Raw genomic sequence first — 72,089 nt, 5'->3', positions numbered from 1 at the left:
AGTTAAGATTGCTGTGATGGTAGCCAACATCCGATAGGAGACGGTACTGCAAGAAGAAGAAGTGCAAAAAAATCTAATCGGAATAATTTACCTAACGGGGGCGACGATATAGTCTGGACTAGTTTACGTAAGAGGGGCCCTTTGCATAATAACCTAATTAAATTTTTATTGACGTTCAACTAATGATTATAATACTTTATTGCCACAAGTGTAAAATACTTCAAATTAAATGGCAATGCAATAATTTTTGTAGGGTGTTTCTTTTACAAGCAATTTTCAATAATCGATGTCAGTGTTAACGTCTATTTTAAACACTTTACGTTGTCAAAAGAACCATTAAATATTTTATCGTCGTATAGATACGGATCAAACAAAAATTCCGACACGAGAAATTTACCACGGGAGCCAATTTCCAAATACCCGGCAGGTCAAAAATTCTTTAATGTCACAGCCCTTGCACGCATTGTTTCACTCCTATTATTATTGAATATAAAACACCGACCATTATTTCAAACAAAACGGAGATAGACAGGATCGCACTACAAAACATAGATGAAAATGGATTTTACAAAAATAACTTTTTCTACAAACGTGTTAAAATGCAATTTTGAGCACTCCATAGGAGCCTTAAAAATGTCACTTTGAAGCACTGGGTGCTTTAAAAAATTTTAAGGCACTGCAACGTTTTTCGCTTCCTACCATTTCTCAAACTTTTTATAAGCGATATCATGTTGCATTTTGGATTTCCTCGGCAACAAATCCAGGATAGCTCGACTGGCTGCTACCTCTATATCTTGAAGTTGATCTTTTTCTACGATATTTTCTTGCATTTTAACGAAAAATTTACGACCGTTTTTTAAAAAACTAACAGACATCTGACACAAGCTTCAAAACTTCCGTAAACAGTTAAGTCAACAATGGTTGCTAAGGTCCGTAATATGCGATGCAATTTAAAACTATCTCCTTTCAATTGTAACGTTCCTGTTTTCTTTGAGAAAAATTTCTCACTTGTGTTCAAAATTTTTCTGATTGGTGAGAGATGGGACTCTTAATGTCAGGGTCGTGGGTTCGTGCCCCACGTTGGGCGCCAGTGAAACGAAAAAAAGGCGCGATGGACTACAACACCAGCTAATTGAAATAATATTCGAAAATATTACCTCAATCATCCAAGATAGCCATCGCTACACCCTCAGCTTAGCTCAGTCACTCAGGTGTGTGTTCGTCTAGTCCTAATCTTAGAAATGAACTATGAAAATTTAGAATGGAAGCAAACAAAACAGTATTTTTAACTAATCATGTTTATTGTTCATAAAGATATAATAAAAATATGACTTATTAAGTGTATTAACAACTATATTTAAATTCTTGCCAAAAAGTAACAATTTTTAGATTATACTTGGTATGGCTTTTGGTAGCTGATGGTAACTTCTTGATGTCGAATGGTACTGCTGTAGACTTCTTGTAGGCCTGGGCAGATGTTCAGCCCTAGGCCCCTGCAGCTATAGATGGTGGTCGTTGCAGTCTAGATTTCATGATCCCATTGTTGTCAGCCTTAGTGTCATCGCCGGCGATCGGCTTTTTTGAAGCTCCCAAAGGGAGGACGGTGATCTTATTCCCAAAAAACTAGAAGAATAATGCGTGTATAAGTTTTGACATCGAGAAGAAAAGGTACCCTTTGCCAAAAAGTATTCAAACAGTAGCAGATGGCAAGGGGTATATTAAATGGAATTAATATTGATACTAGCTAAACTTTGATTTACACGTGCATATTAATAGATGAAAAGAAATATACAAACCAAACACATGGTTGAATATTTGAAGGTTAGGTATAAGAAAAAATGAAAAAAAATTAAAAGTAGACCATAAAAAACTTAAATACAAAACTCACCCCAAGAGAATATGGTCTGATGGAAAATAAATCATAATTTTCAAATTACATGCCTTTTAAGCAATAATTCTTCCCTTCCATTTTGTGACTTCGGGTAGGGATGAAGTGACACTGTCATTGAAAACGACACTTGAAATGACGACCAAGTACATATGAAGTAGCAGGCATGTTCCGTATTGAAAGACAGATACTTACAGAGCAAGAATATACGGGGTACGTTCAGTATGATGATTTAGATTTTAGATGAAAAGAGATATATTAAATAGAACATAATGAAAGAAGAAAAGAAAAGAGGATAATAAAAGAGGACGCCAACGAGTTTTTAACGAAGAAAACTGGTAAACCAAATAGAAGAAAATGATTGTTAATGAAATATTAAAGAAAATAAAGTAAAATAATCATTTCAAAATAAAATATCAAAGATGTGACGTTTGTAACGTTACACAATGTATTAAAGTTTTTTTAAAAGGTTTTTTAAAATTTAATTTAAACTGCCAAAGCATCTTAGTCAAAGCCCGAAATAAATTACAGTTTCGGCTTTTGACTAGTCAAACCTAGGAGAGACTAAGTTAGTCAGGCAAAGGTAGAAATTTAATTTTATGAAATCGGAGTTTGGCTATTAAAATGCCGTAATTTGTTAGATTAGGTTTAATAAAACGTCATTCTTTAATTTTAATGTTTATTATTTATTATATTGTCGTAATTCTGTCGAATCAGAACGAAACGATTATTTTCTTTTTTGTCATACCTTACTCGGTTTTAGAGTAGAAAATGACCACGTTTCATATAAGTAATCTGCGACGCATTGTTGGAGTGTTCTCATAGCGACGCCGCTTGGTACTGTGTACCTTGGTTAACAGATTACTTGATTCGTGGTCGAAATTATTGTTCACTCATTTCAAAAAAATTAGTGTTTATTCTCACATGTTGAGGCATTATGGCATTTAGAGTGGCAAACTACGTTAGACCTTTTATACTTACATAATATCGAAAAGCTTTTTCAATTGCGGTAGCATTTTATAAAGCTTTGTCCTCCAAATTTAGAATATTTTAAACTAATTTCTCTTAGAGGCAGCTTAACTTCTGGAACATCTTCGAAATTAAGAAAATTCTCTTTGCATTCTCCTATTTGATTTCTTGAAAAAAGCATGTTTATTTTTCCGTATTTCGTACCATTTTTACGTACATATTTACGATCGAAAAACTGTAATAATACCTATCGCCAGCTTTGATAGAGCCAAAGGAGATGCTCTAAAATTTTGGGCATTTTACAAGATAAAAAATTGTCGGTGTATATAGAGTTGGTATGAAATACGGAACTATAATCTTTTTTCAAGAAATCAAATAAGAGAATGCAAAGAGAATTTTCTTAATTTCTAAAATGTTCCAGACGTTAAGCTGTCTCTAAGAGAAATTAATACAAAAGATTCTAAAGTTGGAGAATAAGGCTTTATAAAATGCTACTGCAATAAAAAATGCTCTTCAAAATTATGTACGTGTAAAAGGTAAAACGTATTGTGCACCTCTAAATGCCATAATGCCTCAACATATGAGAACGGACCTTTGAAATTCACCTTAAATAGATGGGCTGGCTGATTTTCGCTTCAAAGGTGTGCACGCTAGCTCTGCTGAGTAAGCCTGTAAGACAGAGACAGCTGTTCAGTGTGTGTGTGGTTGGGATATTGACTGCGAAACCTAAGGCTTCATTCGCCTAATCATATTTACCTTTGATTCTTGTAACAAAAAATAAAATTTATTAACATTTTATATCAATAATATTAATGTTTTTAACCAATATCAGTATGGTAAAAAATTCTACATTCTACAATTGGCAAACTTGCAAATCACATAATATTAATGTTCGTACACAGTTTTCTAATACTATCCAGTTCCATATCTAGTTCCGAATCCAGTGGTTATATTTCTCCCGTATTGTCCAGTGTCGCTCCCAGTGATTGATTTTTTTTTTTTTTTGGTTTGGTTTTTTTTTTTGAAATATTTTTTTATTATTTTATTATTATATTTTTTTTATTGTGCTCATAATTCTTTTTTTTTTGTTTATTGATTTTTTGGTCTTTTTTTTTTTGTCTTATTTTTTTTATTTTTTTTTTTTTATCTTTTTTAACCAATATTTTTTTTGTATTAAAATGATTTTTTCTTTTATTTTTTGTTTACTTTTTTTTTTTTCTATCTTTTCCAATTATGTACAATTTTGGTATACATTTTATTTATAAACTAATACTTCAAATTCTTATATTTAAACTGCTTATGTGTTGATATAACAACTTATAAACTTCTAAATTGTTAGACACTATTAATTCATAAAGATTGATTGGTTTTACTAAAAATTTCATTTTCATAATTAATTCCATAAACATATTGATCTTCGTTCTATTTTTATTACAATTTAATATCATATGTTCTAGTGTGCTATATTCTCCACATTCGCAGTTTGGGGAATTTACCATTTTTAATTTAAATAAGTGTGAAGGTGCTAGTGAATGATTAAATCTGATTCTACAAATAATTCTAATTACATCTTTTTTTACAATGCCATTAGAGAACCATGGTTTAGTAGGAATTTTCGGCTGAATACTTTTATAAAAAAGTCCTTTGGTGGAATGACTATATATATCCATCCATTCCTGCCTAATTATATTTTTGGAAATAGTATATAGGTCTTCTGGAATGAACGAATATTTCACAAAATTATCAGAATCTAATGCTTCCTTGGCGAGCATGTCTACTTTTTCATTATGGATAATCCCACAGTGAGCTTTAACCCAAACAAACTTAACTATTTTTCCTTCTTCGTGCAAGTTTTTAAAATTAACTAAAATATTTAGTAAGAGATAATTAATATTACAATTAGTTGATATGTTTTTAAGTTTATCTAAAATACTTTTACAATCTGATATTATTAAAAAATTTTGCTTACTAAATAAGCTATTTTTTATATATTTTAAGGCTTCTAATATACCGATTTGCTCAGCTGAATAACTTGAAAATTCACTCGGAAGTTTTTTTGCCTCGAAATAGTTTTCTATAGGGTCCCAAAATGCACAAGACGTTTTATCGTCTTTTTTAGATGCGTCTGTAAATACGATATGATGATTTTTAAAATAATTTTCTATGTCTGAGTTAAACATCATATTTCTCAGCGAATTCGGATACATGGAATAATCTCTTAGAAATCGTATTTCTAACTCAGGCACATCAGTTAAGTTTGTTTGGTATATTGGTAACATTTCGTTTCTATACATTGTGTCTTTATATTCTAAACAGTCTTTATATGATTCACATAAAATAAGTGATTCCTTTTTCTTCCAGTACTTATTAGTCAAATCCATTATAAATAGGTTGTGAAGTTTACTAAGTAGACTACTATTTTTAGATAAAATTTTCCACAAAAATTTATTACAGAGATATTTTCTTCTTAACTGTAAAGGCATTTCGCAGCATTCCACGTAAAGATTTGAAACTGGTGTACTTTTAAAGGCTCCAATGGACAATCTTAGGCATTTATTTACTAAATTATCTATCTTTTTTAAGTTACTGGAGGCTGCTTGGGAGTACAGAAAGCTTCCGTAATCAAGAATTGATCTAATAAATGATCTATATAATAACAGGGACATTTCTGGATCGGCTCCCCAGCTGTAAGAACTTACAGCCCTTAATATATTTAGTCCTTTTTCGGCTTTTTTTAATATTCTTTCTATGTGTTCTTTCCAGAGTAATTTTCTATCAATAGTTACTCCTAGGTATGTTACGTGAGAAGTAACGGGAAAGCTATGCTCTTGTAGTACAATCTGGTTGGGAACTGCGCGTTTTCGTGTGAATATACATGATTTTGATTTTTTTAGTGAAATATTTAAGCCTTTCTCATGACACCATTCGTTAAATTGAAGAAAAAATTGGTTTAAAGAACTGTAACCAGATTCAAGATCACAATTATCAATGTAAATGCATATATCGTCCGCATACTCCAGTATCTTAATGTCCCTAAATTCGTCTGACAGCCTTTCTAGGTCAAAAGTGTAGATTGTGTATAAGAGAGGACTTAAAACGCTGCCCTGAGGTAATCCCAGACTTGTTGTTCTTGTATCTAAAATTTCCTCGTTTACTTTAAAGTTAATTATTCGATTCCGGTATAATTTTATTATTTTTGTAGAGAATTCATAACTAAATCCAATTCGTGTCATTTGTCGATGTAGAATTTCAAGATTTACTTTATTGTAGGCTGCCTCTATATCCATAAATAACGCTATAGTGGAACGATTTAAAGAGAACGAAATATTAATGTCAGCTACTAAATGAGTAATATTTTCTATTGTGGAATGAGCTTTTCTAAACCCAAACTGATATTTTGGTAGCTTGAGGTTGGATTCTAGCCAATATTCCATTCTTGTTTTGATCATTCGCTCGAATGTTTTTAGAACACAGGAAGCCAGTGATATACCTCTGTAGGATTCTGCTAAATTTGGATCTTTTTGTGGTTTCAACATTGGGATCATAATGTACTTCTTCCAATCTTCTGGATACTGCGTAGTTTCCCATATATTATTTAGTATTTCCAACAAAGTAATTTTGCAGGACAATGGAAGGTTGTATAACATTACATAATGAATGTTGTCCATACCAGGAGCTGTATTTTTGTGTTTTTTAATACTGTTCTGCAACTCTTTTAGACTAAATTTCTTTAGCAGACTGCCCATTTCAATTGTATTGATGTTTTCTACTTGACGAGGATAAGCTTCTTCTTCTTCTGCAACCCATGGCGGCGTGACTTGGTTTATAAAAATTGTTGTCCACTCCCCTGCTACTACTTTACTGACTGGTTCTTTATAAATATTTTTTAACTTTCTAACCTCTGTCCATATTTGTGTTATTGGAGTATTTTTATTTATAGAAGTACAAAAATTCTTCCAAGATTCTTTTTTGCGCTTTTTTATTAGTCTTTTACATAGAGCCATTGCTCTTTGTAGGCAAATATAATTTACTGCATTTGAATTTTGTTTAAATCGCAAAAGAGCATCTTTTTGATTTTTCATTAATATGTCACATTCTTCATTCCACCAATGTTTATTAAATTTCGAATTGATCACTTTTTTCTTTTTGGGTATTGAATTGCCTGCAGCTTTGTTTACTTCTGCTATAAACTTGTCATATCCTTTTATATTATTTTGATTAATACCTTGTTCAATACTTTCAGAAAAAAGCGACCAATTTGCCTTGTTTAAATTCCATCTGTTTTTATTTGTGTTTATAATATCATTATCACTTTTAATTTCTATTAATATGGGAAAATGATTAGATCCTAAACTAGTTATTTTTGTTTGCCAATTGCACAATGTAGCCAAATCAGGGGATACAATAGAAATATCTATTGCCGATTTATTCTTTTGATTTAATGTAGGAATGAGAGTTTCTGCACCGTTATTAAGAAAAACTAAGTTGCAATTTTCAATTGCTGAAAGTAAATTAATTCCTGCTCTATCAGTAATATCACAACCCCACACTTGATGGTGACAATTAAAGTCTCCCGCCAAAATAAAAGGTTTTTCCAAGCTTTCAAAAAACAATGTCCAATTTCTTTCAGATATATTTAATTTCGGTTTAGCATATATCGAATAAACATTTAGCGTAAATGAGTTACTTACTTTAACACTTAGAGAAACAGTCATTAAATTTTCAATACTCTTAAAAATCTTTGTATTATTAAAAGCAATATTTTTCTTTAGAAGAATACCAACGCCACCGAAACCGTCCTGGCGATCAGAACGAAACAAATGATACCCATTGAAGTTTGGTCTCAAATGTTTCTTCAACCAAGTTTCACTTAAAATACTCAAATGTATATTATTATCAAACAAAAATTTTTCTAGTAACCCTTTATTGTGTATTAATGACCTTATATTATACTGAAGGATATTGAATTTACCTATTTATTGTTTTGTTTAACTCTTTTATTAATGTATCTACTAACATTGAATCCTCTGCGGATTGTAAATTCTTATTTGTTAAAAGTTCTTTAAATGAGGTTAAGATAATAGAGCACAACTCTTCTATTTTTGACTTTTGTTGGTGTATATTATTTTGAAATTGTGTAAAATTTTGTTCACTATATTGTGGAATATTCGGATATTTTTCATATACAGGGTGAGATGTTATTTTAGGAGTTTCCAAAATTGATTTGTGTTGCTGGGAATATCCCGACGATTCTGCATTAGATGTGATATTTTTATATCTATATTGCGATTTGTAGGAAGTAAATCGATGTCCTACGTTTGAAGTTCGGTCTAATACTACATTAGCATAACTTTTTTCAACTTTCTCTTTTGCTTCATTATATGGTATGGTTTCCGTTACCATAATCTTTTTTATTTTTTTTTGGGTATCGAATTCTGGGCAATTTTTACGATCTGTTGCTGAATGATCGCCTCCGCATAAAATACAAATTGGTTCACTTGTTTTTTCACATACATCCGTTTCATGATTTTCTCCACAGTGTCTGCAACGCAGAGTTCCTCTACAGTTGTCCATTACGTGTCCGTATCTCATACATTTGATGCATTGAATGACTCTTGGAACATATAGTTCAACGTTGTAAATCAATTTTTCTATTATTACCTGATTTGGAACGATTTGACCTCTGAATGTCACAATTATAGTAGAAGTTGGGACCAATTCGTTATCTTTCTTTCGTACCATTCTTTTTACATTTAGAATTTCTAAATTATTTCCATATCGAGATTCAATAATTTTTGCTAGTTCTTTTTCAGATAGCTCAAGGTCAACCTCCTTAATAACACCTTTACGTTGGGTTAAAAAAGTTGGTATGTAAGCCTCGTATCTTTTTTCTTTCACAATTTGTGAATTGACTAAAATGTTTGCGCTTTTAGAAGAGTTTAACTCTACCTTAACCCTATTTTTTCCTACGACTGTCATATTAATGATGTTATTTTTAATTTCTGGAGCTGAATTAATAATCAAACGAGCAGTCCCTACCTTGTGCAGCCTCCCGATGTTCCCCTCCAGGTTTTGTATAAATACAAAATAAGGTCCTTGGTCTGTCTCAGCATATTTATTTTTTTCTTCATTTTTTTCAATACTTACCGATGCCTCATTATTTGGATTTTCTATTAGTTTTCTTCTTTTTAGTCTCTCGTTTTCCTCTTCGGTTTCCTTATTTCTTTTTCCATTGATCTCCGTCTCCATAATTTCCTCATCCTGTTCACTCCTTTTTGATTTACCCCGATCTGGCGGGATACTTTCTTTTTCCATTGTCACTTACTTCACAAAAATGCACATAAACCAAACCACTGTTATTATTTTTTCAAACTATACACTAAAACTATTATTAAAAATATAACTTATACACTAAAATTTACTTATTTTAAAGGTACGTATTTGTTTTTGTAATCCTCAAACTACGGCGACCGTAAAAACTTGAAACACTATAGTCGTTAGCAATTTTTACCGTACATCCGAATCGATTGGGTTCCAACACATTACTGACAGCTGTTCAGGGATTGTGCATCCCTCTGAATCGAAAGCAAGCAAAAACGATCTTTTACTTTACTATTTTTTTTATTTGAATTAGGACAATATAGAAATAATAAACATTAAAATTTAAAAACGACGTTTAATTAAACATATTCTAACAAATTACGACATTTTAATACTACGGGATTTGACTAGTCAAACTCCGATTTCGTAAAATTAAATTTCGACCTTTGCCTGACCAACTTAGTCTCTTCTAGGTTTGACTAGTCAAAGGCCGAAACTGTAATTTATTTCGGGCTTTGACTAAGACCGTCAGTCAGACCTGAGGATTGCCTAGTCAAACCTAGGAGTGCCTGAATGACTATAACATAATAAATATCTACTATTTCAGTTTGTCCATCTGCCTATACCTTCCAAATTCTAAAAGTGGCAGCTTTCAAATGCAGCACTGCCGTACCTGCATGATATTCAATAAAAAGAAAAAACGAAACGGAAACCGCAACAAATCATGCTCTTTACCGTGTCATGCAGCCATAACATTAATGATTGTTGGTGGAAACTACAAATTGTGCGTCGGTTGAAATCGGCAATCAAAAATTTTTGGACTCCGACGGCGATACCTTTAAATTTTGATAAAAACGGACCGTTTTGTTAGATCAATATTTCCAAGACAACAAATACACCTGAATAAGTGTATTGCAATCAAGGTATGCACGCTAAGCAGTGGCGGAGAAAACTACTGGAAAAGAGAATTAGTTGAGTACTCTGGGCGAAAAACAGAGCCGATCACAAAATTGACCTTTTAAATTCCACGTTCACATTTTGGCAACACGATAAAAAATATGTTGCATTCAGAAAATATTGAAATATTTACAAATATTGTAATAAATATGCTTTGTGTATGTACCATTCTTACTATCTGTTAGGTGAGAAGTTTTCTTTCAAAAGGGATTTATTTAAAAACCGAGTAAAATAACGTCCAAATTCATGTCACTTGCTTTTTTGTGCTATAGTTGTTGCTGGGAGTCGATATGTACCGAATATTTACAAAAGACACCATTTGGTGTCTTTCTATTCTTTCTATTTCGCTCCATCCCATACAATTATTGGATCAGGGAACTAACAATCCTATGACACTCGTTGATCTAACAATAGGCTATTGATTATGTTCAAAATAAGAGAGCTAAAAGGAACTACAACGTTAACGGGGTTTTATTGTTTCATATGGTCAACGCACCTCTAAATATGAAAAAACCGCGGAGTACTACCATTTAAAGGGGTGCGTTTTTTAGAAAGAGGTGAGTTAGTCCCTGGGCACAGGGTGCATTAGGGTGAGTTCTTTGCACTTTTGGTACAAACACGTATAACTTATATTTCTGACGATATTAAATTCATGTCACTTGCTTCTTTGTGCTATTGTTGATGGGAGTCGATATGTACCAAATATTTACAAAAGACACCATTTGGTAACTTATATTTCTGAAGATATTAAGTTGGACAATATTGGACATTCTGAAGATATAAAAATTTTGGAAAAATGCTCTGTTTCCAAAATAACTTAAAAACTATTAGTGATACGAAAAATCTCAAACAATAAAAAATGTAGCTTTTGCTTTTATAAATATGCTAGTTTCATTTTGTTTTTCTGTGAGATAATTATGAAAAGTATAACAACTAGAAAACTGGAATGTTTGGGTCACATTACCAGAGGAGAAAAATACGAGTTGCTGAGAATTATTATGCAAGGAAGGATCCAAGGAAGAAGAGGCATAGGAAGAAGACGCATCTCCTGGCTGAGGAACCTTAGAGAATGGTTTAACTGTAGTTCATTACAACTATTCAGAGCAGCAGCCAACAAAGTGACCATAGCCATTATGATATCCAACCTCCGATAGGAGAGGGAACTTTAAGAAGAAGAAGTGAGATAAAAATTGGTTAAGATATTGCTGTTCAAAGTTTGCATTCACTCGTGATTAGTGACTCGTTCAAGGCCTTTCAACTATAACGCTTTTAAAAATAAGCACTCTAGACTGGTGAAACTTAAAACAGATTATCTAAAAAAATATATAAGTAAAGTATATTGTTTGTAAAGCGGTAACGATTAATTTCATTTTGGGTGCTAAACAAAGGGAGATTTTCATGATTTTTTTTAACAAAAAAAAATTGGACCAACTTTATTTTGAGCGTAGCTCGCTTAATGTTAATGGTAGAAACTTTTATGACAAATAAAAATAAAGATTTTTTTTTAACAAGTTTTAATGGGTTTTTCCCGAAGAGTGCTTCATTTTTTAATTATTTCACGTTGAAATATTCGATTTTGAAATTTGGATAATAAAAACGTGTATTTCATGAACTACAACTTGCTTTTGCTCGGTCTATAGACTTCGTGAATACACAACTTTTTCGTTTTTTATGCAACTATGCTACATTTTTGCCAAGAATATTTTTTTCGATAAAAACTTAGTTTTTGAGTTATTTGCGAAAAACCGCCTGTAAACGTGTTTATTTTTGTCGAAAAAACAACATTTTCAATCACAAATAACTCAAAAAGTATTGAATTACTTAAAAACTCTATAGAAAAAAAGTTGCTTAGAATTAGTCTATTTATCAATTTGGTGACTGTCACCCCCCAAGTAAAAGCAACCAACGGCACAAGTTCAACTTTGAAGTGGAGGGTAAGTAGAACCTAAATCCAAATTTTCATGTAATTCGAAATTGACCCTAAAAATTACACGGTATCGCCGTATTTCCCGTTCACTTACTGGGCTATTAACTATATATGGTGTTATGTTTCCTTTCAATGGATAAAATATCTATTTATTTTCTCTTACTGTCAGTTTTTTGGTTTTTATTGAGGTTCGTTAGGTCCTTAATTACAAATGTCCTAGCTCCTATACGACCAAAGCTTTAAATTACATCCATCTTACATACCTAACTATAAAAATGTTACAAATGTTTCTAATATCAAAGTATATTAATTTGTGTCTACGATTTACTTGTAAGCGCACATTACATAAAGTTCTATACATTTTTACAACCCTGCTACACTGGCAGATGTTACAACATCTTGTACATAATGTAGATAATGGAGATATATACAAAGCCAACAAGGCGATTTGGCACGAGCTCTTGCCTAAACTTCATTGTATTGCTTAATAGCAGCAACAAAACGGAAATTAAGTCAAAGTTATAGTAATCCGCATATATACAAGGAGGACTAAACGTGAAATATGTAACTTAATTTTTACTCCTAGTAAATCTAAAGTAGTTAATTTAAGTACAAAACTCTTAAACAAACCCGAAAACTCATATTAGGGGGGTCAATGGAGTTTTTGCTTACAGAAAAAATCAAACAAACAAACTGAATATATCACGAAGTATAGGGCAACGTATCTAAGACTTCTCAAATCAGCTGAAAAAGCCTACTATCAAAATCAGCTCTAAAACTGTTGTAAAGGGAACTTGGTCCATAATAGACGATCTTCGAAACAAAAATCGCATAGCTCAATCATTTTCCCTTCCAAACCCTGAAAGTCTAAACGAATACTTCGTTAATGTGAGTATAAATATAACATCAACTATTTTGCCGCAACAAGATCCCATTTCCTATCTCCCTAATTCAAGAAAGATCTCGAATTCATTCTTTATAAGACCAGTCGATAACTCTAAACGGATCCAAACAATCAATAGTATCAAAAGCAAATCATCATGTAGCACTGATGAACTATCTATAAAACATTTCTCAAATCTCACAGAAAATGTGTTGGAACTCCTCGTCTCACTAATTATTGATTCCTTTGAAAAAGGTAAATTTCCAGAGTGCCTAAAGACAGCCATTATTATTAATCTTCATAAGGGTGGTGACAAATCTAATGCTTGCAACTATAAACCTATTAATTGCCTTACTACCGGTACTCTCCAAAATTATTGAGCGACTCATTAAAACTCGACTTATATCCTTTCTCGTTGATAACAACATTTTATCACAAAATCAGTTCGGCTTTTTAACTAATAAATGTACCACTGATGCCATGCTGTCTGTACTACATGGGGTTTACCAAGCACTAAACAATAATCTTTATACTGCCACTGTTTTCTGTGACTGTGCGAAGGCTTTTGATTATGTAAATCACGACATTTTGATAAAAAAAAACTAAATTTGTACGGAATTCTAGGTATTTCTTTGAATTGGTTCCAATCCTACTTCGATAATAGGAAACAACTGGTTAGAGCAAATGATACTGACTCTAATCTTAAAAACATTGTATGTAGTGTATCACAACGTTCAGTAATGGGTCCTCTAATATTCCTTATCTTTATAAATGACATCACTAATTTAAAAAAATGGAAAAATTTTTCTTTTTGCTGATGATCTCAGTATCACTTGGAGCAACTCAACTATTGCAACTATAGCTTCGGATCTACTTACGATAAAAACCTGGTCTGACTCTAATTTACTCTCTTTTAACGTGGATAAGACAATAGAATTATTCTATAAAGGAGCTCTATAAGCCTTGCTTCTTAATAACAGCCAGATCAGTAGGTACCGTTGATTCTATAAAATGTCTTGATATTTTTTTAGACAGCAACCTCAAATGGTCTTTTCATCTCGATTCGTTAAGAAACTAGCCTCAATTGCAAAAAAGAGCAATAAGATATTGGTTTGGTCTCAGAAGAACTACACATTGCAGAAGTTACTTCAGAGATTACGGAATTTTAACACTTCTATCTTTATATATTTTAGAAGCGGTTTGTTTGATTCGTAAACACCTTCATGTTTTTCTAGCCAGGCCTGATCTTCTCTACTCCACCAGAAATTCAACCTTTGATATTTATTTACCGATCCCGTCCACTGAGATAGTCAAGAAATCTATATTCTATTCCACAAAAAAACTATACAACCATCTCCCTTTACAATTTAAATCTGAAACATCTTTCCCAAAGTTCTGTAAAATGACAAAAGCCTATCTATCTAAAAGACAATGTATTATTATTGTATGTATTATTTAGAAGAATTTCTTAATGAACAATTAAGAGAATTGCAACAGCTTAAACTTATTTTGGAAAATAGGAAATGGTTGAATGCTCCAATATATGAATTTTAAAAGTCAAAAGGCAGATATCGAGCACTGAATTTATTAAATCTTGCCTAAGTATACTTTCGCTATCTAGAGCATCCTCAGGGGCATTTCGTCAATAAAAGAAGGTATCCTCGAATGTCATTTAATTAAAATAAATAATTTGTTGGCAAACTTAAATTAACATCTAACTAAACACTGAACAAGGGACAAAACAGATAAATTAAAGTGCCAGTAGGTACTACATTTTGCAATGTGGAGGCAGAATCATATTGCAAATATCTGCCTCCATATTGCAAAATGTAGTACCTACTGGCACTTTATTTTATCTGTTTTGTCCCTTGTTCAGTGTTTAGTTAGATGTTAATTAAAGTTTGCCAACAAATTATTTATTTTAATTAAATGACATTCGAGGATACCTTCTTTTATTGACGAAATGCCCCTGAGGATGCTCTAGATAGCGAAAGTATACTTGGGCAAGATTTAATAAATTTAGTGCTCGATATCTGCCTTTTGACTTTTAAAATAAACTTATTTTCTTGTATGTTTAACTTGCAATTAATATAATTTTTGCAATACATTGTTTTTGTTTTTGCTTAACTTTAATTTTCTTATATACTGTATATTAACGATTTATCAAATTTTACCAAAAAATTGTATTTGTTACTGTTATTTTTTTAGTGTATGCAAGCTTTGTCCATAAAATTGTAAAATTTTCAGTGACATTTTCTATTCTATTTTATTCTAACAAGATAGAACTTTTTGAAAATTCATTAAGAAATGTTTCTTCTTATTTGAGTGCCTCTCCTATCGGAGATTGGATATCATTAGGGCGATTCTAATTTTATTTACTGCTGTTTTGAACAATTCTTTAGTGGTACAGCCAAACCACTCTCTCAAATTTCTCATCCAGGACATTTTTCTACGGCCTGGATTTCTTCGTCCTTGGATTTTTCCTTGCATTATATTTTGTAGGAATGTGTACTTTTGTCCCCTCATCAGGTGGCCTAAGTATTCAAGTTTTCTCTTTTTTATATTCAGTAGAACTTCTGGCTCGTTATTTATTCTGCGTATTACTTCTTCATTTGTAATTTTATCCACCCAACTTATTCTTAGTATACGGCGGTAGCACCATATCTCAAAGCTTTCAAGATTTTTAATGTTCCTCTGTTTAAGAGTCCATGACTCAACACCGTAGAGCAAAGTACTGAATACATAGCATTTTATCATTCTAGTTCGTAGATGAATACTATTATCACGATTAAAAAATATTTTTTTCATTTTTATAAAAGTAGACCTGGCAATTTCAATACGTCTTTTTATCTCGTGATTTTGGTCACCTGTTTCATTGATAAGGGTTCCCAAGTATTTGTATTCGTTTACTTTTTCAAGTTGGATATCGTTTATTGTTCATATATTATTTATTGAAGGTCATATATTTGGTTTTTTTGACGTTCATACTTATGCCGTAGTTATTACATATCTCATTCATACTTTCAACTAGATGTTGTAGATCTTCTGTTGTTCTTGCCATTATCACAGTATCGTCAGCATATTGAATGTTTTTGATAACTTCTTCATTGACTATTATCCCTTCGCTTGCATATGAGAGAGCTTCTTGGCATATTTGTTCGCTGTAGATATTAAACAAGAGCGGTGACAATATATAATCCTGTCGTACCCCTCTACGTATTTCTATTTCGTCCGAATTTTGGACTTCTATTTTTATATTAGCTCGCTGATTCCAGTACAGATTTAATATTATTTGTATGTCTCTGGTGTCAATGTTCTTACTCTCCAGGATTTCTTTGAGTTTACTGTGGCGTACTTTGTCAAAGGCCTTTTCAAAGTCTATAAAGCAGGCGTGTACCTCTTAGTTAATATCTAGGCATCTCTGTGTTAGAACGTTCAAGGCAAAGAGAGCATCCCTTGTACCTAATCCTTTTCTGAATCCCATCTGTGTATCGTTAATATCGATGTCTAGTTTTTGATAGATTCGGTTGTGGATGACTATAAGAAATATTTTAAGCCGGTGACTCATCATGGAGATTGTTCGATGATCTGAACATTGCATTGCCTTAGTTTTCTTCGGTATGGTGACAAACGTAGACAGCAACCATTCTTGCGGTATTATACCAGTACGGTATATTGTATTGAATATATGCAATACAAGAAATGTTTAATAAACAGTATATAAAAAGTTCTACTCCAAAAGTGGGTTCTTCAATTTTTACTAAACAAATGAACTGCGACATTAGTTGTCTTTTTAAATAGCTACGAAAATATAAATTTTAGGAAAAAACTGACTTGACAATTGAAAAATTCAGAAAACTCTACACTAAAAATGTTGCATAAAGATTTTTCTAAAATTAAATCTACGGCTTCTATAATTTTTTATTTATAACGCTCAAGTCACTTCTCTCACAAACATTGGCGCACTGTATAGTAGAGTTCGACGCAGCGCGCGTTTGAGTTAATTTGTTACAATTTTTTTACTAATTAATCAAATTCAATTTTACCAATTTGAAATGAAACAAGAACGTTAAAATTATCTTATAGTTGTAATAAAAAGAAAAAAGAATTATGGACATAAGTACGGTTTGGGCGGAAAATTAGACTTACATGAATTTTGTTTAAAAATGATTAAAAAATGTGTAACTAATAAAATTTTACCTATAAAACTCTAAAATTTGCACAAATTACTTTTCAATCATTTTACTAAACGATGTTTTATTAAATAAATTCTCAAAAATTTAATTCAAAGGATACCGACGTCTCAAAAAATGTAATTTTTGAAAACTACGTAGTTTTTCAGAATCACTATCACTTTAAGGGGATATTACCCAAGTTTAAACGGATATATTACACTTTTGTAGGTGTTTTTTAAAGGCTAAGTAAGAAGTAGTCTTTAAAAATGACTCAATTATTTTACTTTAAAAATGAAATAAACAACTTAATTTTGAGAAAATTAAGAAAAATAAAAAAAAATTAAACTTACAAAATGATTTTATTGACGTTTCGACCTCCAACTCGGACGTCGTTATCAAAATAAAAAATATTACATTAAAATTTTGTATTTTAATAACTATGTCCCAGTTGGAAGTTGAAACGTCAATAAAATTATTTTTTAAGTTAAATTGTGGCTTATTTCCAATTTGGAATAATAAATTACATAAGTGCCACGTAGAAATAGCTTCAGAACAACCATAAAGTTTTTCGTAAAATTGATGGTTCCAAGTTATGCAGGCATACCTACTGTATAAGAGCTCAAACATTTTTTTTTGAATTTCCGACTTGTAACGTCAAATTCGGATTCGGCATAATCAAACACAAAATAGAAACATTTTTGTTCAAAGTAAAATGATGAATTCAACGAAATTTTAAAAATTATTTATACAAAAAAATGTTATTGTTTAAACAATTAATAAACAATTAGCGGCTAAATCTGTGAGTAAAACGTTTTACTTTAACATTTGTATATTATAAATTAACAAAAAAAGTTTTAGAAAAATATAAGCGAATTTTTCCGAAACAAAAAAGTTTTCATTCAACATTGACTCTGCTATATTATTTTTTGTTTGGAAGTCACGGCTCTAATGCAGTTAATCTTAAAAACAGAAAAAAAATTATTTTTAAAAACTGTTATACACGGAACCGCCTCTGCTATCATTTAAAAAATGTCTTTAACGCAATAACACAGTTCAAAGACGTATTGATGAAATGAATTATGATGTTAAAAGCTTCTTGTATAACTATTTGCCAAAGACCCATTTCTCTATACTATGTACATAGACGAGTCAACTTTACCCGATAATGGAGCATTATTATTGGCATATGTTCGTTTTATTATGGATCAAAGTACCCACAAAGAATTGTTATTTGCGTAAACTTTAACAAACGATACTAAAGGCGAATCAATATTTCATGCTTTGACGGCTTTCTTCCTGGAAAAAGAAATTCCTATATATTATTATCAAGACTTTATAATAATATATAGGAATAAGTATTATATCGGTAGTCACAGATGAAGATGTTATGATTGGGCGTTGTCGTAGTTTTATAAATTTTTTAAAATAAAATGTACCCGGATTATTAGCAATACAGTGCGTCATCCAAAGACAACATTTATTAGTTGATAGGTTAATGTAAGATTGCCTGAATCTCCTCAATTTATTATTCATGCAATAGACCAAATCAGAAACAATGCCTTGAATACGAGGTTATTTGCCCAATTTTGTGAAGAAAATGGCGAGAAGTTCCAAAAATTTCTTCTTTACACGCTGGCCGTGGAAAAGCTTATAGTATGATAGAATTGATCCAAAAGATGGCATAATCCAGACATCCAAAGTGAAAGTTATCCTCCTACACCAAATTGTTCTATATGGTCTACATAATGTTCAGAAAAAAGTCACACCATTTTAAGCGTCGGGTTTGGGGGGGAGAGGGGGATCGGTAAATTCGTAGTTTTTTACGTTTTTCGTCAATATTTCTCAAACTGTGCGGTTTAGCATGAATATCCCTCCATACAAAAATGTTCTACATTAAATTTGAAATAAAAAAGGTACTATGCATAATCCTTCTAAAATGAACGGTTCCAAAGTTACGGAGGTAGTATAGTATAATTGGTCCAAAAAAGGCCTAACCCAGACATCCAAAATAAAAGTTTTCCTCCTACACCAAATTGTTCTATACGATCCACATATGGTTCAGTAAAAAGTTACACCATTTTGAGCGTCCGGTTTGGGGGGGGGGGGAGATGGGGGAGAAGTCGGTAAATTAGTAGTTTTTTTACGTTTTTCGTCAATATTTCTAAAACTATACTTTAGCGTAAACAATGTTCTACACAAAAATGTTCTACATAAAATTTAAAACAAAAAAGGTCCTACTCATAATTGTTATAAAATCAACGGTTCCAGAGTTACGGAGGGTGAAAAGTGGAGGTTGTCGATACTTTCTATATTTTTTTGGGCAATTGATGATAATTTTGCGTGGTGAGGTTGACGTTTCTTTAAGGGCTTAACACTAACATACCATCGGCCACTGAAATAGCAAATTTGATTTATAAAACACAATCCTGTTAAAGAAAATCAGTAGGGAATTTCCCAAAAAATATAGAAAGTATCGAAAACCTCCACTTTTTACCCTCCGTAACTCTGGAACTGTTGATTTTATAACAATTATGTGTCAGACCTTTTTTGTTTTAAATTTTATGTAGAATATGTTTGTATAGAACATTGTTTACGCTAAAGCATAGTTTTAGAAATATTGACGAAAAACGTAAAAAACTACTAACTTACCGATTTCTCCCCCATCTCCCCCCTAAACAGGACGCTCAAAATGGTGTAACTTTTTACTGAACAATATGTGGACCATATAGAACAATTTGGTGTTGGAGGTTTTACTTTGGATTTTTAGGTTAGGCCTTTTTTTGGACCAATTATACTATATACTACCTCAGTAACTTTGAAACCGTTCATTTTAGAAGGATTATGCATAGGGCCTTTTTATTTCAAATTTAATGTAGAACATTTTTGTATAGAAGGTTGTTTATGCTAAATCGTATAGTTTTAAAAATATTTACGAAAAATGTAAAAAACTACGAATTTACCGATTTCTCCCCCCTCTTCCCCCCAAACCCGACCCTCAAAATGGTGTGAATTTTTTTCTGAACATTATGTGGATCATATAGAATAATTTGGTGTTGGAGGATAACTTTCACTTTGGATGTCTGGGTTTGGGCGTTTGGGTCTAGTTATACCATATTATTATGCCTGACAATGTTTTTTACACTAGTTCAAACTATTCTAGAGTTTCTCGATAGTAAAAATGAAAATTTAAAACAAAATTTCGAAAGAAAAACAAGCATTGCTTATTTGACACATTTGTTGGCTAAATTTGATATAGTGAACTTTTAGTTGCAAAATGACAGTTTAAAGTCGATTATTTTAGCGTTTCTTGTGAGAATTAAACTGATAAGGCAAAACATTGGACATCATAGTAGGAATTTTCCCAGTTCTCCAATTTGTCCAAGGTAATTTTCATTGTTTTTTTGTGGTGCAAGCGTAAATCATTTTGAATTAAATTGAAATAAATTTAATAAAAAAAAAAGAATGTGTGTGTACTTTGTACGCATGTAAGAAGTTATACGTCTAATACATATTATGTGATTTTTAAGACAATACCAAAAATTTAAAAAAATAAAAGAATAAAACGCACACAAACACATTGAAAAATGCCACAAAGAAAAAATGATTTCTGAACTATAATAATTGTTGGCAAAACTTTTAAATACGCATTTTCTGAAAAAAAAATTATATAACGAATATACTTACAATCATAAAATGCATAAAAAAAATAAAAAAATAAAAATTTGCATCGGGAATCGAACCCGTGAATTTCGTGGCGCTTTGATTCGTAATCGAAGCCTAGACTCACTCGTCCAATTCCACATTATTTGTCATGTGGAAAAATAGGGTAACTGAACGTTTTACTGTTTGACAGTTGTTTTGAATATAATTAAATTATGTAGTTTAAATTTTGTGGAAGAAAATATAAAAATATAACAAAACAGTAAGAAAACAATATATTAGATGAAGATTGGTAGAACTTTTGTTAATAGTCAAATTAAGTATGTAAATCAAAGCATTACTTACCTACTAGATAAATAAATCTACGCCAAAAAATCATAATTTAAAAATAAAAATCGGACCTAATTTCGGATTTCTCTCTAAAATCCCCATTCTTGAGAAAATAAATGTACAGTAGAGCGTCGATTATCCGAACGTCGATCAACCTAACGATCGCTTATTCGAACTATCGACTCCCGCGTCCCGCACTCGAATACCGAGCAAGCGTTAGTAATTGACGCTTAAAATATCTTCAATTTTCTTCAATATTGTATCCAAAAATAATTATGTTGTTGCAAAGACTGCACTTTTTTGTTTAGTTGCTAGTTGTCATTGTCAATATATAAATAAATATGTAGGTATATAAATATGGCTTTTATCCACTTGTGGATAAATATGTATGACTATGAATATGTATCAATATATTGTAGTTCGATTATCCGAACAAATCGGTTTTCCGAACACCTATGTCCCCCAATTAGTTCGGGTAGTCGACGCTCTAAAACTATTTAAAAAGGCAGTATAATTATTAATTAACTTTTGTTTGTTGTTTCTTTTCACACAAATTTTAAAACGCAACAACCATAAATGATCTAACTACAGCTGTGCCACAGCCGCCATATTGAATAATTTTTAACATGTCATTTGAACATCCAATCAGAACAAAGTTATAATGGGATCATAGGTTTTAACATATAAAAATTCACCCTCATATCGCCGGTAAAGAAGTATAACTTCAAAAATGTTTCATCCGGAAAGCATATGGGTGCAGGTCGACCTATACATACAGTGCTAGTCAAAAGTTCGTACCCCCCTCTCTATTTTGAACGGTTATACCTATAATAGTGAAATTTGGGGGGAGGAAATAAACGGACGTAAGCTTCTTAACTGGTCATGGCGGGTGACGTAATAGTGACAGATGACGTTAGACAGCCACTGTGACCGATAATTTTAAATAGGAGCTAATGGCAAGTGATACCTCGTTTGCAAGGTATTCAAAATACCTATTCAGTCATACTAATTTTTTGGATTTAAGTTGATTTTGATTTTGGTGAATAAATTAAATAAATATAATATTGTAGTTCCGCATTTAATTAATAAAAATTCAATTGTCCGCCTACGTTATTTTTACGACAACGTCAACCTTTTTGACAAGTAACCATAGGCGGAATTTAGAATTTTTATTAATTAAATGCGAAACTACAATTTTATATTTATTTCATTTATTCATCAAAATTAGCTTAAACTCAAACAAAATTAGTATGACAGAATAGGTATTTTCAATATCTTTCAAACGATGTATCACTTGCCATAAAGTCCCATTTAAAATTATCTGTCAGAGTGGCGCTGTAAAGTCACCTGTCACTATTACGTCACCTGTCATCGCTAGTTAAGAAGCTTACGTCCGTTTATTTCCTCCCTTTAAATTTCACTATTATAGGTATATCCGTTCAAAAGATACGAGGGGGGGGGGATACGGACTTTTGACTAGCACTGTATTGGGATCCCATACTAATAGAAAAGTGAAAATTTAGGGCTGTATGTATCTTATTTGCGGCCTTCCTCTGCTACCCTTTCCTAACCATGGTATCCATTGTTGTATTTCGTGATTCCATCTTTTATCCTTCAGTCCCATCCTTCAATCCTTCATTTTACAACATGTCTATACCAGGAAAATGCCAAAGGCATCAAGCTCTGGTCGATAAAAATAAATAAATGTAAAAGAAATATCGTAAGCCAAACTGTTCTAAAAATTACTACGTGCAATTGCCTACATGTGTCCCGAAAAATATACAGGGTGTGACAAAAATACAGGTCATAAATTAAATCACATTCTGGGATCCAAAATAGTTCGATTGAACCTAATTTACCTTAGTCCAAATGTGCACATAAAAAAGTTATAGCCCTTTGAAGTTACAAAATGAAAATTTATTTTTTCCAATCTACCGAAAACTATTAGAGGATTTTTTTTGAAAATGGGCATGTGGTATTCTTATGAGAGGAACATATTGAATAAAAATATTCTAGTGAAATTTGTGCAACCCATACAAATTTTATGGGGGTTGTGTTCCCCTAAACGCTCCCAAACTTTGGGAGTGAGTTTCAGTTAAATTATTATTCTGGTACCATTAGTTAAACACAATGTTTTAAAAACTTTTTCCTGTTAGTATTTTTTCGATAAGCCAATGTTTATCGAGATATTTTGAATATTTGTCTAATCCACCACATATTTGTATACATATATGGTTAAGTACGATTTTAGAGGCCTGGCAATAATATGAAAAGGTATATAATTGATGGATTCGACCGTTACTTGATGGAAGTTCATTTTATCTAACAATAAAACACTGAAAACGTTTGTTTTCTTTACTTCTACAAAATTTATTATAACTATGGGACTACAGCTGTTTCGACAGAATGCCTTTCTCAAGTGATTTAGTTTACTATATGTTTGCCTTTTTAAAGTCTTTAACTGAAGAGGTTGAGCAGTGGGGAACTGTTTGTCTCGAGTTGGTCATTCAAAATTGTATCTGTATTTTTTAATTTATTAATTTCCATAGATTCCAATAAAGATAGCTTAAGGCTTTTATTTTAAATATGCAGAATTTGAAACTCTTCATTAAAAAAATGATTATGATCTAGAAGGTGAAGTGTGTATGTAGGAGTGTCTGTTTTTCTATTGTTGAAAGCCCTTTTGTGTTCTGATACCCGTTTGTCAAAGGTTCTGCTAGTTTGACCGATGTAAGTTTTCGGACAGTCACCACAAGTTAGTTTGTAGACACCACTCTGTAGTTGTTTTCTCTTAACTTAAGCAAATATATTAACAACAATAAGAACCGAAAGAGAAAACAACTACAGAGTGGTGTGTACAAACTAACTTGTGGTGACTGTCCGAAAACTTACATCGGTCAAACTAGCAGAACCTTTGACAAACGGATAGCAGAACACAAAAGGCCTTTCAACAATAGAGAAACAGACACTTTTACTTACGCACTTCACCTTCTAGATCATAATAATTTTTTTAATGAAGGGTTTTAAATTCTGCATATTCAAAATAAAGGCCTCAAGCTATCTTAATTAGAATCTACGGAAATTAATAAATTAAAAAATACTGATAAAATTCTGAATGACCAACTCGAGACAAACAGCTCCCCACTCCTCAACCTCTTAGTTAAAGACGTTAATAAAAAAGGCAAACACATAGTAAACTAAGCACTCTGCCGAAACAGCTGTAGTCACATAGTGATAATAAATTTTGTGGAAGTATAGAAAGCAAACGTTTTCAGTGTTTTATTGTTAGAAAAGTTATATTTTTATGATTTACATTTTTATGTATAATGTTTTGAACCATATTAAAAAAGAAGCCACATATCGATAAAAGATGCCTTAACGAAAAACTACTAAGAGGCAAAAAAGTTTTAAAAACACTGTGTTTAACTAATGATACAGGAATAATAGTTTAATTGGAACGTACACAAACATTTGGGGGGTTTAAAGGAACAAAACCCCCATAAAATTTTTATGTAAACATATTAAAAAAGAAGCTACATCTGGATAAAAACTCGCTTATCGAAAAAATATTGAGAGGTAAAAAAGTTTTAGAAATATTGTGTTTAGCTAATGGTACCACAAGAGTAATTTAATTGGAACGTACACAAAAGTTTGGGGGGTTTTAAGGGAACAAAGCCCCATAAAATTTTTGTGGGGAGTACAAATTTCACTGTCATTTTTTAATAAGATGTTTCTGTTATAAGAATGCCACATGTCCATTTTCAATAAAAAATCTCTAAGAGTTTTCGATATATGGAAAAAAATCAATTTTCATTTTATAACTTCAAAGGGCTGTAACTTTTTTTATGTGCACATTTATACTAAGGTAAGTTAGGTTCAATCGATTTATTTTTGGTCTCACAATATGCTATTTAATTTATGACCTACATTTTGGTTACAGCCTGTATATTGAAGCAACTTAAAAAGAAAATAAGATGAAAATGTCACGTACTTTTATACAGCTGGTTCCTAAAAAATCTGATACGACTCTTAGTAAGATTTGATCATTTTGAGCAGTGTATTTTCTTGGTCTGTCATTTTATTACATTTATTATAACAGACAAATAGTAAAATAAACAAACAAACAACAAACAACTGTTGTACCGTGCCACAGCTCTTTAGCATTTTGAGGTAAAAAATTACGCCGATACAACCGTTTTATAATAACCTACCACACATTCTCGACTGGGTTTAAATCTGGACTATAGCTGAGCCATGGTAAGGTTTCGATGTTGTTATTCTGAAGCCACTTGTTTATTATATTTACTGTGTGAACAGGACAATTATCTTGTTGGAGAATAAAATTATTTTCTGGGTACAATTGTTCTACACTGGGAAACATGTTGTTTTCTAGAATATTCAGATAAGTCTGCCCAACAAACCTGCAATCAATATGCCATACCATTCCCATTCCCATAGATGAAATCTATCCCCATACATTGGCGCTAAAATGACCAGCTGCTCGATATCTATCAACATATTATTAAATTAAATATATATTATTATTGGTCTATACACCCCAATTTTGTCCTTTTTAGAAGACTGAAAAATTTCCTCAGCTGTAAATATTACCCTGTCCCAAAATTGATTTTGTAGCTGATGGTTTAAAGCAAATATAAGTCTTGATTGCTTCTATTGTGGTGTAAGAGCTTGTTTTTTTTTGCTGCAGTTCGGTACCTAAGACGCAATGCTTTAGTTCTGCGCCAAGTTGTTTTCTTTCTTCCCGGAAACTGTGACATAATTCTTGCAATTTTCGCATCCTCAAAAGGACTCTCTTCTAATCTCTCCAAAAGCGTACGATCTTCATGAGCGGTATATATTTTTGGTCTTCCAGAACCTTGCTTTCCTTCGAGAGTTTCTTGTTCTCTCCATCTTTTATTAATATTAAAAACTGTTGTTCTGCTTACGTTAAAATGGTTCGTTACGGCACATAGTGACCAACCAACTTCTAATTTCGTTACAATTTTTGCTTTTAGTTCTTTGCTAGCATGTGGAGCCATTTTTTGAGGTTGAACCGGTTGAACAGAATAAGTTATCTGACAAATTTTAATATTTGGCAGTGACAGTGATAGTATGGAAATAATAAGTATTTATTATCCTTCGAAAGACACTACTCAATTTTCTACAAAATACTGTTTAAGAGTCTTATCAGTTTTTTTAGGAATCAGCTGTACATTTGTTACAAAATTAATTAATACTGGCTTATTCGGGTTACTCTGTATAGACCAACTGTTACATTTGAAATTCTCAACTTGGTTAATCCATTAAAATCAGGATACTCCGACTTAAGTCCTTCACTACACTAAAATGTTGTCTGCTTGATATTTAACTAATGTAGACGAAGCGCCGATTACTTTGGTACTCCAAAAATGTGTCTTAACTTTGCTGAATGCATCCCTGGAACTGGGTCGTATCCGGATTTATCTTCCCTGTAACTCCATAGTTTCCAACTTAAGTACACGTGAAATAGAGCGTATTAAAACCATGAATTTGGATAGTATAAGATCTGGCAACGAATCATTATTGTCAAAGTGAAAACTCTAGAACTTTTAAGGTATCGTAGTTATTAGCTTAAGGCGGGTTCTCACTTGTCAGTTTCGCGGAGGCAGTCTGACTGATACATTAATAACGAAAAATAAAAAACGGCGTTTGCGTTAACACGTTTCATGTTTTGCCCCATTCAGTACGCAATTAGTCCAAATATTTTATATCGAGGTAATGAAGATGCTTAAAAAAATTGAGACCAGCTGTTCGCGAAGTATGTTTACAATAATAATAGTAAATGAATTACAGAATATTTTAGTGAGTCAAAAGAAAAGAAAACGTCTTAGATGGTGGGTCAGGTCCTAGATATTTCGCAGAAATATGTGGGGTACTAGTGAAATTATATTGAAAGAATTAGTTTTCGAAGATTGTGATTCATATACAAACCACTTAAGAACGAAGGCAAATTTCAAGAGATTCTGCAAAAAATTGCCCCAAAATTGCTTTTAAAACTTGCCACACTGAACAAATCACGAAAATTTATATTCTCACGCTTCCGTCTCTATTCATCATGCGATCATGATCAGTCAAAAATGATAAAAAGTAGAACTGGTTTTCACTTTAATTGAAAGTATGAATGTACTGATCATTTAAAATGAAAATGTGTTCTCATGTTCATTATTTGTTCAGTATCACTGAATCAGTTAGACTGCGTCAGCGAAACTGACAAGTGAGAACCCGTAACCTTTTCAAAATAGGCGGCAAAATACGAGGCTTGTACAATACAATTTTTTTTGTACAATATCAGATTTTTTTTTCTACAATACGGAACTTGCATAAAATTTTTAATTCGAAAAAATATTATAAATCACAACAGAACATAATTTAAAACATGTATCAAAGATAAAAAAGTTTTGTTTGTTTTTCGTTTGGCTCCTAAAAAACAGTAGTTGATCATTTTTATTGCTTGGAGATGTTTTTGTTCCTATTCTTGCCCGAATTTTGTCAACCTAAAAAAATGGGCTAACAAAATTCGGCCAAAAATACCAACTAAAACATTTGAAAGCTATAAAAAAGACCGACTTTATTTTTTTCCAAAGAGATCCGAAATTTTTAGCTGCTTTTTAGAATTTAGCTTCTCAGTAATGACAAAAGATTCTAAGATATCCAGAAAAGATAGCAGAAAAGTTCGAATTATCCAAAATATAATTCAAATTATTCACGACTTTTTACCATTATTTATATAGGAAATGCTAGGGACCAGAATAAAAATTCGAATTAAAGAAGATTTCGAATTATGGAAATTCGAATTAAGCAGGTTCCACTGTATAACCATAAACAGAACCATATAGTTAAACTATGTGACATCACGGGTCGTTTAAACTATTTTAAAATACAGAAGACTTTAAATTTGTACTTCTAAGTTATTATGAGTTTTTGAAGCGTGAAATTTTGGAAATCTCATTTTTATACAGAACTGAACATTATTATGTAATACAAAAAATGTGTAAGTTCCCTATTGAAACTTATATTTGGTCTAGAAAAAATTTATTGGTAAATATATCTAGAAAAGTTGAAAAGGTTGCAAAAATGTAAGTTCATGGTAAATGAATAAAAGACAGAGACGTACTCACAATCATTTATTGTATTACTATGAGGACCGGTTTCGCTGTCTAAAATTTGCACAGCATCTTCAGGTCCCGGTTGTAGTAAAACTAAATGCTACAAAATTATAAAAACCAGAATTAGAACATTGTCTGTAGACCAGGGCGGATCTGTGAAAACACGTCCATTTTGGATGTGCGAGGTGGCATTCGGATTTTTGCAGATAAAGTTAGGTGACAGCTTCAATAATAATAATTGGCTTATGCTCCTTCTCAAATATGCCCGGAACAGTAATTAAAAAATTAAAATACAAAAATATTTCGAAAAACATCGATTTTTTTAATTTCTTTGCTTATAACTTAAAAACGATTAATTTTGGTAAAAAGCCGTGGGGAAATAAAATAAAGATAATTGAATTTTGTATCATATTCGTCCGGTTAAAAATGTCTTAAATTATTAACCTTTCTGCAAAATAGCAATAAATACAAAATAAGGGGGAAAAATAAGCCTGTTTTTATTCAATGTTTTCCAACCACCTTGGTGGCACTTAGAACCTTAGTAATTCGCTTAGAAAATTATTACAACATACTTAAATCGTCCACCAAATTTCATTAAAATCGACTTTATAGATTTTGCATAATAATTTTGCACTCTAAATTTTTTTAAAAGTTAAAATTTTTTATAAACTTTCTGAACAAAAAGTAGACCATTAAGTTTGCTAAATTTTTTACATATAAATAGGCGCCTTATCTATCTAATACACTTTACAGTACTAAAATTGGATTCAGTGGAAAAATCCCAATAGTTGGTTGTATACCATATAGTTTAAAAAACTCATATAGAAGTAAAAACTTCGAGATGTATTCTGGTATAAAATCGTTTATTTAAAAACTATCTAAAATGTCATGGATTGCAAAACGTTTTCGTTCTAATACAGAACATTTTCAGTGCATCCTGCCGAGTAGTTCGAAACTAGCACACTGTATATAGTGGTAACCCCATCATATATGGTTTACATAATATAATTTACTAAAATTTTATGACTACAAGTTGATGTTAATAGATATAATGGAACACATGCTAAAAGGGTGCCATGCTTCCGTGCTCGAAGATGCTAGGTACTTGCCAATTCAATGGGCACAGACCAACTATACCAACTATATGGGGTTACCACTATATACAGTGTGCTAGTTTCAAACTACTCGGCAGGATGCGCTGAAGATGTTCTGTATTAGAACGAAAACGTTTTGCAATCCATGACATTTTAGATAGTTTTTAAATAAACGATTTTAAGTATACCAGAATACATCTCGAAGTTTTTACTTCTGTATGAGTTTTTTAAAATTGGATTATTTAACCGGTCTCAGCACTCTTTTAAAGTTATAAACAATTTTTTGGCTTATAATCAAATACAGTGAGGACGTTTGAGTTGGAATAAATTCATTTTTCAGTTATTTATCAAATTAACATTTTTTTCTGTTTTAGAATTTACAATTTTTAAATAAATTATATACTTTCTTCTTTTTGTCTCATTTAATTAAAACAAAATTTTTTGGGCGCCCTGTATAAATAATTATGTTAATTTCTATATTAATGAATAGAGAATTGAATAACCTTTCGAATAAGCTAGCATACGACTAATATTCTCATTTAAAAGAATCATCGATTACGTTATCACACCCAGATGGATGATGTTACTAGTATGATATATATGCCAAAAAATTATAATTTAAATATAAAAATCGACCTGTTTCAGGATTTATCTCCAGAGTCGCCCATTCTCGAGAAAATGAATTTAATCCAATTCAAACGTCCTCACTATATTAGTTTATAAGCCAAAACATTGTTTATAACTTTAAAACAGTGCTGAGGTCGCTTAAATAATCCAATTTTAATTCTGTAAAGTGTATTAGATAGGTAGATGTAAAAAAATTAGCAAATTTCTAAATGGTCTACTTTTTGTTCAGAAAGTTTTTAGAACATTTGAACTTTTTTAAAAAAGTTTAGATTGCAAAATTAATATGAAAAATCTATTATGTCGATTTTAATTAAATTTGGTGGACGAATTAAGTATGTTGTAAGAATTTTCTAAGCGAATTACTAAGGTTCTAAGTACAACCAAAGTGGTTGAAAGACATTGAATAAAAACAGGCTTATTTTGCCCCTTATTTTCTATTTATTGCTATTTTGCAGAAAGGGTAATCACTTTAGACATTTTAAACCAGTCGTAAATCATACATAATTGAATTATCTTTATTTTATTTCCCTACGACTTTGTTCTAAAATGAATCGTTTTAAAGATATAAGCAATGAAAGTTGAAAAAAATCGATGTTTTTCGAAATTTTTAAATATTTGAATTTTTTTATTAATGTTCCGGGCATATTTGAGAAGGAGCATATGTCAATTATAATTACTGAAGTTGTCACCTAATTTTATCTGCAAAAATCCGAATGCCACCTCTCACATCCACCTCAAAACAGATCCGCCCTGGTCTAGTGGTATTTATAGATTATAGGATCAAGCCAATATTAAAAGGCGAAAATACTAAAATACACATACATATGCAAACATATATTATATTATGATGTGATTAACGCGTTAATAACGGGCAAAGTAACACAAAAGATGGAAAACATAATACATTGTGGAATAAAAAGAGATGAAACTAGTAGAGTTGGAAATTATCGATATAAACGTATAAATTAACATTACATTATTACATTACATATTACATAGTTTTTCACCTTTAGACGTCTGTGACAGAAGTAGTTTATAAAATTTTCCTCTCACAGTGACAGTTGTCATACTCCTCCGATACGTCTAAAGATGGAAAACTATGTAATGTAATGTTAATTTATACGTTTATATCGATAATTTCCACCTCTACTAGTTTCATCTCTTTTACTGCACAATGTATAATGTTTTCCATCTTTTGCGCTATTTTGCCGGTTATTAGCGCGCTCATCACTGTATTTATTTTGCCTAATAACCGGCGAAATAACGCAAAAGAAGGAAAACATATTAAGTTAGAATAATAATAATAATGATCTCAGTAGATTTTTTGAAGTTATACTTCTTTACCGGCGATAGAGGGTGATTTTTTTATATGTTAAAACCTATCAGCCCGGCGCATGCGCATTATAACTTTGTTCTGATTGGATGTTCAAATGACATGTCAAAAATAATCCGATATGGCAGCTGTGGTTTGGAGGTAAAGGTAAAGGTAAACAAATGTATAATATATTAGTTTTATTGTTGTGAGGACAGAAACAAAAAAGTTTTTAATATTGTAGTGACTTTTAAATAGTTTTTAAAAGCAACAGGTACGTAATAATTGTTAATGTATCATGGGTATAAACCTACCTATTTGATCTGCCAAAATACATAGTATGTAATACTTTTATTTATATAATTTGATTACCATCAAAATTTCTATCAATATTCACCTAATATATTGTTTTTATACTGTTTTGTTGTATTTTTTCAATTCTAAATCATTTCAATTCAAAATTAAAATAATTTGATCAATTTTCAAAATATCAAAATATCACAAGTTTAATCCGTTTAGTTAGTCGATCTTCGTAAATAATGACACATAGTGTCCGTGGCTAAGCGGAGAAGGCGAATGAATTCCAATACCAACCGCTCTTATCATCGTTGGTTCGAGTCCCAATAGAAACTTTCTTTTTTGTTTTTTTTAATACATTTTATGATTATAAGTATATTTATTATATAATTGTATTTTCAGAAAATACGTATTTAGTTAAAAAAAATTTCGACAATTAATGTTCAGACATTATTCGTGGCTTGTTTAATGTGTTTGTGTGGGTTTTATTCTTTTATTATTTTAATTTTTGGCACTGTTCTAATAAAAATGTTTGAGAAGTAGTAAGTATAAATTAGTTTAATATTTAAACAAAATATAAATAAAAAGTATATTAATTTCGTTTAAATCATATAATAGAAGTATAACTTCTTACGTGCGTACAAAGTACACACACATTCTTTTTTTTATTTTGACAACGACGTCCCATGTGGAAGTAAATTTTTACAACTATGGTATACAGACAACCTCTGAAATTTGCCTTTTTAAATTTTAAAGGCAAATACTTGCACAGTTAATTATGTATATGTGAATTAACATTGTTTAATTAATTCCTGGTAAATGTATATTATATCGACCTTCAAAGAAAACAATTTCTTTATTGTTCCTTTGGCAGTGTTAATGGCGTGTTCTAATCCAACTCGTTAAAATTAATACCTCCTTAATTAAAGTTAACTTTAACCGTCGATTAGTTCAATAACCCTCTTTGAATCGATTCCCGATGTGAAGTGAAAGAGGAAAGAGCCCAAACCGTTTTCGCTCGGTAGAATTCATGACTTGCACCAATACAACGAGCTTCGTGATATAGAAAGGAAAGATCTCTTTGAGAAATGTACACTTGATATAACACTTCGGGTAGTGTATTAGTGCGGTAGAATAATCTTTTTTGGTAACTAGTTTGATTGTAAAAGTTCTTTTAAAGTATTTTTTCTACAAACGTGTTAAAAATTCAATTTTTAACACTCCATAGGAGCCTTAAAAATGTCACTTTAAAGCACTGGCTGCTTTAAAAATTTTAAGGCACTGCAGTTAAAAGTGAAATGTCAAATTTTGAAAGCAAACGTCAAAATATTTACATTTTATTTATTAACATTAATATTAATAGTACAATTTGCGCAATTTGAAAAAGGTGTTTTAAAAGGTTTTTTAAAATTTAATTTAAACTGTATTATTGCATTTTTAACACGTTTGTAGAAAAAATATTGTATGAAATACATGTTGAAAGTACATTTTTAAGGCACTCATGTGAATTGCAGAATTCGCTCCGCTCATTTTGCAAACCTTCACATGCGTGCCTTAAAATTGTAATTTTAACACTTATATCATAAATAACTTTTATTATATCTACAGTCGGAAAAATGAAAGAACGATCACATCAATCACTTATTTGTATTTGCTGTCTTTTTCTATAAATAACAAACGTTTGTTATAAAAAAAGACAGCAAATACAAAATAAGTGATTGATTTGATTGTGCATGGGTATTCTTTCATTTTTTCGACTGTACTGTATCTCATATTATGTATAAGTTTTTAGTCTGTGAAAACTGTCATTATAGATAGCAGTGAGTGAAGGATTTAAAGTGTGCTTGAAGTAACAATGTATTTTTTCTACGGGCGTGCAAAAAAGTCTACTTTTCCGCACGCGTTTTAGTTTGAAAAGTTTTACTTTTCCGCATTACTTTTCCGCACTGATTTTACATACATATTGTCAATTGTAAATTAATTTTTAAATGTCAAAGTTCTAAAAATCGTAGAATAGAAATGAATTCCAATGACGAGGAGTTACAGTTTTTTATTTGTTTGTCAAAGATAAAATATTGTATGAAACTGTGCGTGAAGTACTTTTTGCGAACTTACGCGATGTATAGCACTCGCTCCGCTGTCGCCCGTGCTCTAAACATCGCGTGCATTCCCAAAAAGGATACTTCACGAACTGTTTCATAAATAACTATTTTCTACTACATTTTAACATACCTTTAACATAGTTTTATGTATGGAAACCCTCAATTATCTCGGAAACACGATTTCGGCTTCTACGATTTTTACAAATTTTGGCGTTTAAGGGTTTTGTGATGCGGACGATATTGTGGTGGTATTAACCTTGTTGTCAAATCTTCCTTTTTTCTGTAAATGTTATGAACTTTCTTATTTCATACGGAACACCCTATATATTTTTTACATTTTGAAGTCCATATAAGAAATACTGATTATTTTTCATATAATGCTCCCTATACTTAAATGCCATAATTTAGGAGTTATTACTACATTTACATTTTTCACAGAGTTAGGAGAAAATACAACGCTTTTATTTACCCCCGTATAATGCCATCTAAGCAAAAAAAAATTTTACCGGAATAATGACAAACGACAACAATACACGTATCTACAAACTGATGCAAGAATCTTGAAGATCGGAGTACAAATAATAATTTATAAATTGTCAAACTTAATTAAAAATTTCGAGTGGAGGAATTTTGTGGCGGTGAGTGTAGAAGATTAGGATATATTCGATGATATGAATGTAGTTTCTAAACTTTTTGAATTATTGACATATTACCATAGCACAGTATAAAGAGGAACAGTAAAACCTCTTCTATGTCGGCACTTTGATCTCAAGAAGTAATGCCGGCAGTACGCAATTGGTAATTCACCAGTGGTGAATGCGGGTTTTCCCTGTTAAAACCCGTACGTTTCTACGCGACTAGCAATGCAAGAGGGGTGGTCTAGCGACTAAGAACCTTGCGCGGTCGCCATGCGCGTTGAAAGATTTTACTTCCAATTTTTCGAGAGTGGTTCTACTGTCCCTCTTTATACTGTGACCCTAGGTTAAAATTAATTAATCAATAAACATATTTGAGTTTTCTTTGGTTAGCGATCTTATACCTTTTTTCGCTTAGAGCAACTTTTTAAAGTTTATACAGTATGGTGCAAATGTTTGGAATAAATTTGTTATTTCATTAGCCAGCGAATTTAAGGAAAGATCCTGAAATAGGTCGATTTTTATTTTTAAATTAGGATTTTTTGACATATATATCATACTAGTGACGTCCATCTGGGCGTGTTGACGTAATCGATGATTTTTTTAAATGAAAATAGGGGTCGTGTGCTAGCTCAATTAAAAGGTTATTTAATTCTCTATTGAGCAATATAAATATTAACATAATTATTTATACATTGTGTCCAAGAAAAAAATTTTCGAATTAAATTAATTGACACAAAAAGAAGAATGTGTGTAATTTATTTAATTCAAAATACTTTCTACTGCAATCAGAAAACAAAGAAAATGTGTTTTGATAAATAAACAATGCTTTTCACTTAATTTCAATATTAAAGTTGCCACCCATCTGCCTCCTGGCAGTTTGAACATTGAATTTAAAAGGAAAGGCCCAAAATATCTCTTGTCAAAATTTTCAATGTGTTTTAAGTGTATTCATTTTTTTGAATCATTATTAACGAGGGCTGGCAGTCCCTTAGAATAAATAAAAAGTTTCTTTTGAATGAAATATTTGCAATTAAAAATCACACTAAATTTTATCTTTTATTTTCACACCTGTAAATTATTAAAACAAAAATTATAGAAGTTTTTAGGGACTTTCGACCGTCAGTAATAATGTAATCCTTCATTCTGCGTTTAAATTTTTCAAAAATATTTATTAGTTTTCTCAGGATTCGAAAAAAAAAATGAATACATTTAAAACACATTGAACATTTTGACAGGTAACATTTTTCGCCTATGCCCTTAAGCGAAAGCAATGTTTATTATATATTTATATTTTGAAATAAATAAATTACATACATTCTTCTTTTTGTGTCAATTAATTGAATTCAAAATAATTTTTTTTGACACCCTGTATAAATAATTAAGTCAATTTTTATATTACTTAATAGAGGATTGAATATCATTTCAAATGTGCTAGCACACGACCCGTATTCTCATTTAAAAAAATCATCGATTTCGTCATCACGCCCAGATGGATGACGTCACTAGTATGATATATATGTGAAAAAATCATAATTCAAAAATAAAAGTCGACTTGTTATAGGATTTTTCTTTAAAGTGGCTAACTTACGAAATAACGAATTTATTCCAAATATTTGCACCATACTGTATTGTATAGTGTATAATCCCTATAGGGCCTTCTATCCACTGTACTAACAGACATAAAACTCCTCTTTGAGGAAAGTATACCGCATATAACACTTTGGATAGTTTCTCCATGGACTTTTGTGGCCTAGGAACGTTAAAAGGTCGCTATTTTCTTTGACGGTTCACCTATACGTCGCCCTATTACGAAAATTTCGATTTAGGAAGTGATTAAAGAACTACTTTGTGAAGTATACGTTTTGGTTTGCGTCATTATGAGGTACAAAATGCGGACGGACCTAACACCGCATTACTGCAATCGGATAAGAAAATAGAGCTGAAAGTTTACGTAAGCTTTTAGAGAAGAGGTAACATTATCGTTACGGGTAAAACCAGAACATCCATTTCGTAAAATTAGATCTATCTAAAAAAAGAAATACATGAAATTTTTATGAAGTTTTACTTATTAAAATATATTTTATATACCGTATTAACAGTTTAACAGAAGAAATAAAAAGAAGAAGAAAGTTAGAATGGGAAGCATTCGGCAAACCGAACTTTTTTTTTTTTTTTTTAGCCTTTTTTTTATTCGAAATGTCGAATAAAGGCCTCTCCCATTTCTCGCCATTCATCTCTGTTGTGTGTGAGGCGTTTCCACATTGGTCCTGCGACTCTTCTGATGTCATCGCTCCAGCGCATTTGAGGTCTTCCTCTTGGTCTCTTCGCTTCGTACGGTCGCCAGTTTCCAACTTCCTTGCTCCATCTACCATTTTCGAGACGTTCGTTGTGTCCAGCCCATTTCCATTTTAATTTAGCCGCTTGTTCCACGGCATCCCTTACTTTTGTTTTGTTTCGGGTTGCTTCGTTTGTTTGCCGATCTATTAGTGAGATACCAAGCATCTGTCGTTCCATGGCTCTTTGAGTTTTTCTAATCTTGTCCATGTTCATTTTTGTGAATGTCCAGGTTTGAGCTCCGTAAGTGAGAACGGGAAGGATACAAGAATCGAACACTTTGGTTCGAAGGTATTGTGGTATCTTTTTGTCTTTTAGTATATATGAGAGTTTTCCGAATGCAGCCCATCCCATTCTTACTCGTCTGCTTATTTCGGTAGTTTGATTTTCTTTGTTTACCGAACCGTTTGATTTTCTTCGGTTTCAAACCGAACTATATACTCAGAAATCGACAAATTCAACTTCATCTTAGATCTAACGTTTTTAATGCATGCATTATTCCGATATTAACATATGGGGCACAAACATGGACAATCACAAAAAAGAATATGAATATACTCAGAGTTACTGAACACGCGATGGAAAGAACAATGCTGCCGTACTTTGGCAAAACCTAGTAACTATGATTTAGACAATTATTCAGGAGAACAGATTTTGTAAAATTGGATTGCCCTTATTTCTAATAAAAGCTGAAACAAGACTAATGATGGAAATCTATATACTTTTTAGCGAAAATTTCGATAAAGTAAGAAAAAAGTAACCTATGTTAGTCCTTTATAACTAAATCTTACTTACTATGTTTTGCTGCGGCTAAGATTGTGTTTTTTTAGAATTAAGCAAATCGTAAAATATAGTATTTTTAGTTGCTAGTTTATGCTTAGGCATCTCAACTGACAATTATGTTCACTGAAACTGAAACAAAATATAGTAAGTCGATGAAATAAAACGAAAAAATTATTTTATTATTAAATTTATTTTTTTTTTAACTAAACTGAAATACAACTTAAGATGTTTCTAAAGTTTTAATGAAAAGTATGTGCGCTTATCATTGACAATAAACAATAAACTTAAACATGTAGCTTATACATTAATATATCCAACATAATAATAAATAATATATGAAATATGTAAAAAATATAAATATATTATATAAATACTAAACTTATATACAAGACTTCGGATACTGTACATAAATCACGAGAATTATGGTTTGATGGTAAATATGTCCAGAATAATTTTTTTCTTTCATCACTAAACAGTGGGCAGAGCGTTTTTAAAATCTTTTCTTTTTTATCCGTGTTTATCCCTATACATTCCGAACGTGGAGCGGATGGCATATTTGGTTGAAATTTTGTCTTTAGAAAATCTGATTCGATATATACCTCATTGGACATTTTATTCTTATAAAAAAGGTTTTTGGAACCTTTACGGAACTGAACTTGTTTAATTTTATCAAGTAATGGAATATTGTTGTTTTTACGTCTCTTACAACCATCTGTTCATTCTTTTTGATGATAAAGCCTCCTGCATTCTGGTTTTTACATTCGACTGTTTAACATGTGAGTCTAGAAACAGCCGTCTTTCACCAAAAGTCATTGTCCAAAAAGCAACTCTTATTTTATCTCTTTCGAGCAGATCAGTTTTTTTTAACAGCCCCTGCGGCATTTGTTATTACAGGGAGGTAGTAAAGGATGTTTCTGAATTTGATCTATGATGCTTTTCTCCTTATATTTGTCTTTGGTTGCACAAACTTTATCTAACATATCTTCAATCACTTGTGTACAAACAGAGAGTATGTCAGCTTCTTTTTTAGTACTTGCTTCCTCTAAAACCGGGCTATTGCAGACATTTTCTTGGATATTCTTCGAAGAGTCCTTGGCAGGTGCAGAATCTTGAGCCTTGGTAAGATCCAGTTTTGTACTCAAACTTACAAAACCAGTTTCATGCGAATCAAATACATTTTTCAAATTAAAATATGTCTTATGCCTTTTATTTTCGTTCTCAGGTTCATAATTAGGATTCGCATCTGAGTGGTCAAAATCAGAGGGTTCTTCGGGTACATTTCGTAGAATATTATCTTGCGGAAATTTCTGAAATAATTGATCCCTTGAATGGACATTCTTTAAAGTGCTGAGAACTGGGTCTAAAGGCTCTTTTAAATTATTGTCCTCAGAACGTCCTCTAAAAACAAATACAATCCTTTTTAAATGTGCAATTTTTCTTTATACACTCACATTTAAATGATATACCATGATAATAATGAATCCCACACAAGTTTAGTGACGTCTTAAAATTCGATAATTTTATCACTATACCTAACAACCACCTTACTAACAGCTTGTTTAGTGGCAGAAAAGTTGCGCATTTGTGTGCCCAAAACTATAGGTTTATTTTATTTTAATTCAACTCTTGTTTTTATTATGGTTTCCATATTGAATTAATGTTGAATTTACGTTTTTCAAATGTTTACAAAAAGCAATTCACCCGTGTGTTAATAAAAAATTAATAGGTACGGCCTAGCGCAACATCGTAAGCCTACAATATTTTGACGCCATTTTTATTATCGCCGCTTCCTTTTACCCATGCCCTGAGAATTTGATGCTCTTAGCTTCTATAATAAAGAAAATATTGTGGTTTTTGAACATGCCATTTTCATATTTTCACCCTGTATATCCGTAGAGAGACCAATTTTAAATCGCAAAAAGCAACGAACGAATTACGGTTGGTCACGCATTAAAGTAGGTTCGCAACTTTTTTCCCATTTATCCGACTCTATAACCCTGTTTTCGATTTCTCTATTTACCCCCATGTACCTCATTTTAATCTGGACACCCAGTATTTCAATAATGTTTTCTCTCTATGCCCTGCACACTCAAGTAGAAAATGACCCATTCTTTAATCGATTTTGAAACAAATAAAAAAAATAAACTTTCTATTTCACCACTATCACAGATTCTAATGGATAGAAAAATGATAGGAAATCATGGCGCTTACCTTTTAACACACAATGACACTAATAATTTACTCCTATTCGAAAGATAATTAGAATTATCCATTTTACTTTAATTGTTTACAAACCCAGCAGCTTTCTTGCCGTAATATGTAATACTCGCGGTTCTACTTAACTACCGAACCCAAACAAAACACGTCTGTTCTCTTTGATTAACTACTGAGCTCTGTTAGTTATGCAGCAAACTCAAGAGAAAATGAAATGTGTAAAACCTAGCATATTGATATGCTACTATCAGTGGTCGTTGAAATGGTGGAAATAAACGTTGTATAAACTAGTAACTGAAAGTTGCTGTCTTCTGACAAGTTCCTACGCCAAAATTTTTAGGTCAAAATAATTATTTAAAAGCTAGTATCTTCAAACCACTGGCGCCAATATATTATAAATTTTGACGAAATAATTTTTCAAAACCTAGTAACTTAAAATACTAGTTTTTACATAGTGCAGATCTTAGTAAAATAAAGAAGAGCGAGGTAGTAACTTTATTTGCTATGTTCTTCTCTAGGATATCTATGCTATTCATCGACTTACTAAAAAAAGAGATCAGCTGATTGGGTTAGCCTGTAGAAGGTAAAATGTAAAAAAATATTTAACGGGGATTTCAAAAATCATGTAATTTTTTAAAACCTAGTAACTCGAGTTACTATGTTTTGTTAAAGTAGGGCAGAATGCTAGGCATATCACTTCTTTAGCACTATCTCAACTAACATGGAAAAGGACGATACCATTAATGTTGCAAATTTGTCAAAACTAAAATAAAAAAGACCAATAAGTGGACAAAAACAACCATAGTTTGTTAAAAATGCCAGGGGTATGCATGCGGTAAGCACAGCAAGAAGTCAAATGTTTGGGTATCCAACGATGATGTCAATTTCACTGAAGCCGAAAACTCCGGATAAATTCTTATCTTTTAACTGTTCCATTAACGTTTCGGAATAATTTTTTATTTGTAAAAGTGTCAATTTAAATAGTTTAGATAAAGAAGAAATTTTTGGATTAATTTATGTGTGGGCATTTAGTGACCCCCCCCCCCCTTGATGCTCGCTGTTTCTAATAAAAGGTTGGTCCTGTTGTAAGTGTTAATTATTGATAGAGCTTTGGATAACATGATAAATATATGAACGGCAGTGGTTCTAGAAATAACTTATTCTTAGATTGTCGAAAGACATACACCAAACACATTTTCAAATTATTTTGTTTATTATAAGATTATTCGAATAAATGTCTTTTATTTTCTTATTTGACTGAACCTTTTATCACAAATAAAACTGTATGATGTTTTATAGAGAATAATTACCTTTTAATTGATTTGTTAGGTATCGTACGTAGTTTAGATCGTTTTCCTTGGATCGTAATTACAAAGTGACGTGACATGTTTTTGTAACTTAGCGTAGGTCGTGGCATAAATTACACAATGTGTCAAAAAAAATTAAATGAATGAGATATAAATGTACAAAACGGGCGATACCTATCGCGGAGAGGGTGAAAGTTGCCATTGCCATTAGGGGAATGACTTTGAGAAAATTACGGAAACGAATTAGCTGATAAATACTTTTGATTTAGACGGGAATAATAAAGCCAAGCAATTAGGTTAATAGTTTTTAAACATTACCAGGTTGATCAATCTCCAATTTAGAAACTATAGTCCATCTAGAAAGTATCCGGAAAAAAGAAAGCAGAATTATAATTTTACGGTATTTATTTCTATCACTTTAAATATAAAATTTCAACAAATAATTCATCTCATTTACTTATACAACCTCCAGTTAAATCTAAACAGTTAACCAGTAGCGTACTGATAGATCAGCGGGCCCTGGATCCAGTTGGGATTCGGACCCCGGCCAAAACATTAAATATAAATCATTATAATATCATAAATTATATCATAAAAACTCAAGCTAATTTATAGTCTATTTACTCACGGTTTTTGCTGTAAATTTTAAAGAACTGTTCGGATTGAGATGAAATTTGGCATACACATAGCTAACATGTCAAACAAAAAAAAGTGATACCTATTGTGCCGATGTGCGCTTCTACCCTAGGGGTATTTCACCCCTTCTCGGTTGAAAAACATACGTTCAAGATAAGTCCGGAATTGGATAAACTGACTAATTATAAGCAACCTTAAGTTCTAGAGAGTTTTTCATTAAGTCAATACTTTTCGAGTTTTTTTTTATTATTTGTGAGTGAATATGTTTATCTTTAAAAAACACGTTTTGAGAGGGTTTCTCGCCAAAACCTCAAAAAGTAAGTATGTTATCGAAAAAAATATTCTTAGTAACATTATAGCTTAAAAAAAGTGAAAAATATGGTGTATATATGAAGTTTTTAAACCCGGTAGGTCATCAAATGTAGGTTCTTATTCGTCAAATTCCAAATCGAATATTTCAACGTGAAATAACCAAAAATGAAGCACTTTTCGAGAAAAAGTTATAACAACTTTTAAAGTTTTTAAAAAAGCTATATTTTTGATATTTTTTAGCTTCTAGCATCAATATTCAGTATTAACTATGTAACGCTAAAAATAAAGTTGGACACTTTTTTTTTTGGTAAAAAAATCGTAAAAATTACACCTTAATTAGCATCCCAAATGAAATTAATCGTTACCGCTTCACAAGTTACTTGACTTATGTATTGCTTATATGATCTGTACCGCTTCAAAATGCTCATTTTTGAAAACAATTTGGTTATAAATTAAAAAAAATTTATACTTTTGAAAATTTTTTTCAAAATAACTTACTAATTATTGGCGATACCAAAAATCTCAACTAGTATTTAAAATATAGGTTTTTCTATTGTGAATATTTTGGACTTTTTGTTTTCCTGAAGACAAAAATTGGTTATAAGACATGTCTGTTCAAAATTTGCATACACTCGTGATTAGTGTATTGTAAAAAAAATCTACGACTATTTTTAGACACTATAATGCTTTCTCGAAGTGTGACATATAGACATGCAATATGTCTCACCCACTCTTGCATCACTGTACTTGCATGCAAAGTTTCATAAATACTGTTCTTTTCGTTTAAAAGATATTTGCTTGGTTCCATACTTTATCACAACCCAGTATACAAGCTTATAAAATATTCTCTCACTGGTTGGAAATATAAAAACGTTCAGGCATACCGCAGTATTTCACAGAATGTTCTACATACATTTTGTGTTATGCATCACGAAAATTAGACTATCTATTTCCACATATATCATTTAGAAAATGTTAGCTTTTGGTTAGCTCTTGTTTTTAACGGTTTTAAAGTACCTAATCAAATTATGAGCATCTGTGAGCAGTGTACATTAAACATACTAATGGATTCGTGCAAAATAAGTAAGAATTACAGACTTGAACAATATTGTAAATAAGTCGTAAACAGTAATTCAGGATACGAGTTGTATTAAGAATATCTTGGCATTCGGCCAGTTTAAAGAAGGACTGTGCAATATTTTGCATAACTCAAAACCTGGCAACATTCTTCTGTTTTACTGAAATGTTGATGATGAAACCATTAGAATGATGATAAAAGTAGTAAAAAAGTAACAGTTAATGTTTCTTTCTTCAATGAAAATATAGTAGCCAGTGATTCAAGTTTCAATTGATTTAATTTTTATTAAAAATCAAAAAGAGCTAAAAACCTGTAGGAGACAATATTTACATAGAAACTGATTATGCCTAATTCAGCAATATTAAAGCATGATAAATTTGGCTCAGGTTACTAACATCAGCTCTTTTATTTAAAAAGTTAGGGTGTTTTAATATATATCACATTTCTAAAAATTGCCTTTTCACAAGATTGCGTTCGTTGCCAAGTATCCTAATTTCGTTAAAGTCCACCTTATGTTTTATATTGATAGCATGCTGAGAAAGAGCGTGCTTGAGGTAACACGGTTATATTAATTTCTCTGTGGATGTTTGGTTTTTCATAATGAGTGATCCTTAATTTATATTGGATTATATATTGGATATATAATTACTTCTACAACTGTAGAGGTGGATTATCAACGAAAACTTTTCGTTTATAAATTCGCAAAAGTGTGTGTGTTATTGCGTTGCCGCACCTGAAATATCTAGAGGCCACCTAGCGATGGATTCCTGTGTAGTTTTGTCTTCTGAATCCAAATCTGAAAACGGCATTTCGCTATCTCTAACCATCTTCGAGATATCCGACCTCAAAATCGTCATTTTGACGTCACAAGCCTCCTTTAAATTGTCATTTTCTTCCGACATAGAAATGTCAACTCTACTTTGTTTTCGTTTGACGCAACTAAACGTCAACATAAAATTGAAATGTGAGATAAACAAATTTTATTTATTTATGTTAAGGTAATGTTAAATTACATTTCACTATTTTCAAGGAAAACTGTTTATTTTGTATTTATTTATTTTTATTAGATATCAAATCTATATTATACGAGGTATGTCAAAAAATATGAAGTTCGATCAAGATTAAAGTGTCTTTATTTTTCACAATATTGAAAAGTGTTATTATAAAAAGTTGTTTGGAGTTAAAAACAATGTTCTAATATGCAATTACTTGTACATCCTTCTAAAAATAAAAAAAATTTTGAAAATTGTTCTCAAATTACGAATAGAAATATCATTTTCATTCATAAATCTTTTATTATTAATTTTACGAAGAAAAGTTATTCTTCATAAAAAGATCTGCATGGTCTAAAATCTAAGATGCAATCATTATACAGGGTGTTTGGTAAAGAATGGGCCATAGCTTAACCTCAGGTTCCTAAGGTTCAATAGGCCGATTTACGCTAACTTACTTTAGTACAAAGTTTATAATAACCGAGATACAGGGTGTCAAAGTTAAACTTTTTTTTATTTATTATTGAATATTTCCCGACAGGTATGAGATAACAACATGAAATTTGGTATGTGGGGGTTTTTTGGGTCGAGAAAACTAAATTCCCTACCAAAAATAAAAATTATGTATTGCCCAAAGGGCGCCACATACGCCTTTCAGCACTCATTTATTACGTTCAAATTTTTTTATCCCTCACTCTGTATAATTTTGACATTAAAATTTTTATTCTTCTATTAGTTTTACTAAAGAAAGGTATACTTCTTTCATCTCCCTAAACTCAACAGTTTTCGAGATAAACGCGTTTTAAATCTGCGATACACCATCATTTTTAGCATAATATCATTGTAGTTACACCCGAAAAATAACTTAAAACCATAATAATTGTGCCAGTTCTCAAATTTATGTCATTGCATCGCAAATTCCATTTGAAGAAATTTGCGATACATTTTTGGATAATTTTATGGTTTTAAGTTATTTTTCGTGTGTACCTATAATGGATATTATGCTAAAAATGATGGTGTATCGCAGATTTAAAATGCGTTTATCTCGAAAACGGTTAAGTATACGGAGATGAAAAAGTATACCTTTTTTAAGTAGAACTAATAGGAAACTAAAAATTTTAATGTCAAAATTATACAGAGTGAGGGATAAAAAAAATTGAACGTAATAAATGAGTGCTGAAAGGCGTATGTGGCGCTCTATGGGCAATACATAATTTTTGGTAGGGAATTTAGTTTTCTCGACCCAAAAAAACCCGACATACCAAATTTCATGTTGTTATCTCATAGCTGTCAGGAAATATTCTATAATAAAAAAGTTTAACTTTGACACCCTGTGTATCGGTTATTATAAACTTTGTACTGAGGTAAGTTAGCTTAAATCGGCCTTAAAACAAAGTTTTCGTTATGATAATGCTCGCATTTTCAGCATGTTATAAAATGTCTTCATATTACAACTTAAAAAAATTAGGATCATTCATCTAGATAAAAAAAATCACTTAAGTTGGATCAACAATAAACCTTCACAAAATTGCATTGGGATCGGTTCAGTGGTTTTGAATATTAGCGTAGGCGTAAACAAACATCGTGAAATAAACGAGATTTACTGTCAATTAGTAATTAATTATTTTTTTTTCAGGTAAGGAAAAATATGTCTTGGTAACAAACACTATCTTGGAATTCAACGGAAAAATAATCACTAGCAGTAAGTACCGATTAGCCTGTTGTGACAAAAATATTTGAGATATAGTAATTGCATAATATAATAAGGGTTGATAGAATACTTCATCATTTGCGGCAACTTAACTAGGGGTGGGGGAAACCTGCTGGTTATAACGTAAAGCCGGTTTTTTTACTCCGCAATAATCGGTTTTTCCGGTTCTTTTTTTGTCCCGGTTTTAACCAGTTTTTTCTTTTTAAACTAATAACCGCTGAAAACCCGGATAAGTTACTTCTGGAAAAAATAATAAATTCAGAGAAAAAATGGGGAATTTGTTTTATACAATATGAGGTCCATATCTATCATATTATATGGGGTACTTGTATATTTACAGAGAAACGTCTATAAGCTGATATAAAAGTATCTATAAGCCATACTAAATTTACAATCAAGATGCAGTAGAAATAAACAAACCAAGACACGTTAATTGCTACTAAAAGAGCACTCCCGAATCATAATTTACAATGTATAAACTTCGGAAATCATGATTTGGGATTTGCAATGTATATGTTATAGTCAAAGCCCGAATTTCAGGCACTCCTAGGTTTGACTAGGGAATCATCAGGTCTGACTGACGGTCTTAGTCAAAGCCCGAAATAAATTGACAGTTTCGGCCTTTAACTAGTCAAACCTAGGAGAGACTAAGTTGGTCAGGCAAAGATTGAAATTTAATTTTACGAAATCGGGGTTTGACTAGTCAAACCCCGACGAGCTATTTAAATGTCGTAATTTGTTAGATTAGATTTAATAGAACGTCATTTTTTAATTGTAATGTTTAGTGAGTATTGAGTGAAAGATTTTTCCAAAAGTACTGAAAAGAAATATAAGGCATGTGGTATTTTTGGAAAGGTAATTTAATGACCTTCAAAATGAGGTAACACTCAACCCCCCTTTCCAATAAAGATTTTGGTGGTTGTGTCTGCCCTCGCTATAGGGTTGATATAATTTAGTTGAAAATTTGTCTACAACATGTCCCTCTCACAAATAAATTTGCCGTGTTTTTGCATATTTTTAGATTTTCTATAGGAACCAAATTATAGGGGCTGACAACTTTTCAAATTGGCACCCTGTATAAACTTGCGTGCATAGAAATCCGCCCAATTAAAAATTTGATAATTTTTGATGTCTCGTATTTCCTAAACCTATTGGCCGATTTAAGTGATTTTTTTAATATGTTATAGCCTGATTCTTTAGCAATACCGATGTAATAATATTGTTGCTAAACAGATAAATTTTCAGTTGAAGTAGTTTTCAATTATAATAGCAATATTAATAATATTTAAAAATATTAAAATATTACTAAAAGATTTTTAAATTGAAAACTTATTGGTCCATTTTCTTGGTAACACCTACATGGCTTCTAAAATTTGCAAGCCAGATGGATGCTGAAGCGAAGAAGACAAGAGGGAATTCAAAAAACTTACAATTGACGACCCCGTCTGTTCAGCTGGTAAATTCCAACAGAAAATGGACCTAGTTACTCAAAGAAGTAACGACCAATATAAAAATAAAAGCTGAACAGACGGGGTCGTGAATTGTAAGTTTTTTTAATTCCTTTTTGTCTTCTTCGCTTCAGCATCCATCTGGCTTGCAAATTTTAGAAGCCTTGGAGGTGTTACCAAGAAAATGGACCAATAAGTTTTCAATTTAAAAATCTCTTAGTAATATTTTAATATTTTTAAATATTATTAATATTGCTATTAGGATTGAAAACTACTTCATCTTTCAATTGCCAGATGACGCTAGTCACCTAGTTCATTCACGTCAGTTGCGGTGTGGGGGATAAACTCTCGGTGTTGGTCACTTAGAGTATGTAGCAGCAGGCCTACGTTCTCTCCAATGAGACTCCAACAAGAGTCGAAAATCATCAATTCAGAGTGCTGGACTGCGCTCCGTATTCTAAGTTAAAAATAAGATTATTTTGCCTTCGCATTGCAACTGAATAAAAATGGAACTTTTATTTTGTTTAGATAAATTTTCATTGTATACCGGGTGTACGAATCAAAGTGTGTTTTTTTCTCAAAGTTCGCATAACCCTGTGGAATATTTTAGCATTTATAAAATACTGAAATTAAAATCCAACTATAGCCTCAGCTTTTCTTAATATTCTGTTTTTTGATTCATTCGCATATGTTGGATAATAAAAAAGTTAGGTACTTTAACAACTAGACATGTTCTTCATCAATACACGAGGTTTTTAAATAAGTATGGCAAACTTACAGTTTGCTTTTTAAACGTATTTCCGCAAATGTTTCGTGTTTTCCCGAGATAGGTACGGGATGTTGAATTTTTTCTTACAAACTGACGATTTATGTATTGTATTAAAACCGGTTGAGATATGAAAATGAAGTTTGGTGGATTTTAAGACGTAGTTATTGCACATTTTTGACATACAATTAAGAATTTAATATTCGCCATTGGGGCGCAAACCGGTAATATGACCGATCATATTGAACGTATGCACGCTAATGGTGACTACAAAATTCTTAATTGTATGTCAAGAAATCCGCAATAAACAAAAAACCATTTGCAACATGGCTGGTCAAGCGTCCCGAACATGGTATATTTTTGCCTTATTTCCCTGGAGTATACAGTAAATAATACCTTCCTCCTTCTCCGAAAATAAGTTGTCCGGAATAGGACGGTCTCGCTTTAAACAGGACAATAATGACATAAATAACTGAAGAACCACCTCCTAAACCGTTAATTTTGATGATATACGGTACACCAAAGTAACAATCAACAAACAGGATTTAGTATTTCATGCTTAGAATACATGGCCATCTATGTGTGTACATACTCAAGCTGGCATTCATTAAATGCATATGCAAGCCCCAGGGAAATGCATAATTCATGCTATTCTATTCTGAACCACATTATTAATTTAATAGGTAAGCACCTATAGTCATCAAGCATCTTGACATTTGAATAACAATAACTATGAATTGTTGAATCTAACTTTGTTGAACTTATAAATGAGTGTTAATTAAATAAATTTTGATATAAGGTAAAACGACAACAAAATTGAATCTAAAATGTCCCCATATTATCTAAAGATAAGGAGCCATCGATAAATTTAGTATAAACTAATAGTCCAGAGAAATAAGGATTTTCTCAGGACACTCAAAAATCCAGGTAGCTGACTACATTTTTAGTTATTGCAGACCTATAGGAAGAAAACCTACCTGTTTTCGTGTCCGAGTTTTTCGTGTCCCGAACAATTTAGTGCAAAAAACGCGATTTTTTCGATTTTTGGCACCCCATTAAAAAGGTAAATAGTTGACATAAAATTACAAAATTTAATTTTTTAGAACAATAAAAAAGCTTCAAAATACCGATTTTTGAATGTTAAAAAGTCACTTTGTTGCTTCGCAAACTGCAAAATAAGTGAAAATCGTTATTTGTTAATAACTTTTACTAAAACTACATTAGAACTGTAGTGTTTCACCCAACGTTAGGTATCGGGGTACTTAACAAACTCTTAAAATTTGAGACTGATCCATTAATTAGTTTAAAAGTTATTCTATTTGTTTATCCCAGAGACCTTTATTTTGCAATAACATAAGACAGAAAATAATGAAGATAGGGCAATTTTGCGTATGCCAAAAGAAAGTAGAAAAGTGGTAGTATCAAAACTAGGAGACACTTATCTAAAAAAAAAAACAAATTTCCCCCACCTTTGTCACATGTTCATTTGACGGTGCCATCTCAAGAGCTGTTGTGATATATGATATCAGATCAGCATCCTCCACAGGATGGAGGATGTAAATTTATCAAATGACAGCATTCTAATAAAAAATAAAGTTTTGAAATGTAAAAAGTGGGTTTTGCAGAGACCGTTAAAAATTATCAATTTTCAACTCGCTCTTTAGACCGAAACGTTCGTCTGAAAAAAACGTAAATAGTGATATTTGTAGAGAATTTTAAGTACTTTAATTTCTGTTAACAGACCATTTAATTTATCAAAAGTTAATAGTTTTCGAGATTTAAGCCAAAAAGCGGGAAAAAACAAATTTTCGCTTTTTTCACGATTTACTTATTGTTCCGTCACGAAATTTTGTCCGCAAACCTCATATTCGGATTCAGCAATCCAAAATACATATCTAATGAAAGAAATCAGAACTACCCCAAAACTTTGCTATTGGGGGCTTCGTAGAGTACAAATTGACTGAATTATTTTCATATTATTGCCAGGTCTCTCAAATCGTACTTAACCATGTATACAAATATGTGGTGGATTCGACAAATATTCAAAATATCTCGATAAACACTGGCTTATCGAAAAAATACTAAGAGGCAGAAAAGTTTTTAAAACATTGTATTTAACTAATGGTACCAGAATAATAATTTAATTGGAACCCACTCCCATAGTTTAGGGAGGTTTAAGGGAACACAACCCCCATAAAATTTGTATGGGGTGCACAAATTTCACTAGAATTTTTTTTCAAGATGTTTCTCTCATAAGAATACCACATGTCCATTTTCAATAAAAATCTGAAAATCCTCTAATAGTTTTCAATAGATTGGAAAAAATCAATTTTCATTTTGTAACTTCAAAGAGCTATAACTTTTTTATGTGCACATTTCGACTATAGTAAATTAGGTTCATACGTATAATACTATGACTGAAGTCAACTAGAGCTAATGTCTAAAGGTGGGAAATATCGTAAGGTAATGTTAATTTATAGGTTTATGCCGATAATTTCCCACCTCTACCAGTTTCATCTCTTTCTATTTTACAACGTATTCTGTTTTCCAGCTTCTGCAATATTTTGCCTGTCACTAGCGCGCTCATCACTGTATTTCATTATTTATATTAACACTACGTACACTAATACTGTTGATTTCAACAAAATCGCATAGAAGGGTTTAAAAAAATTGCTTTCGGGAATTTTCAATGGGCCGGATAAAATAAGCAAAAGGACCAGATCCGGCCCGCGGGCCGGCTTTTGCCCTTCCGGCTCTAAACTAATAACTAACGGTGCCAACGCACGACAATAAACCCTAGTTGGTCAGAGTCAGAAACTCGTCGAAAACTAGTCAGGTACTATCTCCGCCAACAAAGATTATATAAAATCAAAAATGAATAGCCATTTTCAATTTCGTTACAAAACGAAAATACAGCCGCATCATATTCTAGTCCAATCAGAGAGTGCAGCAAGCACTTCTACCGGTTTCGAAACTTATTAGTAAAGACTGGATTATATGCAAAATGCATATGCATATATATGCTGCATATTTCTCATGTTTTTCATAAATGCATATGCCTTGCATATTTGGAGATTTAAGAGCATATAAATGCATATTTTGATGGGAATTTACTCTACCCCATTTAAAAATAAGGTATATATTAGTAACATCAACATCCATTAAAATAAAATGTGAAAGTAAATATTTTGCTGTTAAGCTCCTTTGTTGTTGTACCCATAAACATAATGGGCGTTATTTATAGCTGCAGGTATCATTATCCGGATATTTAAGATTTATAGACTTCTCAGAATTTACAAATTACCTAAGTAAATACCGATTATATTTTGAATAACATTACAAATATTACCTGTACTTTCTGCTGGTGTCGGCCAACTATGAATTATTCTGGGAAAACCAACCAAAACGAAATTTTAAGCATTTTAAGGGTAGGATAGATTATTTTATTTTATGAATGGTTAGTCTTAAATCAATCGCCGATTATTCAACTTTTGTGATTGCAAGTTATTGACTATACTGTGTAAAAAAATCATTTTATTATTATTGTGAAAATGCCTAAAGTAGCAAGGGAAAAATCAAGTCTTCTCAGAAGTTGGATTGGAAGTAACAATCATCTAAAAGTTATCGACAGTGAAAGTATGTTTTGCACCATTTGTGATAAAAAGGTAAGTTCTCCACTTCAATAGATTTTTAAACTTATCAAACTTCTTTGCACATCTATGTGTCTGTCTATTCTAAAATGACAAACCGTCCCATTTCTTCAAAAACTGTTTTTTAAAGTTCGCAACGGTTTGGCTTATACAGAGCGAGGTGTTGAGAGTGGCCCACCCTGTATACTACGGTACACTGACTGTACTTTATTGTTTGACGATTTCAATTTCACTTTGAGAAATAAAAAAAAATTGGGGGAGGTTTAAAAAGTTTGATCATTTTAATGTAGGTATCTATTTACGAAAACATCTAAAACATCATTATCATTATATTCCAGATTCCATGTCAAAAGAAATTCCAAGTAGTTCAACACATAAAAACTTCACTTCACCAAACTAAGCTATCAAAAAATGATAATAAACCTCGCCAGCAGATTCTACAGAACAGTTTGCAGATTCAGAATACGTCAGTTGGGCAAGAAACCTTTGCAAAGGATTTATGCCATTTTTTTTTGAACTGCAATATCCCTCTGCACAAGTTAGAACATAAATCGTGTCAAAACTTTTTAAAAACTTATTGCAAGATTAAAGATAAACCAGCTCAAATACCAAGTTCTTCAACTCTTCGGAAAAAATATGTCAGTGCATGTTACAAAGATGTGATGACGAGTATTAAAAATCAGTTAAAAGCCGAATATCTTTGGATTTCCGTCGACGAAACAACGGATACAAAGGGTCGACAAATTGCGAATCTAATTGTTGGAGTTCTTAACGACTCTGGCGATTTTAAAAACTCATACTTAATTAGTGTAAAATGTTTGGAAAAAACAAACTATGCTACAATAGCTAGATTTGTTAACGAATCCCTAACAAATTTTTTTTTACCTGATCAAGTACCATTTGAAAAAATATTATTAATGCTTAGTGATGCCGCCTCATATATGATGAAAGCTGCATCCAATCTTAAAATCTTTTTCCCTAATTTAATTCACTGTACATGTTTGGCGCACGGCCTAAACAGAGTTGCAGAGAAAGTTAGAATTGAATTTCCCAATGTAAACACCTTAATAAATAATGTAAAAAAAGTATTTCTGAAAGCACCACTACGTGTACAGGTATATAGGGAGATGCTTCCCGATATTCCTTTACCACCAGAACCAGTATTAACCAGATGGGGAACTTGGCTTAAAAGTGCTATATTTTTATCTGAACACTACGACGACATCAAAAGCGTTATTTCAAGTTTTGATCCGACTTGTACCGCTATTGATAACTGTCAAAATATTTTTAAAGAAAAGTCTATTAAAAATCAATTGTTGTATATAAAATCGAATTTCGATATCATTGAAAGTTCAATTACAAAATTAGAGGCTCAAAATTTATGTCTTCACAATAGTATGTCTATTGTTGATTCGGTTAAACAGAAAATAACAAATCTGAATGGGGAAATTGGAGTAAAAATTAAAGATAAACTTGATGACGTTTTAAACAAAAATGAGGGTTTCACTTTATTGCGTTCAATAAATAATATAATCAATTTTGGAAACTTCGATGAAAATATTAATATGGATCCGTCTCTAATAGCAAAGTTTAAATATGCCCCAATTACATCTTGTGACGTTGAGAGATCTTTTTCTGCCTATAAACAAATATTAACAGATAGAAGACATAATATTAGTTTAGAAAATATGAATCAATATATGATTATTTATTGTAACAATAAAAATATGTAAATTTGTTTTATTGTACTCTTTTTATAATATTAGTTTAGAAAATATGAATCAATATTGTAACAATAAAAATATGTACATTTATTTTATTGTACTCTTATTTATCTTGTGGTCAAAATAAAATATTTTGCCGTTTTATTTGTCACAAAACCTGAAGTTAAAAAAATATATTAAGAAATAATAATACAATTTGGTTTAAATTCAAACCTATTTATTTATTTTTATTATTTTTTATTTATTTATGTATTTAACGTAAACCATAAAATTATTCATATAAAAATAAGTGCATATATAAATGCATATTTGCATGTTAATTGTGCATATTCAGCTTATTTTAAAATGCATATTGCATGCATATTTTAGACATTTTTTAGTGCATATTTTCCAGTCTCTACTTATTAGTCTCTCATCAGGAGGCATATATGCTGCTCTCTCTGATCCAACCAAAACAAATCCCAACGTGCAGTCCCGGATTGCAACGAACGAAATGGCATAGATGCCCTAGCGGTAACTGCTAGCAAAAGACTAAATTTAGTCTTTTTTCTTATATAAAATATTTAAAATTTTGCCGGTTTGTACGTTTCTAGGAAATCGAGAAACTTTGTTCATAAAATGAGCAAGAAACGAGAGATAATTTAGGCGAATATGAAAAGCAAAAAAGTGGATATTTTCTAAGAACATCAAGGCCTTCTTGAAGTAGATGTTATCCATTATTGAGCATGCGAATAGCAACGTGGTCCCATTTATATTTTAGCAAGTTCTCGCTCCGAACTCGCTAGTTTGTACTCTAATAGGATGCAATTGTTTCTTATTGATTTCACTTATAAATTATTAAAGCAGATTTCCCTTTCTGCCAGTGGCGTCGGAAAATAAAAATAATTGTTTGTCTGAAATATATCACTAATGTTATTCCCATTACTTTAGTTATTAAAAGCCTACACATACAAATTTTATTACTATCTTCACAGAAGCATCTTAATCTAATGATTGCGTAGGCTCAGCTATAGTTTTCCAAACATAATAATATCAAAAATAATATGTAAGTACTACGAGCCTAGTAGGCCCATGGCTTGAAGTACTATTTTTTCCACTCCCTTTTGTCAGTCGCTTTTCTTTCCAAGTTCTTTACGTTAAGTCTTCTCATATCTTCTTTAACTCCATTACTCCATCGTGGCCTCGGTCTTCTTCTTCGCCTTTTCCCTGCCAATGCATTAGATAGGAGCATTCTGGGAATTATAGATGGAATCATTCTCTGCACATGGCCCAAACATCTAAGTCTTTGCGCCTCTATTACTGCTAATATGTTATGATCTTGATGGAGCTCAGTTATTTCGTTATTTGTTCTTCTTATACATTATCCGTTTAAGTTTTTCCCACCGAAGATTTTGCGCAGTATTTCCCTCTCCCAAACTAATAACAACTCTTGGTGTTTTTTTATTGTGACCCAACTATCCGCCACTATCGGCCGCCTTATTACGGTGTTGTAGGTTCTTAGTTTTGCTCCTCGAGATATATTTTTGCTTCCTAACAACTCATTGAGAGCATATATAGCGAGGTTGCCCGAGATAATTCTTGTCTGTATTTCTTCTTTACAGTTATGATTTCTTGTGAAGACAGCTCTTAAGTACTCAAATCTTTTAACTTCTTCGAATTTATATTATGTTGCCTTCCGTCTTGTCATTGTTATGTATTTCCATCGGACGAATTGCTTATTTGTCCATTCCATATACTTTGTTTTTGCTTCATTTATATACAATCCTTTGGTTGCTGCCCTCTCTTCGAGTTTCAGGACTGTTTCCATCAGTTCCATTTTGCTCCTAGCCAAGATTACCAAATCATCCGCGACTGCTAAGCACTGATGGTTTTTGTGGTAGTACAGACCTGTTCTATTAATGTTTGCTTCCTGTATAACCCTTTCTAGTATTAGGCTAAACATTATAGATGATAATGCATCACCCCGCCGCACTCCTTGTACGACATCAAAGCTTTCTGTTCTACTACTGTTTATCTTGACTTTATTCACTGTTCTTTGGAGAATTAATTTTATAGTTCTAATAAGCTTTGGACAAACATCCATGTCTTGCAATGCTATAAATAATTTCCTTCTTTTGACTCGATCAAAAGCCTGTTTAAAATCAATGAAAAGAACCATGGTGTTTTTATTATATTCGTAACTTTCAGCCTGTATATCTCGTAGTGTGAAAACCTGATCCACAGTACTTCTGCCTTTTCTGAACCCACACTATGATTTTATCAACCTTCGTTGTTAATCTATTTTTAATATACATAACCAATATTTTATACTTTACGTTGAGCAGCGCTATGCCTCGATAATGCCGACAATCAGACATATTCCTTTTTTTGAATAGGATTTATTGCTTCTGTCCATTCCTCAGGTAGTATTTTTTCCCCATATATCATTAATTAATTTCTGGATTTCATCTACTGACTGATTTACTCCAAATTTAATCATTTCAGCCGTTATGCAGTCGATTCCTGGGCTTTTGTTCATTTTTAAATTATCCACAATATTCTGAATTTCGCAGTCGGAGCCTCCTTTTCACTCTGTTGATTTTGTATTTCATTTATTAGATTCATTGTTTCCTCGTTATTATCATGTGTCTGTTGAGGTCCATCTAGAAGCTCATCAAAGTACTGCTTCCAGCGTTCTAATATCTCTGGTTCAACCATAATCATTTCTCCATTTTTATCTTTATAATGTACAGTTTTCGGCTGGTGTCCTCGTTTTTCATTATTCATCCCTTGGTACAGGTTGGTAATTTCTTGGTACAGGTTGGTAAAAGCTTAGCTTCATAATGTTTCCTTTTTTTCTCGTAGTATTTTTTAGGTTTTATTTATTTATTAAGTGTAATTTTCCTGTGCTTCTCTTGTTCCTTGAGTTATCATTTTTAATCGTAGTTTGGCCCCTTCTCCCAATGTTTGTTGACATTCTTCATTAAACCATTTTTATTGTTTTTTATTTGTGTTGTCATTGGAGCTGGAAATATTTCCTGCTTCTTTAATTACATCTTTTAATGTTCCTCACATGCATTCTACATTCCTTTGTTAGATTGTTAGAATGTGTTAGATTTCTGCTATTTTTTAACGAATGTGTGAGATTTTTGTATATTAATTCTGTCTAACAGTTTTTTCGAATAATCCTTCGGGTTTGAGTTTTTTTATTTTTTGCTTTTTAGTTGATTTTTTTATATTTTTAATTTTAGTCACTCATAACTAAAGAAAAGCGTTTCCTAATTTTTTTTTTCATATTATTTTATGTATACTATTTTCAGCATTTTCAGAAAGTATAAAATTAATCAGTATTTTTTTTATTTGGCTTAAATGCCTGGACAACTAAGGCCATTGGCATGGTTCAGTTGATTTATATAATTATTAACAAATTACAAAATAACAATTATTATTTTTTTATTTAGTTTAATGCCTCGACAATTTAGGGCCATTGACATGGTACAGTACATTTATACAATCAGGTACCTAGTGTAATGTGTAGTGTGTGTGTTGAATAAATGTCTTATTACTTAGCAAAGTCGACGTCATTTTGTTATCAAAGAGACGCTAATTGTATCCGAACGTCAGCGGTCCCTCCGGTGAGAACCGGAGCACACTAGTTCGCTCCCGTGGTCAAAAAACCCTTTTAATTATGTATATACTAGTTCGCTTCCATGGCTAAAACGGATTAAATATTTATCTACTAAGTTCTAGGAGAATTAATATCGGCAAAATTGGTTCTGTAATTTTTGTATTTTATATAGAAATTATATTAAAATATTATTTGTTACATATTTATTTACAAGATAGTTAAATTAGATTATTTGTATAATATTCACTTCATTTTGGTTCCTATTTTTAAAAATCTTAGTATGCAAGCAATTTTATTAGAAATTTTGGTTTCTAATGGCCGGAGCGAACTTACCTGTGACCCTTTTCTGTCGGGTATTAAAATCTGACCGCCGGAGCGAACTAGTATATGCCCGTGAGAACAATTATTAACAAATTACAAAATAGGTATTAAATTAAAAAAAAAATTAGTGTCCTACTAAAAAGATTAGTGATTACTTCATTGAATAAGTTTATTAAATTATTTTAAAACTTTTGTGTCTGTCTGAAATGCATTCTAAACTAACCTGCTTGGCAGTCACAATTTATTGGGCCCCTTGGAAAATTATTTTTTGCGACTCTGTGCTTCCCCTTAGTTCATTCTACCTGAATAGCACAGGTGTTAAAGCTTTCTTTTCTTCGTTTCTTACTTCCTCGGCCTCACTTCCGACTCTGGGTGAGCTTAAATTTATAATTGATTCCTCCATTAAACTTGCAAAGGAGAATTGCTAAATAAAGGTGGAGGATCATTAGTGACTAATCGGCGTAGTTCTCGTTAAAGCAGATTTAAATATTAACGCCAGTTTTTTGTAATCCTTGCAGCATAATCTCGCCGAATCGATTGTGGATAAATAAAAATTGAATATATATATATATATATATATATATATATATATATATATATATATATATATATATATATATATATAAAAGGAAAAGAAGTCTTTGCTGACAACGTAGAAAACGGAATTCTGAGGTTATTGGGATATGCAGCGGTGAAATAAGTGTACTCTTTTAACTAAGTTTCAAGCTTTCGAAAATGTTTATTTTCATCATCAGGAATAACTGAAATAAAGTGCTACTGTTAGTACAGCATCCTCGAAAACATATAGTACAAGGTGTAAAGGTTTAAAAACTTACGTTATTGAGATTTGCTTTCCGTGGATGTTATACTCACAGGTGACAAATTCACGCACCACTCATTGATTGAGTCAAATATTAAAAAATACATGGTGTAAAAGACCAAATTGACAAATTATTTTCTACACTAACACATAAGAAAAAGACAATTAAAAAGATTTACATGCCACGTGTGCCGGCAAGTGTGAAATGTGAGGTTAGAAGTCAATGTCATTCCTGGACATACGCAAATGACACCACTTCTTCTTTTTTTCTTTGTCTTATGTAGTACTAATACTTTAAGAATACACATCCAAAAATTTACCAGAGTTTTGTTTGAAGTTAAAAAACCAAAATTATAAATAATTTACATTTCAATGTACTGAAAGCTGGAAACTTTACAATGAATCAGTTGATAAGACATCATTGAAATGAGGATAGTTGTCCAAACATAATAGATATGAGTAAATAGAGCTTAATTGATTTATGTCACTCCTTTTGTTCATTGCATTAGAATTCTGCGAAATGAAAGCCATCTCTAAGAACAGTCTTTTAGTATAGTTGGATTCAGAAGCTAAAACTCTGACCGATTCGTAATTCATTTTGTGATGTTCTTTATTAACATGTTCGGCAAGAGCAGATCTTTCAGGATATAATCTGCTATCACTGCGGTGACTAACTAAACGACTACCTAAATTGCGTGCGGTTTGTCCAACATATACCAAATTACAGTTGTTACAGGGAATCTGGTAGACGACGTTAGAACAATCCCTAATGTCACTCTTGTCCTTAACCTTTGAAAATATAGATCTTGAAGTTAAAGATGTTTTAAAGGCTATTTTCAAGTTAGGGATGTCTTTAAACAGTCTAGCCAGTCTGGGTGTTATGCCTTTAACGTATTTTAAAGAAGTATATAAACAATTGGCATTTTGTTCTCCGCTTGTAACAGTAATTTGCAACTCATTATTATGGCGTATTATGTCAGGGGTCAAACTGAATAATATCTTGGTGACTAGGTGTCTTGGATAAGAGTTGTCGATAAAAAGGTTAGACAGGATTCTCAGGTTCTTCTGATGGCAAGAAGGATCACTGATAGCTATGATTCTAGCCTTCATTTGCTTAATTAAATTGATTTTTATTGAGTGTCGATGATATGACCAATAGTTAAGAAAACGTCCAGAACTATGAGGTTTTCTATGCCAGTCAATTCTCAGGGAGTTGTTATGGGTTCTGATGAACCGGGTATCAAGAAAGGGGACTGAGCATAGATCATCCTCATGTTCAATTGTGAACTGTAATAGAGGGTCATAACTATTGAATACTTGCAAAATTTCAGCTGATCTATTGCTAGGAATAGCGAGGATTAAGTCATCTACATACTTTTTAACAAAAGGAATATAGAAGGACAATTCTGGGATCACCATATTACCGTGTCCTTCTATATTCCTTTTGTTAAAAAGTATGTAGATGACTTAATCCTCGCTATTCCTAGCAATAGATCAGCTGAAATTTTGCAAGTATTCAATAGTTATGACCCTCTATTACAGTTCACAATTGAACATGAGGATGATCTATGCTCAGTCCCCTTTCTTGATACCCGGTTCATCAGAACCCATAACAACTCCCTGAGAATTGACTGGCATAGAAAACCTCATAGTTCTGGACGTTTTCTTAACTATTGGTCATATCATCGACACTCAATAAAAATCAATTTAATTAAGCAAATGAAGGCTAGAATCATAGCTATCAGTGATCCTTCTTGCCATCAGAAGAACCTGAGAATCCTGTCTAACCTTTTTATCGACAACTCTTATCCAAGACACCTAGTCACCAAGATATTATTCAGTTTGACCCCTGACATAATACGCCATAATAATGAGTTGCAAATTACTGTTACAAGCGGAGAACAAAATGCCAATTGTTTATATACTTCTTTAAAATACGTTAAAGGCATAACACCCAGACTGGCTAGACTGTTTAAAGACATCCCTAACTTGAAAATAGCCTTTAAAACATCTTTAACTTCAAGATCTATATTTTCAAAGGTTAAGGACAAGAGTGACATTAGGGATTGTTCTAACGTCGTCTACCAGATTCCCTGTAACAACTGTAATTTGGTATATGTTGGACAAACCGCACGCAATTTAGGTAGTCGTTTAGTTAGTCACCGCAGTGATAGCAGATTATATCCTGAAAGATCTGCTCTTGCCGAACATGTTAATAAAGAACATCACAAAATGAATTACGAATCGGTCAGAGTTTTAGCTTCTGAATCCAACTATACTAAAAGACTGTTCTTAGAGATGGCTTTCATTTCGCAGAATTCTAATGCAATGAACAAAAGGAGTGACATAAATCAATTAAGCTCTATTTACTCATATCTATTATGTTTGGACAACTATCCTCATTTCAATGATGTCTTATCAACTGATTCATTGTAAAGTTTCCAGCTTTCAGTACATTGAAATGTAAATTATTTATAATTTTGGTTTTTTAACTTCAAACAAAACTCTGGTAAATTTTTGGATGTGTATTCTTAAAGTATTAGTACTACATAAGACAAAGAAAAAAAGAAGAAGTGGTGTCATTTGCGTATGTCCAGGAATGACATTGACTTCTAACCTCACATTTCACACTTGCCGGCACACGTGGCATGTAAATCTTTTTAATTGTCTTTTTCTTATGTGTTAGTGTAGAAAATAATTTGTCAATTTGGTCTTTTACACCATGTATTTTTTAATATTTGACTCAATCAATGAGTGGTGCGTGAATTTGTCACCTGTGAGTATAACATCCACGGAAAGCAAATCTCAATAACGTAAGTTTTTAAACCTTTACACCTTGTACTATATGTTTTCGAGGATGCTGTACTAACAGTAGCACTTTATTTCAGTTATTCCTGATGATGAAAATAAACATTTTCGAAAGCTTGAAACTTAGTTAAAAGAGTACACTTATTTCACCGCTATATATATATATATATATATATATATATATATATATATATATATATATATATATACACTTTTGGTAAAATATTTTATTAGTACGTTGGATTGACATGAAATTTGGCATACACATAGCTAACAAGTAAAAGAAAAAACTGATATTGTGCCGATGTGTGCTTTTTCGCTGGGGGCGAGTTTCATCACTTCTCTGGGGTGAAAAAATATACGTCCAGAATGAATGTGGAAATGGATAAACTGACTAATTCCGAGCCACTTTTGTTCTATAGACTATTTTCACGTTTCAAATCAATACTTTTAGAGTTATTTTTAGACGGTTTTTCGCAAATAACTCAAATAGTAAGCATTTTGTCGAAAAAGTAGTCTTAGCAAAAACATAGCCTGTAAAGAAGTGAAAAAAATGGTGTATATATTATGTAGGTCTCTAGACCTAGTAAAAGAAGAGTTATAGCTAATAAAAAATAGGTTCATATTCGTCAAATTCCAAATCGAATATTTTAACGTGAAATAACCAAAAAATGAAGCACTTTTTGGGGAAAACTCATTTCAACTTTCTTAAAGTTTTTATAAAAGCTGTATTTTTGTTCTATAAAAAACTTTTAGCATCAAAAGTAAACAAGTTAGGCTCAAAATAAAGTTGGTCCCTTTTTTTTGTTAAAAAAATCGGGAAAATCACCCTCTACTTCAAGCATCTCAAATGAACTTAATCGTTACCACTTCACAAGTTGCTTTACTCGTGTATGTATGGTTTATATGATCTGTAAGTTTCATCGGTTCAAAGTCCTTATTTTTGAAAGGGCTTGAACGACTTACTAATCATGAATGTATGCAAATTTAGAAACATCAAATCTTAACCAGTTTTTGTCTTTCAGAAAAATAAAATAATACAAAATATTCAGAAAAGCAAAGCCAACTTTTTTACTGTTTGATTGTTTTGGTATCTCTAATAATTTTTAAATTAGGTATTTTGAAAAAAGCATGTGTTTCAAAATTAAAATTTTTAAAAATTTTACGTTAAAACCAAATTTTTTCAAAAATAAGTGAATCGATGAAACTTACAGATTATATAAACACAACGTAAGTAAAGCAACTGGTGAAGCGGTAACGATTAATTTCAATTAAGTTGCTACTTATAGGGTTATTTTCCCGATTTTTTTTTGCCAAAACAAAATGGACTAACTTTACTTTGAGCGTAACCTGCTTCCATTTGATGATAGAAACTTTTCTTATAAAAACCAAAGTATAGTTATTTATGAAACAGTTCGTGAAGTATGTATGCTTTTTGCGAACGCCCGCGATGTTTAGAGCACGAGCGACAACGGAGCGAGTGCATACATCGCGTAAGTTTGCAAAAAGTACTTCACGCACAGTTTCATACAGTATTTTATCTACGATAAACAAATAAAAGAACTGTAACTCTTCGTCAATGGAATTCATTTCTATTCTACAATTTTTAGAACTTTGACATTTAAAAATTCTAACTTCTTTCAAACCACAAAACTGTCAAAACTTTTGTTGTAATTTATTGCTCATAATATCATCACCATGACAACACGAAAGTTAAGGATATTTGATTATATGAAAGTGTGCCAAAAAGCAGTGCGAAAAAGTAAATCCCATTTAAAATACATTGTTACTTCACGCACATTTTAAACCCTTCACGCACTGCTATCTATAATGACAGTTTTCACAAACTAAAAACTTATACATAATATGACATAGAGTAGAAAAAATCTTTTATCTACTCTATAATTATAATAAAATTATATACTATTAATAAATATATATTATTAGTAAAATTTGTACAATATAAACACTGAATAAAAATAGTACATACATACATTCATTTTTGTTGAAGTAAACTAACTAAAGAGTATCTGTTATTAGTGTCTTTTGTTTAAAGTCTGATAAACATAATTCAACAATATGGTTTACATAATAGAAATACAGTGCTAATCATGGGTAGTAGCGAAACAATGGAGCTTTGCAAACTACTTAAAGTTTTAATTTACTAAAAAACTAGTCCAAAAACCATTATTTGGGGGTTTTTGTGGTCCCTAACGACGAATATGACATCGGAAGTGATTTCCAGAATATCTAGTGCCCAGGGTACCTCATCTTCTGGAGTTTTCGGCAAATTCATTAAAAAATTAGTCAAAAATCATTACTCGGCGGTTTTTGGGTCGCTGATGATGAATATGACATCGGAAGTGATCTCCGGAGTACTTGGAGTAATGATTTTTGACTAGTTTTTTAATAATTTTTGCCAAAAACTCCACAAGACGAGGTAAACAGTAGGTACCCTGAGCAAAATGATTTTGACTAATTTTTTAATGAATTTTAATGACGAGGTAAACAGTAGGTATCTTTGACACCAGGTACTCCGGAGATCACTTACGACGTCACATTCGTTTTCAGTGACCTCAAAAATCCCAGAGTAACAAAATTGAACTCATTTCCACCGATAATTGACGAGTTCTGAATTTTATTTATTGCCTGTTTGAGATGCACTTTAAAAATGCATTTTTTGTATGCAGTTTTTCAATAATATCTTATGGCTAGGAGTCACAAAGTTTACTGGCGCATTCACGAATCGAATGCAAAAAGAATTATTAAGATCAGTCTTGTCGTTTTTTTTTTTCTGAGGTTTAGTGCTTTATTGCTTCAACTACAATTAATCGTGAAAGAGAGAATAGAAGAGACACAGTTTGGATTCATGAAAGGCGTAGGTACGAGAGATGCACTCTTTAGTCTACAGGTATTATTCCAAAGATGCAGAGATATGACTTGAGATATTTACACCTGATTTGTGGACTAACAAAATGCATTTGATACCGTTAAACACCGAAAAATGATGGATGTTGTAACAAAAGCCGAAATGGATAATAAAGACTGACGTATAATACAAAATTTATAGTGAAACCAATCTGCTACAATAAGAACAAATCTTGGTGATGAACCGACGGAAGCGATCCAGATTCTGCGAGGCGTTAGACAAGTATGTATACTTTCACCTATATTATTTAACCTATATTCAGAGGAAATATTTAGAGAAGCCTTGGAAAATTGCGAACATAAAATACCTACTCCTAAATGGAGAACGCCTAAACAACATCCGCTATGTACACGACACCATTATTTTTGCAGACAGTTTTAATAGTTTACAGCAACTCATAAACAAAGTTAATGAAGTAAGTGAAAGATTTCTACAAGTAAATATGTCAATAACTAAATTTATGGTCATCAGCAAAAATAAAATTAGAGACGTCCAACTGCTTATTAAGAATACGCCAGTGGACCATGTAAAGCAGTATATCTATTTTGAAACAATAGTAAACGAACAATGGAATCACTCGCAAGAAGTAAAATACAGAATAGAGAAGGCTAGGAGTGCATTTAACAACATGGCCAAACTCTTTAACAGCCACAACCTTAATCTAGAGATAAAAGTAAGGCTTCTAGGATGTTATAACTTCTCAATATTGTACCCTGGACACTGTGACAGCCCCACGAATGGAAGCCATTTTTGTAGCACTAAACGTAATAAAGAATAGACAAAAAGCCCAGCACGTTGCCGGCGACATTTTGTAACACTAAATATGCCCCAAACAGGGTGGCGACTGTTTGTAACAGTCCCAGGAAAGGGCGCTATCTTTGTAGCATTAATTGATTAGAAAGAAAAAAAGCTCGACACGTTAAATGCCAAATTAAACAAAATATAGAAATATCATTGGTGCTACTTAACTTTTTGATATACCTCGGTAGCTGCTAAGTCTTCAGAGACCTAGGGGTGTGGATTCTTAATAGATGTTCGGAACTCAATTGCTCGGGGGCGCCATAATTAAAAAAAATATCATATTATATGTTTACTTATAAAAAAAATTAAACTAAAAATGCCGGTTATTTGAAATATCTGTACTTACCGTAGGCTACTTTCATGTGTGATTACTTTTATAAGGACGATAGAGATTGGTAAAGAAAATCTAATAATTAAACATAATTCTTACTTTATTGAAACAAATAAAAATTTAGCAAAGTTGTTATCAAAAAAAATAAAGTTTCATCGATTCGCGATAAAACGTAAGAGTTCAACAATAAAAAAGTAGCGCAAGTACCTTGATGTGTTCTTTATCCATAGTCCATCCATGCGGCAGTTACGGTGTTAAACATTGTCCTGATGACGTCACATTTGTTGTCACGCACATAACGACACTCAATTTTACAGACAAAGTACAGGTATTAATAATTATGTTAGAGATGAAATTCCATTGTTCGTTTATTGTATGTGATACTTATATTATATCATATTATATTATTATTATTGTTATTAATTAAACTTGATTGAATGAAACGAAGAACTTTTCGACAAAAGAAAACTAATGGATGTGTTCAATCCATCACTAAAATCACAAAATACGGTCGAGAATTTACATTCTCTACGACCACAGCAGCTACTTAAGCCTACTTCGGCTCTGGAACAAAAACTTAAAGAAACTACTAAATACAAACAACTAATTTGCTCCATTGAACTAGAAAATAGTAGTAAAGAAAATAGAAAATTGTTGTTCTCCGTCAGCAAGGCAAAGCCTGTTGACGGAAAGCACAAACTTCTTATTCTAGCTCTCTAGAACTGATCGCCCTTCTCGACTACTTAGAACTGATCTCGAATCTGCTTCGAACTCCTGTACCACCCAAAACCATTTCCTGCCCTCACTTTTCTATCTTACTCAACCATGTCCGGTTTTACCAATAAAAAAATTCGCCAATTTCCACTCTTCATTTCAGAACAAATAGAAAAGATTTAAGCAAACTTCAACCACGCCTTCAAATGCAATAAGTCATACTTCTGCAAATAGGATTCATCTACGAAATTCTGATGATTCATATCTCAGCTCTATACATTCTTACGTTTTTCGCTGATCCAGCTTCTCGCACAGCTGGCACACTAACATATTATATAAACAACTCAGAGCCTCTTATCTCACAACGGTATGCACTATGTAAACAAACCAACTCCAAAGCATCATATTCTCGTCGTCAGAAATCAATTATAGAAGAATTTACGATTGTAATTCCCTTGATAAAAAAACCGACAACCCATTTCACGACAGAATAACGGCTAACAAAACATGATACTTTTAAAACCTGCGTTCTCCGGAATAAGAAACTTAAAAAATATTCATATGAATCGAGGACGAATTACGCAATACTACAGATTCATGAGAAATGAAAAAGAATCACACATTTCCACGCAATAAACAAATACAATTTCTGAAACGGATTTACCTTACAGGGTGACGCAACAGTATCAGGAATTCGAAAACGTTAATGCACTTTGCACCCGTTACAACACTCACTGAAGCGATGGAGAGAAACTTGAACCCTTCGAGATGTGGATATACAGGTGAATCCTAAGGATATCATAGACGACAAAATAACCAACGAGACCGTACTACGAAGAATGGGGAAAGAAAGAGAAGTGGCGTTTACAATTAAAAAGAGAAAGTTAGAATATCTCGGATGCATAATGAGAAATGGCACTAAATACAGACTACTGAAAATAATCCTTCAAGGCAAAGTATTCGGAAACCAAGGTATAGGGAGAAGAAGAATATCATGGTTAAAGAACCTGAGGAAGTGGTTCGCCACAAGAACTAATTTATTTAAAGCATCAGTTAATAAAATAATTATAGCCAGAATGATCGTAAATATTCGAAACGAATAGGCTCAAAAAGAAGAAGAAGAAGAAGAATGAAAGTAAAGATCGAGGGAAATAGAGGACTAGGAAGGAAAAAATATCGTGGCTACGGAACAAAGCCATTGAGGAAAGGGCGCTTACCTCACAAGAAGAAGAAGATAAAACCTAACACTTTACCGAATACGAAACAAAACATCACGACCATTCCCTAGTTAATTTTAGCAGAAAGACCACAGCTAAAAATCCTAATTCTTATTCCCTGTAATGCGTAAAAAGTTTTACAAAATAATAATAAAAATTTGGCCAAAATCCATCGACTCAATATTTTGGGTTATAACTGTACAATAAATATAAATCATCATTTGAGAACACGTTTCCATGTTTACTTTTTTTGTCTTTTTATTTTATCTAGCAAAAACTAGCATAGGCTTTATTTCTCTCTTTGTCACCAATGCATGACTGCTTCACAGTGCTTAATTTACCGCGATCGGGTAATGTTAAGAACGTCGTGTATACCGCAGTAAATAGAATTTGTGTAATTTTGCAAGAAATACTTTATTATCAGGTACATGTTAATATTTTTTACACTGTCGGTAAAACAGTTCCAAAGTGTAATAAGTCAGAAACCATTAGTAAACAGGGAATCATAATTAGAAAACAGGGAATCTATTCTACAACATGTTTGTGTCAGATAATTTTATTGTTTTCTTAATATAATAACAATCGATATATTTTAATGTTTCAAGAGATACAAGCTAGTATGATCTTATTAAAGAGGAAATATATACATAGGAAGTAATTTGGAGGTATTTGTTTAGTTGTTGCACTTTGGAACTAAATATTTGTCATATTTCATTTAAAGTTCAAATTAGGTATGAGATTGGTTTGAATAAAACAAAACAAAACTAAAATCCCCTTCTCACAAACATTGGCGCACTGTATAGTAGCGGTAGGCGAAGCGCACGTTTGAGTTATTTTAATATAATTCTTTAAATAATTGATCAAATTAAATATTACAAATTGGAAATGAAAGAAAAACAATAAAGCTATGTTATACAGGGTGTCTGCGTAACTTGGAACCATATGGGAAACTTTTTTAATATGAATTTTACGAAAAAAAGTCATTCTTTATAAAGTGCTCTGCATAGTCTAAAACCTAAGATGCAATCATCAGATATCAAATTTTGTCAACAGTATACGAGGTATGTCAAAAAATATGAATTTCGCTCAGGGGCAAACTACCTTTATATTTCAAAATATCAAAAAAATTTATAACGGAAAGTTATTTGTAATTAAAAACCATATTCAAATATGCAATAACAGCCTTCTACTTGAAAAAAAAAATTCTGAAATTTTCCTAAATTACCGATTCCGAACATCATTTTTATTTTTTAGACATGTAATAACTCCTTTATTAATAATTTTAGGAAAAAAAGTTATTCTTCATAAAAATCTATGCATGGTCTAAACCTCAAGATGCAACCATCAGTTATCCAAGTTTGTTAATTTTATACGAGGTGTGTCAAATAATATGAATTTTGAAAGAATTCTTTCTAAATTCAGATTGACACACCTCGTATAAAATTAACAAACTTGGATAACTGATGGTTGCATCTTGAGGTTTAGACCATGCACAAATTTTTATAAAGAATAACTTTTTTTCCTAAAATTATTAATAAAAGAGCTATTACATGTCTAATAAATAAAAATGATCAGAATCGGTAATTTAGGAAAATTTCAGAAATTTTTTTTTAAGCAGAAGGCTGTTATTGCATATTTGAGTATGGTTTTTAATTACAAATAACTTTCCCTTATAAATTTTTTTGATATTTTGAAATATAAAGGTAGTTTGCTCCTGAGCGAAATTCATATTTTTTGACATACCTCGTATACTGTTGACACAATTTGATATCTGATGATTGCATCTTAGGTTTTATACTATGCAGAGCACTTTATAAAGAATGACTTTTTTTCATATTAAATTCATATTAAAGAAGAAGAATATGGTTCCAAGTTACGCAGACACCCTGTATAATAAAAAGGACTAACATATATGGGCATAAGTACGGTGTGGGTGGAAAATGAGACTTACATGAATTTTGTTTAAAAATGAATTAAACATGTTTAACTAATACAATTTTACTTATATAACTCTCAAATTTCCATACATTACCTTTCAAACACCTTTCTAAATAATGTTTCATTCAAAAAAAATCTCAATTATTAATTCAAATGATACGACGTCCCAAAAAATGTAATTTTTGAAAAACTCCTTAGTTTTACAGAATTACTACCACTTACGTGGCTATTACTCAAGTTTGAACATGTATTGTATTACAATTTTATAGGTGTTTTTTGAAGCTTAAGATCTAGTCTTTAAAATACACTAAATTATTTTACTTTATGTAGACATGAAATAAACAATTTCTAAAGGGGATACCATTCTTGTTTATTTTTATTACGGAAAAAATGTTAAAGAAATCATCACATTAATTTTTGTTGTACCTATAACATTTATTGAAGCACACAAAAAACATATTTTTAGCTATTTTTAATGGCTGAAAAATAGTAAAAAAAATATTTATTAAAGACATACATATCCCGTTTTAGCATACCTGGGTTAGACAAAACGGGATAGGTTTACAATATTTAATTTTTTGCATAAACTTACCTAAAATGTATAATTAAGTAGACATAATATTGCAAATAGTCCAGAAAGCCACTGCGCATCCGCTAGGAAAAATATTCTAATTCAGATTTTTTGCACAATCTTACTCAAAAAGGACTCCTTTTTACAAATTTGCATTTTGCCAGGACCAAAAGGTGGTCAAAAATTTTTTAAACGTTTTTTTTTGTTTTTTTCCTAAAATTATTTTTTTTTCATGGAAAAAAGTTTTTTTAGGTTTTCTGGATCATTCCAAACAGAAAAGGCCTTTAGTGACTTTTCTCTAAAAATGCTAGTTTTTGACATATAAGCGATTAAAAATTTAAAAATTGCGAAATCGGCCATTTTTAACCCTCAAAAACTATGTGAAAAACTGAAAATTTTAATGTTACCAAGGTAGGTAGATATTTTTTAAACATCGATTAATGAAATCCCGAAGAGTTTTTTGCAATACAATATTCAAAACTCCTTTGTTTTTTAATTGCTAATCAAGCGTGCGCGACACTATTTTCCACCGACAGTATGGTGCAAATGAAAGGAATAAATTCGTTAATTCGTAAACCGGCGACTTTAAGGAAAAATACCGAAACAGGTCGATTTTTATTTTTAAGTTACGATATTGTGGCATATATGGTATACTAGTGACGTCATCCATCTGGACGTGATAACGTAATCGATGATTTTTTTAAACGAGAATAGGGGTCGTGTGCTAGCTCATTTGAAAGGTTCTTCAATTCTCTATTCAGTAATATAAACATTTACATAATTATTTATACAGGGTGTCCAAAAACATTTTTAATAAATTAAATTATTTGACAAAAAAAGAAGTAGAAGGACACCCTGTATAAATAAGTATGTAAATGTTTACATTCATCAATAGAGAATTGAAGAACCTTTCAAATGAGCTACCACACGACCCCTATTCTCATTTAAAAAAATCATCGATAACGTCATCACGCCCAGGCGGATGACGTCGCTAGTATACCATATATGCTACAATATCATAACTTAAAAATAAAAATCGACCTGTTTCGGGATTTTTCCTTAAAGTCGCCGGTTTACGAAATAACGAATTTATTCCTTTCATTTGCACCATACTGTCGGTGGAAAATAGTGTCGCGCACGCTTGATTAGCAATTAAAAAACAAAGGAGTTTTGAATATTCTATTGCAAAAAATTCTTCGGGATTTCATCAATCGATGTTTAAAGAATATCTACCTACCTTGGCAACATTAAAATTTTCAGTTTTTCACATAGTTTTTAAGGGTTAAAAATGGCCGATTTCGCAATTTTTCAATTTTTAATCGCTTATATGTCAAAAACTATCGTTTTTAGAGAAAAGTCACTAAAAACCTTTTCTGTTTGGAATGATCCAAAAAACCTAAAAAAACTTTTTTCCATGCAAAAAAAATAATTTTAGGAAAAAAACAAAAAAAAAAACGTTTAAAAAATTTTTGACCACCTTTTGGTCCTGGCAACATGCAAATTTATTAAAAGGAGTCCTTTTTGAGTAAGATTGTGCAAAAACTCCGAATTAGAATATTTTTCCTAGCGGATGCGCAGTGGCTTTCTGGACTAAAAGCAAAATTGCAAATTGCAAATTACTCTTGAAAGAACATCTTCAGTACTCAGATACGTAAAAATAGGCGTTTTTATGTTTTGTTGCAAAGTGGGAAATAAGATCTTTTATTTAGTACTAGGTACGTATAACAGAACAAAAGTCACACAAAAATATGTCGTCCTCTTCTGCGGCATGAGAACACGCTTCGTATCGCTATTTTAACAATTAATAGGCGAACAAATACACAGGTGGATAAAACGGGACATAAAAAACGTGTATCCCGTTTTATCCATCTTATAAGTGTCCCGTTTTGTCCAACTCTGACACTTTTCAAAACAAAAATAGCTGCTGCCTAAACGTGAAAGTAAAATTAGACAGACTGCACATCAGAATATTCGTTGATAAATGCTTAAATAAATGCAATAGTCACCGGAATTATATTTTTGTATTATGTAGGTAGTATATTGTAGAAAACAATGCACTTAAACGTACAAAGTTCCAAAAAAATAGAGCCAAACAATTCTAAACACAACAATTTTTCATCAAATAGTGGCCTCGAGGTAAAATGAACTGAGAATGATGTAATGAAGACTGATAACAAGTTTCCGTCGTTGTCCGATTAGGCCTGGATCCCGCGTACCAAAAAAAGTTGATTAATAGCAAGCTGAAAATTTGTTAATAGCTTAACGGTCTAGTCAGACAAACTTTGATGTACGGAAACACTGGAACAGGAGAAGTTTTAATTGTGGAACAGTTTAAAAATTTGGAACGTCAGATTACGAGAACGTCCCATGTATTTGGTCGGACAGAATATCCAATTAATTTGTTCCCTTTCATTAAACTCTCGTGCAAAAATGAGACTGCTATTACTAACCAACATGATTCCTATCATTTGACATGTTCTTCGTGTTCCACTCATTAAAATGCCACGTTGGTGATCAACACCAGTCTGATTTTTGCAAAAGTTTAATGAAATGGTAACAAATCAATTGGAAGTTCTATCCGACAAAATACATGGAACGTTCTCGTAGTATGACGTTCCAAATTTTAACCTGTTCGACAATTAAAACTTCCCCTGTCCAGTGTTCCCATACATCAAAGTTTGTTCAACTAGACCCCGTTAAGCTATTAACAAATTTTCAGCTTGCTACTAATCAACTTTTTTTTTAGGTACGC

This window comes from Diabrotica virgifera, chromosome 4, assembly GCF_917563875.1.
Source record: "Diabrotica virgifera virgifera chromosome 4, PGI_DIABVI_V3a".
Taxonomy (NCBI): domain Eukaryota; kingdom Metazoa; phylum Arthropoda; class Insecta; order Coleoptera; family Chrysomelidae; genus Diabrotica; species Diabrotica virgifera.
This window is presented reverse-complemented; position numbering follows the sequence as displayed.